At 40.0% G+C, this 72,089-nt stretch overlaps 1 long non-coding RNA gene across 1 annotated transcript; it reads left to right on the forward strand.

Moving 5' to 3' along the window:
• The first annotated feature begins 20,054 nt into the window (after positions 1–20,054).
• LOC148149632 (uncharacterized) lies at positions 20,055–36,753 on the forward strand. The gene is made up of 3 exons (XR_015757534.1): positions 20,055–20,187; positions 22,542–22,621; positions 36,457–36,753. It is a non-coding gene; the product is annotated as an uncharacterized LOC148149632 (long non-coding RNA).
• The last annotated feature ends 35,336 nt before the right edge of the window (positions 36,754–72,089 follow it).

Here is a 72,089-nt window from a genome sequence, read left to right on the forward strand (position 1 = left end):
CTTCCAGCTCAGCACCATCCTCATGACCTGTCCTATCTGCCAATCTCCTTCCCACCTATCCACTCCACCCTTCCCTCTGACCTATCACATCCATCCCCACCTCCATTTACCTATTGTCCTCTTTGCTACCTTCCCCCACCCTCCTCCCCACATTTATCTCTCCACCCTGGCTCCATTCCTGCCTCCATTCCTGATGAAAGGTTTTTGCCTGATCGATTTTCCTGCTCCTTGGATGTCGCCCGGCCTGTTGTGCTTTCCAGCACCACTCTAAACATTGTTAACAGTACCTTGTTTAATATGCCCCACTGGCCAGTGTCTGGCCTTATCCGTATCCAGTCCCACTTCCTGTTCAATTAATTTGCAGTGTTAAATATAGGTATATTTTCTGAAGGTGAGGAAGGTGTCATTCAGGCAGCTGTTTTCCTGGTATGGCTAATACTACAGCTATCTGTGGTGGATGCTGTCATACAAGAGTTTGCCTGTGTAGCTTAAAACCAACCTATTTTGCCACCCCTCGGTAGTTCTCAGATAAGTGTAGAGGGGTGCGCTTAAAGCCAGCTTTGGTCCGTTGCTTATTTCATAAATTAAGTGTGTTTTATCTCCAGTTTTTCAGGGTATCTTTGACCTAAATCCAATCCTTTCTCTGGACCAATGGCCAAATATCCCAATTCAGTACACTTGCGAATGGAGTCCCCATGGGTTCGACACTTATATAGCAATGCCTTAAACTCCCATTTACTCTCGTATACACCGCTTGCTGATTGTTGCATCCATGCATTTCAGTGTGGTCAGAGAATACCATCATCGCACTCGGCTGCCGTGGTAGGTGAGAACCACCTATAGCCAGGATAGTTCTCTCCTGGTTTGACTGGTCTCCTGGAAGTGAAATAGACGATAACAAGGAGGAGGTGATCATTGCATGCTGCTTGATTCCTGAAAGAGTTTAGGGTAGTATATGTCATTATTTTATGTAATATCTTTATGGATTACCATCTACATGGTATTCCCAAACATGGAGCTATGCTGATGTACACTTGACCTATGCTCCTTGATCACAATATTTTCTCATTATTTTAATTTTGTTCTTTAAGAATCATTTCATCACAGTTCCCCTTTTTATCCTAAACCTATCAGTCTTGGTCAGGTACCCATTTCTCTTGCCCAGTCTTTTTGAGGAATCTAACCCAATGTTTGAGTTGGAACAAGTTGGTGCATGGGCACCTTAGAGAAAAGTTGAATGAATGAGAAACAATTTTAATACCACTGGCACCAGTGTAGTGTCATCAGAATGAGGAGTAAAATAAAGAAGAGACAAAAAGTGTCTGAAATTTTAAAAATTTAACGAAGCCTACAAATAGACCATGTTGTGAGGTTTTAAATATGAAAAGTAATGGTAGAAAATCGCAGACATTAGAAGAGTGTAGGTCAATGATGGTTACCAATCGGACTGTATTGTCAATAGTTGATACTAATCATACTTGTGTGGTATGATAGTGGGCTATGACAGGAGCCCATCCTCTTATGTGACCAAGATGGCCACCTGTTCAGGGCTTGTGGATACGAATGGCCAAATAAAAGAGTAACAATAATCATTGACTTTGGGCTAGTTTTAAAGAAATTGGGCATGAGATGAAGGGTAGTTGAGGGTATGTTGACCTCAGTACCTGGGTCAGTGACTGAATCAGGCTCCCTGTGTCCATATGTGTGCTGAGAGAGGCTTTCTGAAGAAGTGTGAGGGCTCTGACTACTGGTGATTTGTTTCTCTATAACGTTTTGCCTGGAGAGCCACAGCAAATGTCTCAGCAAAGGGACTGCCAAGGCCCGGATCAGTGTCTGAGAAATGCCTGGTCAGGATGAGGAACAAAGACTGGAACTGGCACAAAATCAGAACCAGAAACAAAGACTGGAACTGGCACAAAATCAGGATCAGGAAAAGATATTGGGACTGCCACCGGATCAGCAGAGGCCACAGGAATTAGAATCAAGATCTATTTCTTCCATTCACTCCAAAAACAGGTGGTACTGGTGGCTATTGCTCTGAGTTCTGTATGCCTTTAATTGGTTCACATGATGTCATCCAGTCTCTTCAGAGTCCAGTAAAATTTGTTGCACTGACAGGCTTGCCTTATCTACAACAGAATAAGGACCTGAATATTTTGACAGCTGCTGCCTTCTGTGCAGACTGTACATTGTTTAGCAGAATTTTTAGTGTTTTCATGGCTGAGGATTGTCACAAGTCCAGTTCTAGTAGGAATTTGATACCTCTCATGTGACATCCAGTCATTAAAACATGGGGAGTGAATCTAGTTGTGCTGGAAGGTTAGTTCCAAAGGATCATGAGGACAGGACCATGTTCCAGGTTGAGTTAGTTTGTTGGACAACCTTTCTCAGTATCCCTTTGAGGATGCAGTTCATCGTCTCTACAATGCCACTCAAGTACAGATGGTAAGTGATATGAAACTTTTGGCAATACATTTATCACTCCCTGCATTACCTGGGCACCCTAATCAGATTGTATACAACATGGAAGACCCTACCAGGTAAACACATACTGTATTAAAAGGTCCGCTGTAATTATAGCAGTGTTTGTCCAGGTTGGAAAGCTTCTATCCACTTACTAAAAATGTCCACGATGACCAAGATGTATTTGTATCCACCTTTACAGGGTGGTAGGGGGCCGACATAATCTACTTGGAGATCTGTCCACAGTCTTGCTCCTGGCCTAATAGGTCTTAATTCTCCTTTTTTGGCAGACATGTTGGTGTGGTTCTGGGCACAGGCAATACAATTTTTAACATAATGTTTTATCTCTTTACTCATTTCTGGCCACCAAAACATGCCTTACTTTTCTCTGCAGTAGCTTCTATTCCCTGATGGGGCTGGACATCGTGATGTCAATGAGTTATCTCGTTTCAGTCCTGGATCAGTACCACGAATCATCCATCTTTAAAGATGAGTCCATCTTTGTTGATCAGTCTGTCCTTCCTTTTACTATCAGAGGCAGGTTCTCTCCTGTATTCATTTTAAGTCACTGTCACTGCTCTGACCCTGTATAAGATCTTCGAGTTTAGCTTGGTTCACAGCAATGGCATCTATCTACTACTGAATAGGAGGTTGCCATGATGCTCCCCTGTGGATACCCTGATTGGCCAATTCATCTACCCTTATGTTCCCAGTTTTGGAAGTTCTATAATGGGTCCTAACATTTAATGATGCTTTTCTCACAGCCTTAGGCAGTCTGGACAATAAATTTAAGCAGTAGTGTGGACAGTAAAGGTTTTCTATTGGCTGAGACAAATCCTCTGGTTTCCCACAGTGGCAGGAAACATGCTCTCTGAGTGTATGCCTTGGTGAGGAGATCTTGTCAGGGTGGCTTACCTCCTGGGCTATGGCTGCTAGTTCAGCAGCTTGAGGGCCCATTTTATCCAGAAGCTTTAGCCCTAATTCTAACAGGGATTCACCTCTGTGGCTCTCCACATTATATATATCAGACCATATCTTTTGGTGTCCATCTTCCACCATAAAGAATGTAGCTACAAATATTTTTACAGGGCTGCTTGTCCACAAATTTCCATGGGTCTTTCTATGTTATGTCTTGGTACAAACGGTCCCTTGGGATCATCCGTTGCTGCTACCTGCACTCAGAGGGTCCCCTCTGTAGCTCAGGTTGTTGGCCAGGTGGGCTGGAGGGTTAGTTCCATAGGATCATGAGGACAGGACTATGTTCCAGGTTTAATCATAATATTACAGCCTGCAGCATAGGGTCAAGCATGATATGTGGTTTTGGCTGACTGTACCATCTTTAATTCAGCCCTCCAATAAATGTTGAATAGGATTATGCTGTATGAGAATAAGGGATTCAGTTCACTGATATAAGTTCACAGCCCAGAACATGCTTACAAGTGCTTTTCACAAACACAATACCAGTTATGGGCTGGGTACTGGCAGGTGGGACTAGATTGGGTTGGGATATCTGGTTGGCATGGACGAGTTAGACTGAAGGCTCTGTTTCTGTGCTGTACATCTCTATGACTCTAAAAGCCTTGTTCTACAGGGGACAGGAGCTGGGAGGCATAGACTACCAGTTTGAGTCTGTTATGGCACTTTTGGAGGAGCATGGCTGCAAGTTTGGCATCTATGGCTATAACTTCCAAGACAAATAAAACCCTGGGTCAGTAACTTGCAATGCTGGGGCCTTTGCTAGGGCCTGCTTCAGTTCTGAGGCAGCTTCTATATGCTAGGAGAAAGTGTGGACTGCAGATGCTGGAGATCAGAGTCGAGAGTGTGATACTGAAAAAACACAGCAGGTCAAGCAGCATCTGGGGAGCAGCAGAATCGATGTTTTGGGCATAAGTCCTTCATCAGCTTCTGCATGCTGCTCAGTCTATTCCCACAAAGCTCTTTTTAAGAAGGTCAGACAGGAGCGGCTTTAATGACAACACCATCCAATGTGGTTTTGTTAATATTCCACTAAACCCAGAAAAACATGCAACAACCTCATATCTATGGAAATATGCAAATGGACTATGGTCTTGATGTGATTCTTTTCTATCTCATGTTTCTCCTGCATTATCACAGTTTTCAATTATGAGACTGGAACATCATGATTTATGCCTTCTTTGGTTTGATCTTTAAGAGAGTTAACAATTCCTAAATATTTTGTTTTCCTGTCAGTTCGACAGAGGAGTTTGTCTAGGTTCCCCCAACCCTTGGATGCTGCCTGACCCCCTGTGCTTTTCCAGCGCCACACTTTTAGACTACAGTTTTAAACAGACTGGTCGGAAAAATGCTTCCAGCCCTTGAGCCAATCTCTGGTGAAAGATAGAGGGAGGAGTTGGATATCCACTGCTGGCCCTGGAATGTAAAAGCACATTTATATTAGCATTGCCTGAAGTGGGATAGACCAAACTCTTTTGCTGATTTTATCTTACTGTGGCTTTTATCTAACCATCTGCAGTCAATACTGAATCACCAGTAGTTGTGTAGTTTCCTAACTTGCCAGATTGGTAAATTGTTCATGGAAGCCACAGGATGCAGGACTGCCGATACTGTAAAGCCATTTATGATCTTGGCTACATCATCCTCTGCCTGCTTCAGAAAGGTGCACTTGTCTTCGCAGTTTTGGCTCCAGTTCATCAATCAGCACCTCACTAGTCACGTGACCACAGTCATGTTTATGGCTGGCAAATGCCTGACATGGAAATATATAATTGTTCCCTCAATGTCACTAGGCCAAAATCCTGGAGTTCTCTTCCTAAAGGTGTTGTGAGTCTACCTGTAGCTCATGGACTGCGGTGGTTCAAGAGAGTACCTCACCATTACTTTCTCAAGGACCACTAGTAATGGGCAAGAAATGTTAGCCAGAAAGCGACAGGCCACAATCCAAGACTGAATTTTTAGTGCGCCTTCTCCTCTCTATCCTCCCAGTCTTAAATATGGAGGCTCTCCCCAGGGCTCCGCCAGTGCTGAAATCACACATCATGCCCTTCGCAGGAGGAACCAATGAAGTGACTACTTTCCATATTTGGAGGTCATAGAATATCGTACTGAAACTTTAACTGTCAAGTGCTATCCTTGTCACATTACGCTCAGGCCTCCTACTGAGTTGGGTGCCACCAAGTCTGCTGACCTTACTTCTAACGAACCATTTGACTGGAGACGGAAACAATGGTTCATTCTGAAACAATGGGTCCGTTAGCTTCTGGCCAGTCAATGCCAGGTCTGCCTAGTTTCTGTGAGAAGATGATTGTCTAAGACCTGGCGGCGTAAGTACTATCTGTTCCAGCTCTGCAATGTATAAATTGCAGAGTCCGGCTAGGTTTAAACATGGCTTCCACATTTCCACATGGCTAATTTGTTAACTCTCTTGCATCTGAAATCATGAAAAAAAAGTCATTATTTCTGTAAAAATCAGGAGTTCATGGGCCACCTGACCACAATGGTTTATTCTTGCTCTTAATTTGCATGTTGGTCTGCTCATATCTTGATTGTTAAACATAGAAACGTAGAAAATAGGAGCAAGCGCAGTCTTTGAACCGGTTCTACATTTCAATATGATTATGACTGATCATTAGCCTGTTGTAATACGTTTCCCCCATATCCTTTGATCCCTTTACTCCCAAATGCTATATCCAACTCCTTCTTGAAATCATTTAATGTTTTTGCCTCAAAGAAAAACAAAGAACAATGGATCAAAAACAGAAATTGCTGGAAAAGCTCAGCTGGTTTGGCAGCATTCTTGGGGAAAAAAATCAAAGTTACATTTCAGGTTGAATGACCCTTCTTCAGAATGGAAGTTTTTGAACTAAAATGTTTTGGCCTTAACAGCTTTTTGTGATAGTGAATTCCATAAGCTCACCGCTTTGTGGTTAAAGAAATGTATCCTCATTTTAGCTCTAAATGGTTTATCTTGTACCCTTAGACAGTGACCCCTGGTTCTGGACTTTCCACCATCATAACATTAGTCTTGCATTTCTGACCTGTGGCTCATTCGTTAACTCTCTTGTAATCATTTGTTCTTGTGTTTAAATGCTACTCCAGAGCTTAAATACTAAAATCAAGACCGATATTCAGTGGTAGTGCCATGTTGTTAGCTTTTGAATAAGATGTGAAATTGAAGCCCCAACTACCTGTGCAGGTAAATGTAAAAACTGTTTGCTTCACACTGTTTCAACAAAGAGTAGGGGAGTTAATCCAGTTTTCTGGCCAATACCTATCCCTCAAGCGACACAGTAACAAACCAGTTATTTTATCATCATGACATTATTATTTGTTAGAATTTGCTGAATACAACTGGTTGCTGAGTTTCCTGCATAACTGTGATTGCATTGCAAATTTTTCATTAATTCTAAAGTGATCATGGAAGGTGCTACATAAGTGCAAGTCTTTCTTTTTTTTAACAACCTGGTCACTTCTCTTGTTTGACATCTCCAATTTCACACTTCCTCCTGCTGCTACCTTACACTTAACTTGAACATCACTGTATATTCTCCCTTACCTTTCTAGCTTCGCCCCTGCCTCTGATTTCCTCTCCACCCTTATCTTTGCTTTCCCTGTCTCTATATAGACCTTATTTCCATCTCTTCATCACTTAGACTTCTTACTTCTCGTGATTTATCACTTTTTCATCTGTCTGAGAAAGAATGTGAAGAGAAAAAGGTAAAGGAAAGAATAACAGAAGAGCACAAGAGCAGAAAGTTCAGAGGAAAGGAAAGGGAAAATGGGCAAACTGAGCTGAAGTTGAGAATGGCCTCGATCTCGAATAAAATGGTGAAATAAGTTCAATTGTCAAAATGGTCTATTCCCATTTATCTCTCCACCCTGGAGGCTCCCTGCCTCTAATCCTGATGAAGGGCTTTTGCCTGAAACATCAATTTTCCTGCTCCACGGATGCTGTGCTTTTCCAGCACCACTCTGATCTAAACTCTGGTTTCCAGCATCTGCAGTCCTCACTTTTGCCTACTCCTATCCTGTTTTGTACATCCTCTGAAGCTCATTTTTGTTGTCCTTGTCCTTTTCTTACTTTCTTCCCCTGCATGCTCCATCTGCAATTTGCTTTGTTTATTCTGCTTTGCTTCTGTTTAATTAACTTCCCTCATTTCATTTTTCTTACCTCCAGCATGACACTTCTCCATTTTCTCTTCTCTTTCATTTTCTCTGCTGTTTCAATTCATGTTTGTATTCCATCCCTTCTTACTTTTCTATTTCCCACTCCATTTCCACTCTTTGCCATTTATTGCTGCAACAATTTTCAACCTTGCTCACTGCTGTGTCTGCACAATCTCACAGGACTCTGTAGCAGAGGGGTTGGTGGCCCATTAAAATATCATTGGAAGGTCTAGAGTTACTGACCATAGAAGCAGCAGGTAGCAACGGGAATGAACCAAACCCTGGTAGTCCCATTGAGGGATCCACAGAGAATTGCAATTGTGGGAGTTAGATTAAAAGGCAGACAAATAAACTCCAGCAGAAAGACTCCTGGGCATGCTACGACATAAAGGGGAATGCTTGTTCTGTGACTTCTGTGAGTTCAAATGCAAAAAGCAGTCACAGTGGCTCCTGAGAATTGTACTCATGGGAACAGATAGATTTAAGACAAGCTTTGTTAGCTTGTTTACTTGTGGCACTGGGCAGGATATGCCATATATTCCAGGGTTGATACTTTAATAGAAAACACAGACTGCAATCGACCTTTAATTTTTATTATTAATTAAGAAGGCCTGCATTTTGCAACACATTGTAATCATTTGTATACTTAAATCTAACATCTTGCAAATTTATGATTTATTATAAAACACAGGCTCAACCATCTTGATCGACTGCTAGCTCAGATGCACATTTTAATGCAAAGATATCAAATGGTTTCAAGCAGCTTAAAAAGTAAAATTGATCAGTATTTGACTAAATGCTTGGCCACATGAAAAGAAGATATTCCCAGGGTATAGCCATTGCTGAGGAGATCATAATTTGTTGCCCATCCCCAATTCCCCTGGAGAAGATGGTGGTGAGCTGCCTTCTTAAAACACTGCAGTACATGTGGGATAAAGGATGGGTGCATCAAGATATTGAACTAGTGACAGTGAAGAAATAGCAATATAGATCCAAGTCAGGATGACACATTCCTTGAAGAGGAAGTTGTAGGTGGTAGTGTTCTGGTGGACATTCGAGGTGGTAGAAATCACAAGTCTGGAATGTGTTATCAAACAAACCTTAGAAATGTTATTTCTGCATATATAAACAGTACTGAATTTTTCAAGATGATTTCAAGAAAATTTATTGTATTTTGAAGGACTTAACTTATTGGTTTACCATGATCAAAAATTTCAAGAGTTCTTTTTCACAAATCAGTTGTATGAGGCAAACTCAAAATGATAGTTTCAACTTTCCCAATTAATTCCATTATCAGGTGTCTTAAGTTGTAATACTGAATCTGTGACATTCCTTTATTACAGGTAGCTACAGGAGATTAGCAATAGGAATCATGCATTAGCTTGGGACATATCTGACTTCAAAGATTATTGCATAACACTTGACTAAACCAGACAGCAGATGTGAGGATCACAATTTGTGACTGCTTTCCACCAAGTCAAGATGATGTTTGCAGAAATGTATTTCTACATTGTGTACTAGTAAGATTACTGTAAATATCTGATCCCTAGCTATGTTGAATTTTCACTTTAATTTGTGGTGGCCATTAAACACATGTACCTAATGTCAGAAAAGGTGCAGCTGAGATTGAGTGGATTTTCAGAAGCCTAACAGAGCCAATTACTGTAAGAAGAATTCTAACTGCAGTCTGCGAGCTTTGATTTTCCATTCCCTGCTGATGTGGAAATGAAAGGAGATTTGAGACAAAATTGATTTTTTTTTCCAATCTCAGTAGCAAACCTATGAAATAGACATAGAACTAAATAAGGCGACTGAACAAATAAGAATAGTGACTTTCTTATCAGTAGCTGAGAAAGAATGCTAAAAGTTGTATTATACCTTTACACCTCATTGAGGAGCAGATAATCCAGATGAAAGAGATTGTTAAAGCTTTGAAGACATATTTTGAATAATCTACTAATGTTATTTATGAACAGCATATGTTCAACAACAGATTTCATTGAGAGAGAGAGAGAGACAACTGATCAATATGTGTTGGCACTGACATTTCTAATGGAATCTTGTGAATTTGAACAACTGAAAGATGATCTATCAGAGATAGGATTGTCTTAAGCATAAGAGATTGCAACATGAGAGCACGTCTGCTGAGAGAGGAAAAATGCAATTTCAAGAAAACTATTAATATGTGCAGAAGCTCTGAAGTTGTCAATCATTAGCAAAGAGCATATGAATGGAAGAACAGATATGCATTTAATTATGTTGACATACATTCCAGATTGAATGAGAGTAACATATTGGAAGAAACAAAGAAATGTTTACAGAGGAACCAGCAGAATGATCAAGGTCAGAATGCAGTAAGTAACCATTGTGGAGGAGACATCACTAAAGAAACAAAAACATGTCCAGTATGGGAAAAGTTATTGCCTAACATGTGATTAAAGTGTGAACCTCAATGCAAGTTGATTGACAAAAATTGAAAGTCATATTGTGGAAGAAGAAGCTTCTTTCACTTGAATCGAACAACTGGCAACAATGGCTCAACATGCTTTGGAAGCCAACAGAGACATTTTTTCACATCAGAGAGCAGCGGGAATGGGCGGAAGTAAAGGCAGAGTGCAGAGCCGGTCGGGAAGGTAAGTGATTGTTATTAGAGTGGGTGTGTTCTAGACCCCAGGTCCTACAAAGTAGGGCCTCCCTCCCTCCCTCCTCCTCTAACCTAAATTAAGAGTCCACAGACTTGCCCCAAAAAGAAGGTCCAAGGAAGTTCCTGTGGATTGAAGAGTGAGGCTTTAGCTCAGGAGTCTTTGACAAGGAGGTTGAGTGAAGAGATTACGCGACAATTAAAGAGGGTGAAGACATGACTGCCAAGCTGGTTCAGTGTGCTACGTGCTTGATGTGGGAGGTCAAAGACTCTGGTGTGTCTGGCTCGTATAAGTGTGGAAAGTGTGTGCACGTTCAGCTACTGACAGAGCATATTGCAGCACTGATGAAAGAACTCGAGGACCTTAGGCTCATCCGAGAGAACGAGATCTTTCTGGACAAGACCTTCAGCAAGGTTATTACACCGACCATACCAGAAGAGAGCAGACAATGCAGAAGGCAGAGAGGAGACAGGTGCAAGAGACCCCAGGGGAAGTACCTGTCAGGAACAAGTTGAATCTTTTGGAAACAGTAGAGACAGATGACACTGCCAGTCCGCAAGGCAGCCAGGTCTGTCAATCAAAAGTTGGCACAGAGGCAGAGCAGAAGAGTCAGACATCGCACAGAGCCATGGTAATAGGGGACTCCATAGTGAGAGGAACTGACCGGGGTTTTTGTGGCAGCAGGCAGGACTTAAGGATGGTGTGTTGCCTTCCTAGTGCCAGGGTTAAAGACATCACAGAGTGCAGGAAATCCTCAAGGACGAAGGTGAAGAGCCAGAGGTGGTGGTACATGTCGGCACAAATGATGTCGGGAAGAGTAGGAGGAACATACTACAGTGGGACTTCGGAGAACTAGGAAGAAGGCTGAAAAGCAGGACGTCCAAGGTGGTTATCTCCGGTTTGCTTCCAGTTCCTCGGGCTGGTGAGGCCAGAAACAGGGAGATAATGGACTTGAACGTGTGGCTGGGGAACTGGTGCAGGAAGCACGGATTTAAATTCTTGGATCACTGGGGTGTGTTTTATGGTAAGCATAAATTCTACAAGAGAGACGGTTTGCACCTTAATAGGTTAGGGAACCAGCATTCTGACAGGCAGGTTTGCTACTGCAACACAGCTACTTTTAAACTAAGTAGCGGGGGAGGAGGGGACAAAATGGATGTTTAAGAAGGAAATTGAAGGGAAAGTTAGAACAAGAGAAGTCAAGAAAGACAACTGTATCAATGAGGCAGAAAACTCAGAAAGGGATCATGCTGTAAGGTTGAGTGAAATAGGAGTTGATGGGAAGGGTGAGGGCAGTAACAAATTAAAAATACTATACATGAATGCACGAAGCATTAGAAATAAGATGGATGAGTTTGAGGCTTTTTTGGAAATTGGCAGATACAATATCGTGGGGATAACTGAGACGTTGCTTCAAGTGGACAGGGCCTGGGAAATGAATATTCAAGGCTACATGTGCTACCATAAGGACAGACTGACGGGCAGAGGGAGTGGGGTGGCCATATTGGTAAGGGATGATATTCAGTCCCTTGCGTGGGGGGGACCGAGAATCAGGGGATGTAGAGTCAGTGTGGATAGAGCTGAGAAATACTAAGGGTAAAAAGACCTTCTTGAGAGTCATCTACAGGCCCCCAAAAAGTAGTCTGGATGTTGGATGTAAGTTGAATCAGGAGCTGAAATTGGCCTGTCGCAAAGATGTTACTACAGTTGTTATTGGGGATTTCAACATGCAGGTAGACTGGGAGAAAAAATGAGGTACGAAGGTAAACTTGCCAACAATATAAAGGAGGATAGTAAAAGCTTTTTTAGGTATGTGAAAAGCAAAAAAATGGTGAAGACTAAAATTGGGCCTTGAAGACAGAAACAGGGGAATATATTATGGCGCTGAAAATGTGTTGCTGGAAAAGCGCAGCAGGTCAGGCAGCATCCAAGGAGCAGGAGAATCGACGTTTCGGGCATGAGCCCTTCTTCAGGAATGACGCCTCATTCCTGAAGAAGGGCTCATGCCCAAAACGTCAATTCTCCTGCTCCTTGGATGCTGCCTGACCTGCTGCGCTTTTCCAGCAACACATTTTCAGCTCTGATCTCCAGCATCTGCAGTCCTCACTTTCTCCTAGAAGATTTTAACCTACTGCGAATCCTCTTATAAGGATGCCTTCCTTGAAGAAGCTCTCTTCCTCCCTCTACAAGGATTTCAGTGAGTCCCTCTCTCACTGCACGCCCACAGGTCATCTCCTCTGCCCTGAAGCTCTTCAGCCACGTTCTCAAACAGACTCGCTACCACAGCCACATCTTCTTCCTCAGCACCTGTCTACGGAACCGACTGGCCCCGCACGGACTCCGGACTACTTTCAGATCAACAAAATTTGGACCCAAACAGGACAACCAGTACCTACAACAAATCCGAAGCCTCCAGCAACAGATCTCCCTCCAGATCCTCCGCTCCACGCTTGCAGCCATGCGCCACTACCTACATTCACTGCAATTAGCCCTACCCCTGCTCAGGGCAACACTTGCAAAGGACCTCCACTGTTCTTCATCCACAGAAGAATCCATACACTAAACAAACAGTTCTTCCTCGCCATATCGGAAATTAAAGAAAGTAAGTACCAAAAACTTTCATGTACTTAAGCCCACACTCAATGTTCCTCAACTGTTCCAGAATCTTCCATCAGCCTCCAAAATTACTCGGGCGCCATTAACCACGCGGCCGCTGCAGTACCCGCGGCAGCAACCGCCACCACGAACCATGACGTCACTGATGCCCCCACCGACCATGCAGCCTCCTCGATCGGCGCACAGACAACTGCCTCCACGATCGCCAGGAAGACCATCGTCGACAGATTCGCAGCCTCCGCAGGGTCCACGGCTATCGGGAACAACACCGTTTCTGCCGTCGCCACGGCCACTTCTGCCCCCGGGGTTGCCGTCGCCGCAGCCACTTCCGCCCCCAGTGACATCATTCACCTGCGCAACGACCACGCCGCATGCGTTTCCGCCCCCACACCGATCTCCGTTCGCACGCCTAACCCCGCCCCCACGCCGATCTCCGTTCGCACACCTAACCCCGCCCCCCACGCCGATCTCCGTCTCCACGCCGAACCACACCCCGCCCCGATCTCTGTCTCCCCCGATTCCCGCCCCCACGCCTAACCCCGCCCCCACTCCCAGCTCCAGCCCCACACCAGGTCCTAGCTCCCAGCCCTGCCGTATTTTCACCATCCCTCCAGAACTACCCCTCTCTGAGGATGAAAGATCAGTCCTCGGCAGAGGCCTCACCTTCATCCCCCTACGTGCTCGGATTAACGAGTTTAACACGCGGCGAGACATCGAACAATTCTTCCGCCGCCTTCGCCTCCACGCCAAAAAAAAGCCTAATTCCTGAAGAAGGGCTCATGCCCGAAACATCGATTCTCCTGCTCCTTGGATGCTGCCTGACCTGCTGTGCTTTTCCAGCAACACATTTTCAGCTCTGATCTCCAGCATCTGCAGTCCTCACTTTCTCTAGAATATATTACGGGGAACAAAGAAATGGCAGAAGAATTGAATTGGTACTTCAGATCTGTGTTCACTGGAGAAGATACAAGCAATCTCCCTGAGGTAACAGTGGCTGAAGGACCTGAACTTAAGAGAATTTATATTTGCCAGGAATTGGTGTTGGAGAGACTGTTAGGTCTGAAGGCTGATAAGTCCCTGGGGCCTGATGGTCCACATCCCAGGGTACTGAAGGAGGTGGCTTGAGAAAGCGTGGATGCATTGGTGATTATTTTCCAGAGTTTGATTGATTTGGGATCAGTTCCTGCGGATTGGAGGGTGGCTAATGTTATACCACTTTTTCAGAAAGGTGGGAGAGAGAAAGCAGGAAATTATAGACCAGTTAGTCTGACCACAGTGGTGGGAAAGATGCTGGAGTCTATTATAAAGGATGAAATTACGACACATCTGGATAGTAGTAACAGGATAGGTCAGAGTCAGCATGGATTTATGAAGGGGAAATCATGCTTGACTAATCTTCTGGAATTTTTTGAGGATGTAACTCTGAAGATGGATGAGGGAGATCCAGTAGATGTGGTGTACCTGGACTTTCAGAAAGCTTTTGATAAAGTCCCACATAGGAGGTTAGGGAGCAAAATTAGGACGCATGGTATTGGGGGCAAAGTACTAACTTAGATTGAAAGTTGGTTGGCTGATAGGAAACAAAGAGTAGTGATAAACGGCTCCATTTCGGAATGGCAGGCAGTGACCAGTGGGCTACCGCAGGGATCAGTACTGGGACCGCAGCTTTTTACAATATATGTTAATGATATAGAAGATGGTATTAGCAATGACATTAGCAAATTTGCTGATGATACTAAGCTGGGTGGCAGGGTGAAATGTGATAAGGATGTTAGGAGATTACAGGGTGACCTGGACAAGTTAGGTGAGTGGTCAGATGCATGGCAGATGCAGTTTAATGTGGATAAATGTATGGTTATTCACTTTGGTGGCAAGAACAAGAAGGCAGATTACTACCTAAATGGAATCAATTTAGGTAAAGGGGCAGTACAGAGAGATCTGGGTGTTCTTGTACACCAGTCAATGAAGGTAAGCATGCAGGTGCAGCAAGTAGTGAAGAAGGCTAATAGCATGCTGGCCTTCATAACAAGAGGGATTGAGTATAGAAGCAAGGAGGTTCTTCTGCAGCTGTACAGGGTCCTGGTGAGACCACACCTGGAGTACTGTGTGCAGTTCTGGTCTCCAAATTTGAGGAAAGACATTCTGGCTATTGAGGGAGTGCAGCATAGGTTCACGAGGTCAATTCCTGGAATGGTGGGATTTCCTTACACTGAAAGACTGGAGCGACTGGGCTTGTATACCCTTGAGTTTAGAAGACTGAGAGGGGATCTAATTAAGACATATAAGATTATTAAAGGTTTGGACACTCTGGCGGCAGGAAACATGTTTCCACTGATGGATGAGTGCCGAACCAGAGGACACAGCTTAAAAATACTGGGTAGACCATTTAGGACAGAGATAAGGAGAAACTTCTTCACCCAGAGAGTGGTGGCTGTGTGGAATGCTCGCCCCCAGAGGGCAGTGGAGGCCCAGTCTCTGGAGTAATTTAAGAAAGAGTTGGATAGAGCTCTCAAGGATAGTGAAATCAAGGGTTATGGAGATAAGGCAGGAACAGGATACTGATTAAGGATGATCAGCCATGATCAAATTGAATGGTGGTGCTGGCTCGAAGGGCAGAATGGCTTACTCCTGCACCTATTGTCTATTGTCTATCTAAAGGACCTGCTCTGATCAAATACTCTCAATTGCAAGAACACTCCCCAGAGAAGGATCCTCACACCAGAAATGAGCAGATGCCAGAGAAACTGCAAATACTAAATCACACACATGCCACCCAAAAACCTGAATGTGTTTGAGAAAATTGAGTGTTCAAGATGAGCAAATGTATTTCTCAATGACATCTCCCATCTACCAATGTCTCAATGGCTTAGTGCAGAACAGTCCTATCACTCAGCTATCAGGAAGCTTGAACAATTCAACTGCTGCACCTCCCTCCCTCCCATTTATCACAGCTAGAAACCAGTGCATAGAGGAAGGAGGTTTGCACCTGCATAAAAATTATGCTATCCTTGTTTTTCTATGGACGTTTAACCAGGATTGCAACAAAGACTTCTGTCAGTACAATATATTCCTCGATATTCATCATGTTGAATGTTTGCTCATATTGTGAATCAATTTTCCAGTCATCCCCATTGTCCGATTGTTGAGCCTGGGTCAAACTACTTATTCTGGCTTTTGTTTTCTGCATTGGCCCTGCTAGAGTTTTCTGGTACATGCCTTGAACACAATGTTTTTCTTCAGAGAGTAAGAGTCATATCAGACTCAAAACATTAATGTTATTTTTCTCTGCAAAGATGCTGTCAGGCCTATTGAGTGTCTACAGCACTTTCTGATTTTGTTTCAAATCTCCAGTGTCGGACATGTTTTGCTATTATCCACAACAGATTTTTTTTATTTTTTCTTGGGATGTGGGCAACAAGTAGGCCAGCAGTTATTGCCCATTACTAATTGCTCTGGAGAAAGTGGCAGTATGCAGCCTTCTTAGACCACTGTGGTCCTTGGGTTGTTGGGACACTGAGTGCTTAGGAAGAAATTTCCAGGTGTTTGATCTTGCAACAGTGAAGGAACAGAGATATAGTTTCAAGTCAGGATGATATATAACTTGGCATGTTACTTTCAATTGGTGGTTTTCCTATGCATGTGCTGCTTTTGTCCATCTAGGTGGTAAAGGTCACAGTGCCTAGGTGAGATATTGCTGCACATCTTGTAAATGGTGCGCATTGCTAACACTGCATTGGTGAAGTTTGCACAGTGAACAAACGTCCTGGGCTCTATTTACAAAGTTGCCAATATGGCCAGTCTTAAGGAATGTTACAAATTCCAACATGTCTATTGATGAGTGAAGTTAGGTTTACAGTACTCAGCATTACAGACCATCTGACCAATCTTACAATTAGGATTTTGATGAAAGAGAGCCAATTTGAGCACAAGATGGAACAGATTAAGACATGTACGGCAATTTTTATAAGCAGCTTCAGATTCAAATAAGGCAAATGTATCATCAACAAATTGGAAATATGGAAGATGTAGGAAGTCAGGTGTTATTTCATTGAAGACGCATTCCTCATGGAATGCAAAGGTGTTTGTAGGTGCTGGGCCTACTGAGGATCCCATGGCAACACCATCTATTGGGTACAATTGGTGTCATTGAAACTGTACTCAACTGTGCAACTTATTGAATTCATAAATTTAACAAATATTGATTCACACAATGATGAGAAGACTAAAGTGCTGTGACATAACACAGCAGCACAGATGTAAATATATCTTCTTTGAGTAAAGGTCAAGTTACCATAGTTCTGCTCTCTTATTAGAGACTGAGATGACTGGTGGTGGTTTACTCTAAGGATCATCAAACCTCAGGTAAAGGGAGAGGTTGAGAAGCAGAATCCTTCACAGTTACGTCAGCCAGTATAGGAATTTAATCCATGTTTTTGGCATGTTCAGCCAACTGAGCTCTGCATATGAAATCTGTAGATTATCTCAGTCTCCCTTTTTTCCTACCCTTCATTTGAGGATTCTTTGCAAGGTATATATTGGTGAATCAGTTAGAAATGTCAAACAAATGCATGGATACTGCATTGTTATCAATATAGAATTCCTGTTTGGTCTTCATAAAAGTGAAGGAATCTTCACTGTATAAGTGGACACGTTTTGAATGTTCAAGAAATTAAGCTGAAGACAAATTTAGATTTGTCAGTTGAGCTCACAGTATGTATGTACTGGAAGCCGTATATATTAATACACAGGCAACAGTTCTTTATAAGCAGAAATCACAAGCATAAATAAAATAACTGCATCCACTTCAACAAAGCAAAATAGGTGACAGCCATTCCCTGGGTAAAAACAAGGACTGCAGATGCTGGAAACCAGAATCTAGATTAGAGTGGTGCTGAAAAAGCACAGCAGGTCAGGCAGCATCCGAGGAGCAGGAAAATTGACATTTCAGGCAAAAGCCCTTCATCAGGATGAAGGGCTTTTGCCTGAAACGCCGATTTTTCTGCTCCTCGGATGCTGCCTGACCTGCTGTGCTTTTCCAGCACCACTCTAATCTAGACAGCCATTCCTTGGTTCATTTCTCTGAACAATATTGTGATCAACAGATTCAACTTGTCTGATTTAAAATTTCAACAAAGTCTGGCTGCTCATTGTCAATCAGCAGTAATAGGTTCATTTTACATGACAACATCTCTACCAATTTGAGTTCTCTTGCCAACTAATCAGTACTCTTCCCTCATGCAGTGTAAATGTTGTATTTATCTCTTGAATTTGTATTTTCACAAAGATGTGTACAAGATGAAAAGCTTTGACAAAATAGAGTTAACATTTTGATTCCAATATGATTCTTCTAAACAGCAAACGAGGGCCATAATGGACATGTGATGCAAACTCTGCTTCTTTCTCCACAGATGAGACATAATGGACATGTGATGCAAACTCTGCTTCTTTCTCCACAGATGAGACATAATGGACATGAAATGCTAACTCTACTTCTTTCTCCACAGATGCTGCCAGACATGCTGAGTTCTCCAGCACTTTCTGCTTTTAATGCACTAACTTTTTTTTGTCCTGGTTAGAGCAGTCAATAATTTATATCACTGTAGCCAACGCACAATGCTTTGTGCTCAACTTCCAAGTTATTTCCAACAGTGAGGTATTGCTGGGAGGTTCAGGTTTCTTCTTCCCATTGTTAGGACAAAGTATATTCTTCCTGCTCCTGACTGAGGCCAGCAGTGATTCAACAGAAGCATCAATGAACCTGAATCTTGTTCTTGATAATTATGTATCCACTTTCAACACCTCCTGCTTCTCCAAATATCATTTCTGCATCAGTCTTTTGAATTGTGGAGTGCAGATCACATCTAACTGGTGTGCAGCACAACTGATGTGCAGCTTTGAGGGAAAAAAAGCAGATGTCAACATCCATTACCTCAATCAGCGATGAACTCAGAAGTCAGCACCAATTACTTATTTCTGGGTATTGCAAAAGATATTCTTATAACCCAAACACCACCATCCCTTCTCCCTATTCAGAATCCAACCTAACATAAAAATTGAGGCCAATAACTGAACCATTTATATTAGGCATATTACTATGAATCAACTGCAAATTTACAGCAAATAAAAATTCACAGTTGAGGTAAAATGAAGCTATTTGACACAATTACCCTCAAATCACCACATGTTTACTAGGTATGTACTCAATATGACATCGCTTTCTACCTTCCTGCAGAGTCAATCAGGCATCCACTCCATGCTGATATTGTATCAGGCCATTATTAGCACTGGAGAGAAAATCAAGCAATCAAGCTGGATTTACTAATGAGCTGGAAAGGTCCTTTGCAAACACAGTGGCAATACTGCAGGAATGAGAATCAATCTGAAGAATGCAGACAAACCACAGATTTATATTATAATTTTCAACACCCCAATAATGAACTCAATACCAATAACATGTGACATTTTGGTGCTTAAATAATAAAAAGATTAATAAGGGCTACTTTTAAAATTAAAATACATTGTAATCAATGCCAAAATTTCATCATGTCCTGCCATGCACTTCCTAGAAACTCCACAAGATGGCACCACTGTCTTAATAGAAAACTACTGTTTTATTTTTAATTTAGATTGCATTAGTTGATGAAATGTCATTGTGATTTGTCAGACAAGAAAATGATTATTTTTAATTCAGAACAATATTCAACTCAAAGCCTTTCATTTCCTTCTCATTAGTATTTAAACTATGGTAACAATAATATATTGACTTAGATTTCCTTATTTGTAGAATGTACTTAATAAGCAGTCATATTTAATAAAAAACGTATTAAGTAATAGGAAAGCTTAAAACAATAACTACCTCACCATTTCCTAACAATAGGAATGCAGCATCAAATGAGAAAAAGTCTACACCAGATAACTATAGTCACTATATCAAGTGACTGTAAACACTAACTAAATGCTTGGTATTCTCCCCAAAAAAGAGGGTCATTTACAATCAGTTTTTAATGTAGTAATGGACTAGTGGGGTATGCAAAATGCCAATGCACTATTTACCACTCCTGTTTCCCAACCATCCTTCTCCAACATCAGTAGCCCATCTAATCAACCCTGTCCCTCTCCCACCTTACACAGTAGTAACCGATCTTTTATGTATTTTACCTCTTAGGTAGAGCAGCTCCAGATTGGGTCCACAACTGATCTGAATTTGTTTTTTAAGAGAAAGCCTCATTAGGTGAATGACACTGCTTCCAGGATGAACGTGTTTCCCCCGTCAATGACACTACTGGATCAGTCCTGGAGAGAAGGAGACCAGAAATCACAGGTAGAAACAGCGGCTTGATTTTATTTTACAAAGGCAACTTACACATTTGGAGTGGCATTCACTGTTGCATTATTGGACAGCCTTTTGAACAGCTATTACCACTTTACACTTCCCTTTAAATGCAAACTGAACATTTTAATCAGGAATTGATTATATTTTAATCATTAGGATTAACCATATCGTCAGAATCATACTGGCATCTTTTTTTTTAATACAAACTTGCCCTGAAATGAATAGGATTCTTTGAGTTACCGCTTTAATTCAGACCGATTTTTCTGTCTCCTCCTATCCAAGTTAAATTGAGCTGGGTACAAGATAATCAATAACAATCTTTCAAAGTGCAAACCCAAATTACAATTATGTGTGTATGTTTTTGAGACAGTGGCATTTTTAAGTCTCTAAGGCTCTGCTGCACTTGCATGACGTGTTATTTATTAACCCTCTGCAATACGTGCAAACATTTTACTCAATGTTGAACTTCCCAGTTCCAAGATGCCATTCCATTGCACTGTATCATTCTTCTGAGATGAACATAACTGGCCCAGAGGTTGCAGAATTCTAAGAGCAAGTTGCATTTGATACAGCACAAGATTCCACGATCCTTTGAACTAGTTTAATAGACACTGTACACCAAAAGATTCCAGATTTAGTGGAAGATCTTTACAATTTGTTCTCATACCCACATCTTCAAAGAGGCTCCAAAGCTTAACATGCAACTTCTGCCTTCAGTTGTAGGTTTGTTTTCAAAAGCTTTGTATGATATTCTCCCAATTTATAAGGAACTGAGTGCAGTGATCCAATCGAGCTACAAAGTACTGTTTGAAAAGCAGATTCCCACAGATGATGAAAATCTGAAATTAAAAAACAGGAAACAACACTTAGCAGGTAAAAGCAGCTCCTGGGAGCTTGTGAAATAAATTCAGGTTAACATTTCTGTGACCTCAGAAAACACGAAAATATTTTGGTGTCTTGTTTAAAAATGGTTTTCAATAACTTAAAAATCAGGCATCCAATTACTGACAAGTGGTGGAGAATTCATGTTATGTCTGGAATTTTGACATTGGTGAGCTGAGGTGGGGTGGGGTGAGTGGATGGGGGGGTTAATACTAGGCTAGAAATCCAGGGATAGCCCCATCTCAGCAGTTTGTGGGGCCTGCGCCCACATTAAGTAGGGGTCTGGTGACTAGAGGCATTTGGATGGGTATATGAATAGGAAGGGTTTGGAGGGATATGGGCCGGGTGCTGGCAGGTGGGACTAGATTGGGTTGGGGGATATCTGGTCGGCATGGACGGGTTGGACCAAAGGGTCTGTTTTCATGCTGTACATCTCTATGACTCTATGACTCTAGATGTAATCAAGGTTGCCATTCCTTAAGAGGGATGGCCAGTCAGTCTGAAGGTATCAGTTCAGCAGTGCCAACAGGTGTGTGAGGACACTATCTCCTCACTCAAGTACAAGTATCTGGGATGGGTGGTGAGTTTACAACAGGGACCAGTAAAGGTGAAGAATTGATGAGTGCAGGCAAGTGGATGACACCCTTTCTGTGCCAAATAGTGTCCAAGTAGGAGGGTCCCACTCTATGCCAAGCCCAGTAGGAGACTGCTATACAGGATAGGGCCCACCTGCCACTGGTCAAATATCAGTAGCAGCAAGCTGGGGGTCCAGCACTTCTTTCCACCCATCCCTCTCCATCCCACAACCTTGCCTGACTATTTTACAGCCAGTGCTGACCTTCCCAAAGGTGTTAATCAATTTTACCAAGTTAACTATCGCCAAATATATTTTGAAAGCATTTTAAAAACTATTTAATTTCTCAATCCATTCATGTGAAACTGTCAAAGCAATTGTCACTTATTCCAAACAAATGTCTTGAATTTCATTTGACTGTGGATTGGTGTAAATGGCCAAGTTTTGCGGTTGATTTATTAATGCAAAGCAAAAAGATTATCCTTAATTAATCTTGTTGTCTTTACTGGATATGACAAATTCCTTTTAGACCATTTAATTCTACAACATTTCATCCAGCAGAATTAACAGTAAAATACTAATAACAAATAGCCTAATGTGCAATCTTTTAAATTATCTTTTAAAGAACTGCACAATGTATCTGATATAAATTGTTTGTGATGGTCATCCAATACTTCGAGCAATTTGGTAGTTATTATTAAGCAGTGATAGTAGCAGGTACTGATCTGGGATCGTGATTTGGAGATGCCGGTGTTGGACTGGGGTGTGCAAAGTTAAAAATCACACAACAGCAGGTTATAGCCCAACAGGTTTAATTGGAAGCACACTAGCCTTCGGAGCGATGCTCCTTCATCAGGTAATCACCATCTATATATTTGATTTACAGCTAACAACACTTGATTTACACTGTCAGGTAACAATCCCATTGTGACAGCCAGGGAAAGCTCTGCAAAAATGCTTATCAAGGTATGTAGAATTCCATATCATATCTGATTTAAAATATTGTGAAAAGATGAATAACAACTTCTTCTCCTCAAAACCTTTTTAGTAACTTTTTGCTTTAAACCTTTAATTAAAAGAAGTTGTCAATCAACCAGTAGTATAATTGTTGACTGTATCCCTGTTTTTCTGCTTTTACTATTATGAACCCTAAACTGTACCAACTCTATTATTCTGTTGTTTTAATGCAATTTTGCCTTCACTTTGGCTTTAATTATTTCAAATTGTCTCTGTCACATTTGAAAATTCTAATTGTTTTTATTCCCATTTCATCCTTTGTTCACATTTATTCAAAAGCTTTATCAGGAAGATGATAAAAAATGTTATCCTATGGCATGTCTCCTTGTATAAATGTATGTTCCAGATAGTAACGAACCAGCAGTACGTCTTCCATTCAGTGATTCATTAACATACTCCTGATTGCCTATTTAAATACCCAGCTCAGTTGCAGGACAAATACGTATTTCTGCTATTTGTCCTGTGCTGTTGCAGACTATCAGGATTGTAGTGGCAGGATTTGACCTTTTGTTGAACCTCGCTGCCCTTTGAAGCAGGCTAGCACTGAGTCCTTAGTGTCACACGACAGCTATGTTACATGCTATGCCATCTGCAGTTCTGTACTGGTCATCTGGCCAGGAACTGAGGCAGCGCCTTGTTAAACATGATACCCTGAGATCTAAATTTTAAGAGCTTCTTTTAGGATGAAATTGCCCTTCAAGGTCAAGCCTACTCCTGCCAGTTCTTGACATCCACAGCCAATGAATATGACTAACAGAATGGTGGGGGTTCATGAACTCTGACCCTATCACTTACACTAAATCAGGATCTCAATACAATATCAGTTGTGGCAGGGATTGGGGGTGGGGATGTTTGGTGAGGGTCAGAGGGGTGCATACATTGATACTATACATTAATAGTTTATTTGTCTTCATCTTCTTGCAATAGCAATCTTTATAAGCATTTCTTTAGGAAATATTTAATGTGTTCCTTTTACATCGTAGATAATGCAAGATAAAAAAATGCTTGTTAATGTAAGGTTATTTAAGGAACATCTGGGAATGATTATAACATAATATAAAACATGTAAAACTGAGAATTTTAAGATGAATCTACTGCCATGTAATTGTTTCTGGTAGCCGTTATTCCAACAATCAACATTTATATTGTGTAGTGTTTTTGGTTAGGTTTCACACTAAATAGTAGTGCAAGTATTATCAGTGCTTGCCCATTACCTGATTTGATGTGACATTTATGCAGAGCCTAATAATTATTAGAGTTTAATAAAAAGTAATTGGAAATGAACATTCTATATATGATAAAGGAAGCATCAATAGCCCTTCAGGGATAACATGGCAAATAGATGGATTGGTGTTGTAAACTTGGGGACCATGCCAGCAATTCTGCTCTTATGCATCTAACACAAACCGTCCACATTTTATTTGAGACAGTAGAGGCATCAGATGGCCCACTCACCCATGGGCCAATTGAGATCCATGTGACCAAAATTAATGGCCTGTGAAGAGTCTTCCTCCACTGCCACTGGGCTTTTACCCATGGTCAGGAAGACCAGCACTAAATGCCCAGCCCGCTTAAAAAATTTGGCAAATTTGTGACCAGGAAAAGAGAAGTCATTCATTTCCTTGCCTCATTTGCCAATTATTCTGCACCTGCATTTCCCCTTTCACAATCCCTCCCCCACCTTACCCTGTCCAACCCAGCCCTCCACCCATCTCAATCCACACGCACCTCGCAGTCAGGGCTGGAAACCTGACACCAGAGGAACATAAAACATTCTTTCAAATCCAGTTAAATTGCAGCATGCTTCCTTTGAGGACTTATTGCAGTTCCAGCATTGGCCGGCATTCCTGGTGGCATTGCTGGGATTAGAGGACAGCTGCATGTTTGATCAGCCAGCATCTCTCCCTAATGAAACTACAGTCTTGCCTCAAAGTCCTTTATTAAACAGTGTGGAACTTGCCAAGTAGATTGGTGTGAGCTCGCTCTCAACTTTCAAGCTGGTAGACAGGGGCATGAAAGTCAACATAAAACAGAGGTCCTAGCTTCTAAAAGTTGAAAAAGGTATGGATGAGAGAGGATAATAAGATCTGGGTGAACATTTGTCTTAGCTGGGATGAAGGGTATCTGGAGAGAGAGGGAGGAGAGCAGAGCAAATTGTAATGTCTTGGTGGATGCTGAGCAGGGGACTGCTGGGAAATCTCCTATCTTTTCTACCCTCCTAAGATCCTTTGTCTTCTTGGTGCACTGTCTCCAGGATGGAGGGACTACCCTCCTGGTATTAGCCTCAGTGCTGCAGAAGGCTGTGGAGACCAAGTTGTTCAATCCATGATGAGTTATTACCCTCAATCCATAATGTTGTGTAATGACCTCTTGTGTAACAAGTTATTGCATGCACTTCAAAAATCCAAATACACTATAACCATTGGTGTCCCCTTAACTACTGACAATCTTCCACTTTGAAATCCTTCAAATTTTAAAATACAATACCTCTTCCAAAAGTATGTGTTGGCTATATCCAATAATATAATTCCATAAGTGTTCTGTTACTTTAGTCTTAATAATAAATTTCAACACTTTCCCTACTATTGATATTAGGCTAACTCACTCTTAATTCCCTTTCTATTTTCTTTCCTTTGTTGAATAGCAGTGTTAGATTTTGCTGTCTTCTAATCCAGGGGTCTATTCTAGAATCTAGGGAATGCTGGATAATCAAACCACTGTGTCCTCTCTGTCTTTGTAGCCACCTCTTTTGAAAGGTCATCAGGTCCTTGGGATTTGTCATCCAGTACACTGTCACAACCACTAATGTCTTTAAGTGCATCTTTTACTCTGGACCTTTGTTCACTTAGTCTCTGGAAGAATGGTGGAATAATTTATGGATTGGGAATCTGATTTCATAAGGCTCTTTCCCAGAGCAACAGCATTGTCACCCTGCTCAAGGCCCCAAGGGTCAACATTTGCATCCAGCTAAGCAGATCCTAGAGCATCCTGTCACCTCAGCATACTGTCCCTGCTTCACTTGCAATGTGTGTGTTCACCATCTGTCAGCCTAACTACATGGTTTGCAGACCCACAAAGTGATTTACATTGCTGGAAGGTGCACACGGGTCATGTGATGGCCCATCTTCAGTATAGGTATCTTTGTCTAAGAGGTTTGCATTCTTCTCAAGCACCATCTCCTAAGGGATGCTTGTCAGACCTGTGGGGAACAAAAAATGTGAAGTAGAACTGACAAGGTGAGCAAGTGCTGAGCCATCATTGTGTAGATCTCCATATGTCAGTGACTGCTTACATCAAGTCAACATGAGTCAGTGTTATAAGTCATATGGTTGTGTATTATTTAATTGTGTCACCAGATATTTGGGAGATGTGCATCTCTCCATCACTATTGGCTATACTTGCTGAGACCCAATTTATTGCTATTGTCTCGTGCTCCACAGCTGAAAAGGTTTAGATGACTCAAGGGTCACCTTTGCTTCTCAGTCTTTCCATGATGTTCTACGTTGTCTCCTCCTGTAAGGAGAGAAGAAAAGACTTATGAATATAAGAAAAATATTTTGAAAGGATGAATGGCTTATTTTGTGGAAGTTCAATGTGTGTCATTGTTAGAAAATAAGGGCGTCAGTGGTGACTGGTTAGATTGGAAAGGTGAGGAGTTTCCACAAGGTAGAGATAAAGAGATAGAGAGAGAGGGAGAGAGAGAGAGAGAGAGAGAGTTGAGTGGACCTGTGAGGCGTGTTGATATGAGATGTAAATGCAAGAGAATACTGTGTAAGATAGAATGAGCGACTTTACATTGATCACTGAACTACTTGCAGCACAAGAAAGCACAATCTTGTTATTAATCTGCTTGTTCTCTGAGGTTATCTTATTTCTCCCATATGGGTAACATTAGAGCTCTGTGCACTCTTACCTATCCCTGGACACAATGCCGCTGGGTGTAAGGGATGAATGCTAATGCCTTGTCATGTTAGATTCCATCTCTGCAGTTCCTGACTTTGTCATAACACTTCTACAATGACTCAGTTTCGACCTTTGCAAGGTGTCTTTAAAGATTGGAGTCAAAACTGGTGGATGTAGGCCTTCATCATATCTACCTGCTGTAATTGATGGCGAGATGTGGAAGTCAGATGCAAATGTAACAGCTGATTGTCTGACACACTGTTGAAATGTGTTGGTTTCTTGATGTGCTGTCAGATTTCCTTTCTGTGAGGGGGTCAAGTATTAGTTTACAAGCTCTGTCGTTTTTGTACTTCCCATAATAAAATCCCATTTAATTTTGCTAATCTCTCTCTTTTTCATTCTATACAGGCGTTTACAACTTTTTATTTTGTTTCTTGCTGATTTATTCTCATTTTGTGTTTTTTTTTCTTTTGTCATCAAACTGTTTGTCATCAATTACTGACTTTCTAAGTTTTTATCAATGCATAGGCTTATTAATGTTTTTAGCAACATTAAGTTCCTCTTCATTTAGCTTAATTCTATCTTTAACAATTCTTGTTGGGCATTGTTTGACCACAATAGTACCAAAGTCGAAAACATGAACAATTTCAGCTGAAGATTTTGTTTCATTAATAATGGATAAACACATATTTAATGTTGTTTATTCTATTCCATTCTAGAGAAAGGATTTAGCAACAAAAAATGATGTGCCACTGAACTGATTATTAATTAACAATCTTTTATTAATTTAAGACTGAAGTAGTAGCTCCTCAACTGCTCATCTGCAGAGTATGGTCTTTATTAATAATTTTGAATGGAAATTCTCCATTCCCAGAGGTTTTTTCTTTTGAGACATGATCATTATACTTAGAAAAGATTCACTGCTGAAAATAATGTTTTCTTTTGCAAATACCTTGGTCTATACATTTGTGCTACACACGTGACTGATAGTATTTTTCTAAAAATCTGAACAATATCATCTTTGTCTTTAGGATGGGGAAGCAAATTCAAATACTTCCCCTTCCTTAGGAGAGGTTAAGATTGAAGAAAAAGTCTTAGTCACTATGCTCACTCCCCAGAGATGTTTGACATGCATGATGTAGAGATGCTGAACTAGCAAGGGAGATACTCCAGTAGTTTTTGACAGATGGAATGACTATTGTGTAGAGGGGATATGTAGGAACAGGTGTGGTGCAATAATGTGATGTGCAGACTCCATTCGCATTATCATCAGCGTCTGGGAGAGCAGATGGGCACAGAAAACCATCAGAGACTGCAGCTTGTCAGTCACCAGGTGGCGCCAGGTAATAAAATGTGATTCAGGATCCTCTGTATAGAGTGATAATCATAATAAGCCATTCATCTATACAGCACAGATACAGACCCTTCAGTCCAACTCATCCATGCCAACCAGATATGCTAAATTAATCTAGTCCCATTTGCCAGCATTTGGCCTCTATCCCTCTAAACCCTTCCTATTCATTCCTCAGGTCCCTTTTAAATCTTCCTCCTCTCATCTTAAATCCATGCCCTCTCTTTTTGGGCTCCTGTGAAAAAAAACTTTGATTATTCATCCTATCCTTGCCCCTTATGATTTTATAAACCTCTATAAGGTTACCCCCTCAGCCTCCAATGCTCAAGAGGAAATAGCCCCAGCTATTTTCCTGTAGCTCAAAACCTCCAATCCTGGCAACATCCTTGTAAATCTTTTGTAAACGCTTTCAAGTTTAACAATATCTTTCCTATAACAGGGAGAACAGAATTGAACAGTGTTCTAAACATGGCCTAACCAATGTCCTGTACAGCCACAACATGACCTCCCAACACCTGTACTCAATGCACTGACCAATGAAGGTAAACGCCAAACACCTTCTTCACCACCTTGTCTACCTCTGACTCCACTTTTAACATACTATGCACCTGCACCCCTGGGTCCCTTTGTTCGGCAACACTCCCCAGGGCCCTACCATCCTCTGTGAAATCACTGTCAGGTCTTGGGTTCGGCATCTGAATGCAGACAAGTGGATTATCTGCCGCCTGTACTCTTGGGCGTACAATATAACATGCTCATTAGGAGTGCTGAGCTATAGCTCCCTGTTAAAATAAAGGCAGGGATCACAGCAGGAAAGCGATGGCTCAGACTTCTCACATTCCTGTTCTACTTCAGCATTGCCTTGCACAGCCTTTCCTGTCAGCTCATTAGTAGGTGCACTGATGCATGAGAGACAGTCATTAGTGGAGTTTTCAGCACTGGCATCTGATCAGGTGATTGAAGAAAACACAAGGAAAAATATCCACTGCAATGTCGTCAGTGAAGTCACTGCCATTCCTAGCATATTAAGTGTAGATGGGCAACATATCCAACCAGTTCCAAATTTTCCCAAAGGAAAGCCAGCTCTTTGTATGACATACCAATATGAAAACTAACTACTTGAAATAATTTGCCCTGAGATTTTATTGATGTTCCAACAGCATACGCACTATTCCTAAAGCTTCAACTATATCAGCCATCAAGTAAAATATCAGTCTAAGGTTATGTTGAGGATGCATAAATTAGCAGCTTGAGGAACACAAAACAGCAGCATTTTTTTATTAAAAACTTTTTCCTTAGAAGTTGAATTTCTTCAGAATAAATCTGTTAGTAATCAGTGTGTGTCTGCAGAGTCCTTTCCCTAAATAGGTTAATGCAACATAATACAAATAACCTCATTAAAAGAATTGAGCAAAATGAATTTAGATGGAGACCACGTTTTATTTTATAAAAGATTTTGCATTGCTCGACAGATCTAAAAAGCTAGAATATAAGTTCAACATGTACTTAGATGAATTTCATAATCATGGCTTCACTTCAACTTGGGTGTTATCTGTGTACAGAAAGAGCCAAATTACATCTGCACAAGTAGTTTCAGTTTCTGAAATGATCAATTGAATTTAAAAACCTGGAAGTTGAGCTTATCTGAAGTTATTAGTAAACAGACTTGCCTCTGCAATCTGAACTAGCAGTTACGCTTGCTAGAATATGTATTATATGATTCTGAAAAGAAGCAAACCAGAAGGAACTAATTATGGGGTTAAACCTACACTACAAAAAATGCTAGAAAAGCAATCTCCGAAGACTGTAATTGTTTCCTAATTTAGAATCTATTTGAAACAATTTTAATCAGTTTGAAAGCCAAATTGAAATCTGTGCTCCCTGCACTCGTTCTTTCCACGCTTCTAAACAAAGCTTTCAGTGTTGAAGAAAAGCCATGCCTTGTCGATGAATAAAATAATAATTAATGCTTGATTGCTTAATGACTGAGAAAGAGAGAGAGACTTGGGGTTTTGAATTACCAGTTAGAATACTTTTTTTTGAAGGAAACATCTTTCAATAGTTAGGAATTTTGGGCAGTCCTAATTTTGATCAAAAGTATAAGTGCTTGTAAGTTTCCCAATACTTGCTGCAATTTGGCAGCCTGTCCTTGTCTTGACCCCTTCTACTTGTAGGCACTTCATTTTCACAGTTTTTCCTTTTGTGCCAAACTGGAGAAGTGCTTATAAATTTAATTGGGGTCAGGTTGGGCCCATTTCTTTGACAAAAGGAAAGAGTCATAAGTTAACGCAGTATGACGTGAAAGCAGATGAGAAGGGAAAAGCCCTCTTTGTAAAAGTTTACCGAAACAAATCACATCAGCTTAATCAGGTCCGGCGTTGCTATGTTAGAAACTTTGCATGCCAATTACATAAAGTTCCAACTGCACCTAACCTCCTGCTGACTAATTCGCTGTTGATTGTTTTCCGCTACATGGATTTCAGCATTTGTTAAAGAAAAAAAAGACAGACCACAATCAGAAGAACTGATTAAACTGTCTTATGATCGCCAACAATTAGTTAAGCTTCTCGGCAGTAAAATGACAAGATGAGACTTGGTCAAGTACAATGTGTAAAGCACATAGGCATCTGCCCCAGCTGAAAGACTTTACAATGTTTGTTAACCTCATGGGTCAGTCCTGATTCACTTCTGTAGACAGAAAACAAGATTTATATAACATAGATCAATACATGCTTGAAGACTTTCACTATTGAAGATGCTGGATCGAGGCACTTCTCTTTATCAGTTTACCATGACATTAATGTATTTTTTCCTATTTACCCAGGCAGTGATGAATCTGTTGGCAGCAAAAGCAAATAAGTTCTGTTGTTGAGAGATATTCTGTTCATGATTTTGCTCAACAGACATGGTACCCTGCTGGACAATTCATTAGCCATTTACCTCAAGTGGTGTATTTTTCTTCCTCTCACAGTTAGGTCTTTTATCTATAGTGTACGACAATGCCAGATGAATCCATTCTACTTTCCACCTTTCAGCAATGGCTTGATTACAGATTTAGAGGAACTAAACTTTTCATTTTTATACTCAAGCCGGGAATATACTTTAAATATAATATTATCAATTTCTGGGCACTAGGCCAATACTCTATTAGGTGATACACTGTGAATAGTAAATTCTGTGTACATTTTGAAAATGTATTTATAAAGGTTCTGCAACAATCAGATGAGTCTATCAGAAGTTCTTTCTTCTAATTTGCGTTGCTTTTTTCAACTTTTTTAGTATTTCCATGTGTTCATCTGGATCAGGAAGCAGATTACACTGGATTGGGATATAACAATATGTAAATGCATTGGATTGGTGAAATTAAGAATAGAAGCCTTAGGTACAATCATTAATCTATGCATTAACTGATTTCAGCAAAGGACATAATGCAAAACAAAAATTGACCCCAATTTGAGCTAAGGAAGCAAAAGAATCAGCCAAAATATCTATTCTGATTGCTTTGCAGTCACCTATGCTGGAAAGTTTATATCTAATATTTCATGAAGGCAGGATTGAATTCAATAATGATAGAGGACATTGTGCCATCACACATTTTGGGGATGGACCAATTTCATGAGGCAATTTCCTCTCTCCAGTTCTTATGCAAGTACACCAGGGACAAGTGACTTATGAGTGCCCCCAGCACTCGCTTGAAGCTGTTGTTTGGCCTCCAAAATAGAATGATGAGGATCGTAATGAACTGAGAAAAATTAGGCAGGACATGCCACTACTTTTGAGTCTAAACCAGTTTGACAGTGATCCTTAAGTAGACTACTAGAGATTTGAAGAAAAAGTCACAGAGGAGTCAGAAGAATCAGCATACACTTCCTGACTCAAGTCTTATACTGCTTGCTGTTACCAACTTGAACTACTCCTTCATTTACACGTTTGTTTCATATCAGCGCTCATCCTGGGTCATAAAGATTCATCGGGGTACCCAAATGATGTTTCCAACTCCCTCGCTTCATGGAATGAGGCCTAGTTTCGGACTAAGAGGTATCAAAGAGCTGCCAAGGAGCTGTTGAACTGTATCACTACTTTCAAGTAAGGATACATAGTAAAAAGTAATTGAGACCTTTTTCTCACCACTTACAACCAGCAATTGCCCTCATTCAAGTTGTAATTATTCAAAGTTATAGTGTGTGATAGGAGAATATTTCAACTCAGGAAATATCATAGCTGAGGTTAATTCTACTCTCACCTGCTAATTACAAATGTACCTCTGCAACACAAACTATAAGATAAATGCAGGAATGGGAAAACCAACAGATATTATTTTCCTTTATCAAGAGACCCTTCTCCCACTAGGCCAGCTGTGATCGTAAAGAATTCAGCAGAAACGAAGATTGAATCTAGAATTCAGCTTGCTTTTGGAGACTAAATATTGGTCTCATTTTCTAAGCTGTCAGGGCATGCATAGAAACTGTTTTTCGTAACTAACAACATGAATTATAACTCTACGAATTACATCAAAATATTTATTTAAGAATTAAAGGACACATCAGAATTATGACTTTCAATAGATAATGCTGAATTAACATGATTATCCTCAAAATCTATCATTTTGCAGTAGAAACGCAAAACATAAATTCATTCTGTGCATGTTATATGACTGAAAATGTACATCTTCAAAAAAGTGCAAATGGTTATTGTTCCAAAGTGTGCCTAGGTACTGATTTAAGTTTGCCACCTTAAAAATGCATTAATTATAACAATGACTTTATCTTTCTTAATCACAAAATTTCTTATTAAAATTTTATTCATTGTAAGATGCGTTGCTTGCCAATCGGCAAAATTTACTCAACAAAATTTAATCTTATGAGATTTGCAATGCAAAAAATGACTTATGAACCATGACAGTAGTATCAAAGCTTATGAGTGCTTTAGGAAATGCTTTAATTACATGCAAATTACAATATGTCTTGGCAACATATTCATTAAAGGTATAGCATAAAAAGGGACAACAAAGCAGTAACTTCCCTCCTGATACATTGGTTCAAATTTTGCATATGCAAAGTTTAATTAAGCAATAGATTTTGTTTGAAAGGAATGTTTAAGGCAATGGATCCCCTGAGTAGATGTGTGTCAGACCAAAGGTAATTTGTCCTTTCACTGATACCAGTTGCAAGCCTCGCAAAAAAACAGACATGCTATGTCAACGGCATAGGGGATATTTATGAGAAAAATACATTGCTTTTGTACAAATATTCCAATGAAATGTTAACTGCTGATTAATCTGCCATATATTTTTCATATCCGGAAACCTCTTTCAATTTCCCAATTGTGGCTTTGTTTTGTATTGAGCAGTAATTTTCACTTTAGTTGCCTGGTATTAAGTTGAATTAGAAAATGCAAACATTCAAAAAATATATTTCCATCTTAGTTCCAACTATAAACAAATTTAAAAACAGAAACTACAATAGCCTAGATCAATATAATTTGTCTTTTATTTGTTTATGTCTAAAATTTGGGAGAATATGGAATGATATTGCATCATCACAATGTTAAAGTGTCCACATTTGGTCTTTTAAGTGGTTCTGAATCAAGGCATCAATAAGTTCACGTTCATAAGGAATTGCTTGTCTGCACAACTGATTCCTAAACCCAGATCGATTAATTTAATTTATTTAGATATCTCTATTCAATTGTAATCTAATTGCATTTAGATTTTGTTCACACTTGAAGTAACCTGAATCATATCTTCCCAGCCGTGCAATTTTTTTTTAATAGCTAAGGAACCCCAAAAGCATGATTTTTTTTCACAAGTATATGAATGCTACTCCTTTATTTATGTTCACTCTTACTTTTCTCGTGTTCCCCAAAATGTTCTTAATTGTAACTGCCCTTCAAGGGCTGGAATTCACTTCAATTATAAATATTCCGTCCCTAGTGTGTAAATCACACCCTGCAGTGTGCTGGGATAAACATTTGGAAGGTAACTTAGAAAACTGGTAAAAAGAGTGGAACTTTTACTAAAGCATAGTTCTGCTTTCCATCATCTCCTCATGTTGCAAAGTTTACAATTTGTACAATAACGGAAACATTTCAGCACTGTTTGACATTAGCTGCAGACCTCCATTTAATCAAACAGAATAACGGACTTTATGAGGATGGCCAATTGATGTCTCCATGCCTGTATCCAACTCTTTAAATCCTCGAAGAGATAAGGTTCAGCTGTCAGTTTTCTGCATGATGGAAGGATCACCATAGTTGCTGCACTTACAGCAGATCTGCATGTTTATTTCAGGAATCCGAGAGCTATTGCAGCTGTATGTCAACATTCATTATCAATCCAAAGGTTCTGCAGAAATAACAGTAGGGAGACATAGTGCTTCTCATGCTTGTGAAATTCTTTCCTGGACAATTTTATTGCTGAGAACTCTGCTGCTTTCAGAATTTGGAATGCAGAGTTAATCATTACTTTCTGAATAGAGTTAGTGGAGCATGAATTAGACTATAATAAATCTGTAATTGTTCGTTGTTGTTCACAAACAATTACTCCAACTTTTTCAAGCTGCCCTTAGGATTATTTTGTGAAATATCTGTCCTTGTACTGATATTTCCAAATATATACTTCTAGTATGTTGCCTGGAATGTGGGCCAGGGCTCTCTGTGTTTCTCAGTTATTTAGGGAAATTTGTAACAGGCAAAGGGTGGAAAGATGCATGGAGATGTGCTATGCTGTATTATAATCTCAGCATACTTCTCCTCCACATTTCTGGGTCCAGTGGTGTTGGGGCACAGAACAACATCCCTCTTTGAGTGATAATAGCATGTTGATTCAGTGCTTATACTATGATTCCCACATGTGCACTGTTTAAACATTGGGTATTTAACCCAATTGACTGTTTAACCCAAGCATCCAATGTATCATAGTAAATAAAGATGAATGAAAAGTTAATGTCTGCAATCAAAGCTAGTGTAAGCACTCAAAGAGTGGAGAAGATTTACCCAAAGTGTTGCGACATGAATCCAAACTACTGATGATAGTTTTATTGCCACCATCCTCTTTCCTACTATAAGTTTCTAGGGCCGACTTGATCTAATGTAGTAGAGAAAAAAAGTTGGTCATCAAACGAGAATAGTTTCTTGCCCTAAACAGATGCAATTTATTGCACAACAGCAAATATATGGAACCCACATTAACATGATAGATATTTTTACAGAAACTATGAAGAAAGTCCAGATGGTGGGTTTCATTCCTTCAACATCCTAAACTTTTCTGTGATCAAGTCCACAGAACAGCATCATACTGAGTGGCAATCAGGGCATTCTTCAGGATGAACCCTTTCAGAGCTTTATACGCTTATACAACATCTTTCCTAAGCTTTTGTTTCTGTTATGAATATTTATACCATTATTACCTTTAACCCCATCAAGTCTCCTCTCAAGTCTCTGACTTCACAGATTCAGGTGGACTGGGGTTTTCACTATTCTTTCAGAATGCATTCTGTTTAGACATGGACAATTGGCTGATCACTGAGTAGAAGATTATTGACCTGATTCTGCTCTTGACAGTGTATGGTCTGAAAGTCCAATTGAACTAGAAGACCTTTTATCTCTTTAATTTCCATCAGTAAAGATGTCTTTCCCACTGCAGAAGATAATCGCTCCAACGTTATATCTGGAGACTTTAACCTGATTAACCTCCTTCATGGAGGACAGATCTCTTGCCAAAATAAGCACTTTTTTTGCAAAATCCTGGATCTGTAGACCAGGCAATTTCTTTTCTCTGTGTCCTGAATCTGTGGATATTGGCTGTCCGATCTCACTGCAAATTTCAATGGAATTGTTTGCACCACATCTTCAATCTGTGTGAATAGATTTTCTTTCTCAAACTTCCAGTAAATCTGTGCTAAAGTACTTGTTGCTTAACCTTGACACTTTCATTCAGTCTTGAAGATTGCAATATTGGGGAAAGCAAGGTGTTGACTTCCTCAGTCATACTTCTTGAAGATTGCTTGATCTATGTCACAGGTGCAGAGTATTCTTTCATGGGAAGATAAAGAAACTTGTGTGCCATTAGAGTTGAATTTGCCATCACTTTTGATCATTAAGCAGAGTCACATTCTGACTTTCTTCAATTGTAGATTCATCAATGAGCTCAAGTGGGACATGCTGCTCATTAGCTATTTGATTGCTTGTGTTTTCTCACAAACTTTGCTGATTCTTATAATTAAATGAATGTCTAATGCCAACATCTCTAAACCTTTGTCTTCTGTTTGTGTCCTGCTGTGACTTGGAGCTCTTTGAAATCTTCTATCTGTTGTCCTTTAATTAGTTATTCCATGACCAGATATATAGTAAATGAATATTCTCAGACCTGTTGTTTCATGTCTGCTGTTCCTTCACCAGTGCTTTCTTGATATAGTCAGACTTCTTCCATCTGAAGAAGACGCCAATCAAAAAATGCATTCATGCACAAAAGTGGGAACTCTTGATAGTAAAGTTCATTTATGTTTTCTACCATCTGTTCTTTGCATTACAGAATTGCTTGCACTATATCTTTATTCCGGAAGAAGGGCCTGTGCCCGAAACGTCGAATCTCCTGTTCCCTGGATGCTGCCTGACCTGCTGTGCTGTTCCAGCAATAAAGTTTCAACTATATCTTTAAACTTAAATAGTATAACTCTTGGACAATTTACCTGTGCCTCTGTTAGCCTTTTCTTCAACAATTTTGGCTCTCCTGCTGTTATAGCTTGTTCAACCTAATGAACTTTATGTGAGTACTTTTTTGATGTCTTGTTGCTCTGTTGCTGTGTCCCACTTCTGCACACTGTCTGAACGTAACCTGTTGCTTGACATATAAAACATTGTTTTCAATAGTCGGACATGTGACTGTGATTGTTTTTTTCTCTACAGCATTGGCAATGACTATTAATATCTGGTGTCTGTCCTACTTGCCATATTGGTTACTCACATGTGTCTTTAGCAGCTTTTTACCTTAGGAACTGAATGGATTCTGTTAATTTCCTGTGATATTCACCTATTAGGATTACCCTGCTATGTTTTTGGACTCTGCTTCGCACACCATCTGAAAGGCTTTCTCTTGAGGCAGGCCTTTTAAAAGTATTAAATCTGACAAAAACTCATTAGCGCTTTTAATAACAATTTCTCTCTGAATTCTGATTTTAAAGCTCAATAGGAACATTTTCCACTAATCTGTACAGATAATTACCAAAATTATTACTTTCTCTCGTTCGCTGAACTCTTCTAGTAAATCTTGCTCTATCAAGAATTTTATTTGCTCTGAGGTAAAGTAATTGTCATAGGATTTTGGAACTTCATCAAAAGTATTTATTGTTTGCTTTAGACTTTGGCAAGCTAGAAATTCAGCAGCTATACACCCAATTGTATACAAATGTGTATTTATTTGTTCAGCTTCTGATTTAGTTTAGAAGCAATTCTGTATTGTATGAATTCTCTAAAATCTGCAATTCTGTATTCTATTTGGACCATCTCTAATGTTAAGTTATATTGTTTTTGTATCATGTCTTCCTAATGTGATCATATATTTACCTGGCTTCAAAGGCTTAAAATTTGCCACTACTGTATACTCCTGTACTCCAATGTGTTCTCATGACTTTGGGTCAAACTGGACTATTCCCAACCTTTACAAGTAAAATTAAACATTCTGGCTTTTTCACATTTTCTGTGAATGAAACTCTCCAGTAGCAAACTTATTAAACAAATCTGTTTTCTTTATGGTTTAACTGGATAAATCCCATTTTTTGCAGCTGTATAAAATGTATCCTTTTGTATTTTATATTAAATGATTTTCATAATCTACATCTTTAAATAATGATTCCTGTTGTTTAATGTTTCTTCTCTGAATTATTCCTGCTGTGTGCAGTTTAAATAAATGCTTCTCACTATTTATTGCAATTTAAGTAATGGATCTCCAGTCTTTTCAATAGCCTCCTAACTTTTTTCTTCAATTAGATGTTGGTCCTCATAATTTCAAAAATCACACAACACCAGGTTATAGTCCAACAGGTTTAATTGAAAGCACACTAGCTTTCGGAGCGACGCTAGTTAGTGTGCTTCCAATTAAACCTGTTGGACAATAACCTGGTGTAGTGTGATTTTTAACTTTGTACACCCCAGTCCAACACCGGCATCTCCGAATCATTCATAATTTTAAGTATCCTCTTTATAGCTTAATTCTTTGAATTTATTCTAATTATTAATTTTTGTGATATTCTTGAAACTACATTTGAAATGTTATCAGTGGCCTTGATTTTTTTTGTTAGAGCTGAACCTTGTGGTGCCCACCTGCTATGGTATTGATACTCCATCTGAGCTGCATGCACTTTGCTCACTTCCAGCATTTCCAACTTATAAATGTGCTGTGCTTTGAAAGATTTTCCCATGGCCACCAGGGATTGAACTGTGTTCATGGAGTCTCTAATGTTTGCTTACTCACCAGCTGAACCTTTCCTTGGGAGCATCTCTATAGATCATCAGTGCCTGATGAAATCTATAACTGATTTGGTGTTTGCGTTCCAGTTTCGTGGAGTTTCTAGCTCAATCTTGCTGCTGCACATCTTTTACCGGGTCTGCAATGCTGAATCGTGCCATGAGCTTCTCATGTGTTGTGTTCTTGAATGTTCAGCTCTTCTAGCCAGTGATTGTCCACACAAACAGACTTCTTAAAGCTGTGACTAAAAGAATCTTCAGGCTACCAGTATATAACAGACAACTAAATGGATTCTACTCCGCCTGCCATCACATTGTAAGATGAATCTTCACCACTGCTCATCATGTTTTCAGTAGATTTGTTGCCACCATCCTCTTCACTAGTAGGAATCCACAGACCCTATTAAGTGTGATGCGTCAATGGAAAAACACTTTGTTGTCAAGTCAGAAGAAACTCTTGCCTTAAACAAAACATAGTTTGTTATATGATAGAAGGTAAAGACAAGTTAATTTACTTTTAGACATGCTACAGAACAAGATCAAAATGGTAGGCCTTACTCTTTCAAAATCCTTAGCTGTTTTTCCACTAAGTGTGTGTGGTATCATCATAGTAGATGGTGCTTAAGATTTCCTCAGCATTAACCTTTTCAGGCCCTTACACCTTTATAAAACAGAGCAATATATTTTGTGGGCAATGCCGAGTCTATCTGCCAAATAGATGCTGCAAAGGCCCCTCCAAGACCTACCATGATGAAATACTTCTTTTATTTTGGCAAATCTCCAGTACAATAATTAACCTAAGACAAAAAGTTAGCCAGGTAAAAGGGCATGTCCTTGGAGATTCATCTCATCAACAAGAAAATGAGAAACATAGGGTATGTGCTCAAAAGACCTCACCCTTGTTAAAATGTTCTCTTAACCTTTTCTAATCGTTAAGCAGCAGTTTAGATCTATACTTCATAAGAAGTATAGCCCAGAAAGGTCACAATTTATGATTACATTTGGTTTGTTCTTTGTCATGCTTTCTGTCAAATTTGCTAGCTGTCCTTTCAGGTGTATGTTCTTTGCCACTAAAGTATTAAAACAGTTTGCAGAAGACATCCAGTTTTTTTTTAACAAAGGTTGTCTTTCAGTTCCATCATGTTGCCTCTGCAACTAACATTCCACATGAAAATTTCATCTACAACTTCACTGCTCCAGGACTTAAATTTTCATCTCCCTGTCTAAACCTTTCAAACTTCAGCTGATCCAAAGCACCATTCCCTCTTTTATACTCGTTAACAGTCCACTTGCTCATATCTTTGCCAAATTCCTTCTGTGTTTCGTAAGTGGCTTCACAGTCCTTGTCCAAATTTGTAATCCCTCCCTGGCCTTACTCCACACTCGTTTTTTCCGTAATTCCTGTCTGGATGTAGTAATCTGATTTGGCAATATTAAAAAAAGCTAAAGAATGAATAGCACTTCCTCACTACCACTTTGTGGGACTTGAACATGCTATAAGGAGGAATGCTATACCTAATCCCTTGTGTTTTGTCCATCATTTGAACCTTTTAACCATTATGACCACTCCACTAGAATTTTACCAAAAAACAGCTCAACTACTCATTCCATCTACTTGTCTTAAGAAGTCCTTAGAATTTTTCTCTCTTATCATTCATTAATTTCACCCAGATCCATACACCTATTGCTTTCTCCTTAACTTACTCAGTGTTCCTTTTCTGTCACATATGTTCTTCGCATTATTATGTTCATCTAAAGGCCTCTACCAAGATGGCAACACGTAGAACACAAATTCATATTGATGTATGGGCTTATGATAGCTCATTATTTTGACCTAGCCCCTCATTCTAGAAAGCGCGTCACAAAGAAGAGCAATAATTGATCAATGTAATTTTGACACTGCTTTGTGCATGCCAGATGGGCAGTTAAAAAGGGTCTCACAGAGTTTGGATTGCCAACCTAAGGTAAATTCCTCTCACAGCCCTCAGCAACTTCATGGTCACAAAGCAATTTTATCTTGAAGTATGTTTGCTCCTAATAATTTTACATTCTTTATTCTTAGCTGGTTCCAACAATGAATGCAAGTTTGCAAATAAAGGAAAGAAGACAAAGAGATCGAAAGATTTGAAACAAGCTGAAAAATTTAAAAGTATTCTGATATTAATGAAAAACAAGTTGCAAGGTCTAAATGAACTGATCTCAAAATAGTCGAAATGGTAGTCACAAATTTCAAAATGTTCTTTTATTCAGTACTCATTTGTGAACTTCCAGAGCAAACATCATGGAATAATTAATAGTATACTATTCTGAAAACAAATAGCCAAACATTAATGAATGATTCAGCAAGATTTGCTAACAGAACGAATTAAATAGCAGGGCTAGATGTTTGCAAGCATGATTTCACTTCTCACGTCCAAACAGATATGTCTGTTTCTAAAGTGTTAATGAACTCTGCTTTTCATGACAAGTAAATGGTTAGAACATGAGAAATAGGACATGTGTAGGCTATTTGGCCCTTCAAATCTATTTCTTCATTCATTAAAGCCATAGTTGATACAATACAATTCCTCAACCTCCTTGTCATGCATTATCATTCATTTCATTCCTTAACTCTTTCCAGTATTTTAATATCTACCAAAATCTCTGTCTTCTATATACTCAATGGCTGAGCATCCATGATCGTCTTATGTAGTCAAAGAGATCTACAGCACAGAAAAAGACCCTTCAGCCCACCATGTCCACTCTGGTCAAAACCAACCACCTCACAGCGCCAGGGACCCATGTTCGATTCTAGCCTCGGGTGATTGTCTGTGTGTAGCTTGCACATTTTCCCGTGTCTGCATGGGTTTCTTCCGGGTGCTCTGGTTTCCTCACACAGTCCAAAGATGTGCAGGTTAAGTGGATTGGCCATGCTAGATTGTGCATAGTGTCCAGGGATGTGTCGGTTAAGTGCATTAGTCAGGGATAAATGTAGGGTAGGGGGAATGGGTCTGGGTGGGTTACTCTTCAGAGAGTCATTGTGGACATGTTGGGCCGAATGGCCTGTTTCCACACTGTAGGGATTCTATGATGAACTATTCTAATCCTATTTTCCAACACTTGGACCATTACTTTGTGTGCCTTGGCATTGCAAATGCAAATCTATATACTGCTTAAATATTCTGAAGGTTTCTGCCTCTGTCATTTTCATAGGCAGTGGATTGCAGATTTCCATCACTTTCTGGATGAAAAAAAAATTCTCACATTCAGTTTCTTTCCTAAATATTTGTTATGCCAGCATGACAAGTTTCCATGATTGGGGTACAAGGAAACCCAGGTCCTTGTGAATGCTAACATTTTCAAATATCTTTTCATTGGAAAAGTATTTTGTATTTCTATTCTTCTAATCAAAATTGATAACTTCTCACTTCCCACTTTCCATCTGCCATGTCCAACCCACACATTTAGCCTGTACATATCCCTTTGCAGCTTCTTTGCATCTTCTTTGGGGTTTACTTTTCCAATAACTTTGTCTCATCTGCAACTTGGATCATTACACTCTGGCCCATCATGGATACCATCCCAAACTGTAAGTATCAGAAGCCCAAATACTGATCCTTATGGTATCCCATTATTTAGAGCTTATCAACACAAATAAAATGACTTGTTAATCTGTACTTTCTGTTTTTTGTCTGTCAATCAATCTTAAATCCATGGAATTATTTCTCACTCTCCAAGTCTCGAGTCTTAATTTTGAGTAATTTTAAAATCATGGCACAATGGCTCGATAGTTAGTACTGCTGTCTCACAGTGCCAGAGGTCTGAGTTTGATTTACAGCCTCAGATGATTGTGTGTGGATTTTGCATGTTCTTCCCCTGTCTGCATGAATTTCCTTTAGATGCTCCAGTTTCCTCCCACAGTGCAAAGATATGTAGGTTAGGTGCATTGACCATACTGAAATTGTCCAGAGTGTTCAGAGATGGGTTAGCCTTGGGAAATATAGGGTTAAGGGATATGGTAGAGGGCTGGGTCTAGATTGGATGCTCTTTGGAGGGCCAGCACAGACTTGATAGGCTGAGTGGCCTCCGTCTGCACTGTAGGGATTCTATAATATTGTGCAGCATTTTAATAAGTGCAATTTGAAAATTCAACTACCGTTATGGAACTCACTGCACAACAGTGTGGTAAAAATAGAACAGATAAATGATTTCAAAAGGAAGTTGGACAGTACTGCAGCAAGGGAGTGGGACTGACTAAAGTGCTCTACAGAGAGCCAGCAGTGACTCAATGGAACAATATCATCCTTTTGTAACATTATTATCGCGTAGGCTGGATTCCATGGGGGAGGCATACTGCTCAATTCCCCCTCCCCAGCACCACCCAAGCAAGAGTTGGCTAGCAGCCAATGAATCCTGCCTTGCCATGTTAACACACTGTTGATGGACTAAACAGGTTGAGGGTGTGACTTCTATCTCTTTGTGTAAGGGGGTCCCACTTAGGTTAGCCAGCAACATCACCTGTGCCAGAGCTGAATTCTTAATCTCAAGTTTCCCTTTCAGAAATCTATGTTGACTCTACTCAATCATGTTATGATTTTTCAAGTACCCGGTTACCATGCCCATAGATTTTAGCATCTTTCCTATTATTAATGCCAGGTATCTGTCCTAGACTTCCCTGTTTCTCTTTTTTTCCTGTCTTTCTTGAATAGTGCCTCATGATTAGATGTCAGGTATGGCTTAGTGATAGCATTCCTCCCTTTGAGTGAGAATATAACATGTTCAAATCCCACCAAGTAGTATTCAGGAAGTGCTGCACCTTTTCTATTGGACCCCTTAGATCCATGCCGACCAGATTTGCTAAATTAATCTAATCACATTTGCCAGCACTTGGCCCATATCTGTCTAAACCCTTTCTATTCATATACCCATCCAGAAGCCTTTTAAATGTTGTAATTGTACCAGCCTCCGCCACTTCCTCTGGCAGCTCATTCCATACACGCACCACCTTCTGTGAAAATGTTGCCCCTTAGGTTCCTTTTAAAGTTTTCCCTTCTCACCCTAAACCTGTGCCTTCTAGTTCTTGATTCCCCCACCCCAGGGAAAAGACCTTGTCTGTTTACCCTATCCATGCCCCTCATGATTTTATAAACCTCTATAAGGTCACCCCTCAGCCTCCAATGTTGCAAGGAAAACAGCCCCACCCTAGTCAGCCTCTCTGTAGCTCAATCCTTCCAACCCTGGCAACGTTCTTGTAAATCTTTTCTGAATCCTTTTAAGTTTCACAACATCCTTCTGATAGGAGGGAGACCAGAATTGCACACAGTGGTCCTCAGAAAGGGAGAACGAAGAAATAGATTGCATCAGTGTAAGAAATTTGGTTTAAAAGTTCCAGACCAGAAATGTTTGCTTAAACCCCAGAGGAGTTAGTTGAAGCTGAAAAGTTTAAGCTCATTGTACGGTGTATCAAAGAAAAGATTATCAGACTTTTATGACGGAAATTGAAGCCATAGCTCAGTTAAAACTATGTGCAATGAAGAAGGGCATTCTCTCTGATGTTTGCGTACTATAATGGGCAGCTATTAAGATTAATGGGATTCTATTTTTACCGTGCATTTTGAAATCTTTAAATGTGTGTTGCATACAATTAGCTTGGTTTATTCTATTTTATCTCCATGATTTTTGCATGATAAATTTCTGTTTTATTGTTAAACCAAAGCTGCATAATTATTTGCTTAAGTTTCAAATAAAGATTACTCTGATAAAACTAAAAAAAAGCAGATGTATCTATCCAATGAGACTTCAGTCTGGGGTGTAAATTGTCCATTATTAAGTCAGCTGGAATCATAACAGTATTCCATTAAGGACGCCTACTCATATACTCAGGTCTGGAAGTAAGTGATATGTCCAAAATCCTTGAAAGAGCAAAACGTTCTTCATTATTTGCAATACCACTCACTGAAGACTTCCACACTTCCAAACAATGATATAATGCACTAAAAACTTCAGAATCATAGAAACAGCTAGGAAAAAAAAACTGACATTTAAGCGGTTGATAGTTGTTTTAAATATTGCTGGCAGAGGGCATGTTCTACAGTTGATTGCATGTTTGCCTATGCAAGGTTAAGAGAAAATGTTAGCTGTAGTGTTGAGCTCCAAAATGGCACAATGATGGTAGAACAGCTTTGCATACTGATGTAATGATTGATCAACTCTGGATACCTCTGTTGGAACATGCATTCCATATTTTCGATCTACATTAATATTACAATCAGAAGGTCCACAAACCACAGATCACATACCACAGATCCCATTTTAAAGCTCTAAGGACATTTGTTGCGCACATGAAAAGGTGTATCAAAGCTCAATTGCTCATATGTTGCATGGTCATTATCACCTTGTTGTTTGTATAATTTTCCTGTCCATAAACTAGCTGCCATGTTTCATATATTACAACCATGACTCCATTCACATTGTTGTTTATGAAGTGCTTTGAGATGTCCTTGGGTTATGAAAAGAGATAAGCATATACAACTTTTTTATGAAGTGCCTATAAATTAAATGAACTATTATTTAAATAATTGGTATTATGCACAATTGTTATGCAACCCCCACCAAAAACTAATGAGTTGGTGTTATGGTTTATGTGGAGAAGAACCAAACGGGAAAAGCAACACTCTGAAATTCTGTCTAGCATCGAGCTCTCATAATGCCTATCAAGACTGACTCATTTACCATGAGGTTATATTTATTTCTGTGTGCAAATAGTGATGTTTGACAAAATCTGCAAATTAGCTGCCACATAATATTATCTCCATATATATTAGTTAACATTTTTAATAGTAATTTCTTGGCAGAGTGCTTGTTTACAAACATGAATTGCTTTTTCTGGATAGTTTTTCCATTCTTTGTGATGCAACAGCAGGAGTTTTTGTTTTCCTATGACAGATCCTAAAATGCTTGATATCCAGAACATGTTCCTGGATGGCCCTATTTGATGACAAAGGCATTATCAAGAGGCAATCCACAAGGACCTCCTTGGTGCATTCAGTGATATGAGCATTTTAAATTTGACATTGAGATATTATTGAAAAATGTTGTGCACTCCAAAGCTGGATGAACAAAATTTCATCACTTGCACAGGTTAAGTGGCATGTTAACTCATTGAGAAGAGTATAAGTTGCATCATGATTGATTGATTTGTTGTTCCTACTAACAAAATTAAACACAAATTTAGTGGCAGCCAACTGACTATTTCCATTGACTATCAGTGAAATCTAAAAAATAAAATTAATAGTCATTTATTTTAAAAAAGAGTTAAATGAAGTCCATTTAACTTTTATCAGTCTGCTTAAAGCTTAGCAATGATGCAGTGTAGTCTCCTTCAACTATATAATTTTAAAAATTCATTTACAGAATATGGGATCTACTGGCAAGGCGAGCATCTATTATTCTTTTCTAACTGCCCTTGAGAAGTTCAAGATGCTTTCTTGAACTAATTTGATTTATGTGGTGAAGTTATTCCCACAAAACTGTCAGAAGGGGAATTTCAATATTTTCCACTCAGCAAAGATGAAGAAGTGATCAAGGTTTTTCCAAAGTATATCGTTTTGAGGGAACTTTGAAGTGGATGATGCTCCCCTGTATTTGTTGGTTTTATTGTACAGAAGATGTTCCCTCACCCCAGACAAACCCCTACTGATACTGTGAGAGCGCAGATAGATGCTAAGTGAGTGAACACTAAGAGACCAAGTGAGCTGCCCAGAGATGAAATCTGGTTAAATCGATGACCGGGTGCTTATGCATGTGAGCAAAATGTCCTCACAGCAACCTTTCAATGCCAATTGCCAGTGCACCCTGCAATGCAAGTCTGTGCTTGCTAAGTAACTTGCAAATGGATCAGAGAGGTGTCATAATAGTTGTGAGAGATTAGCAAATCTTGGATGCTAATGTCCATGGCTGAGGTATGCATGCAGCTGGTGCCTGTGAATCATGCGCTGAGATGCTGTTTGGTGCAAAGAACCAAAGAGGCTCTTCTCAGCCAGGGGTGAGCTGAAGTGGCCAATTACCCGCTCTGACATCCACGCTGAGATTTCTTGAAGTCTAGGTTGCTTGGCGCATTTGGGGAAATAAGAAGCTGAATATTAATGAGGTACATTGTGGCATTAAACAACATCTAATCCCCTTATCTGGAAATTCGCGCTGCCTAATGCAATACTTGCCTTGCCACTCAACAAAAGCATAAAAAATGCAGTGAATCCCTCTCAACATTAAAGTAGGCCTTGCCAGACTTCTCATCTATCTTATGTTTTTGGGGTGAACCTTATTGAGGTTGATAGAGTCATAGAGATGGACAGCATGGAAATAGACCCTTCGGTCCAACCTGTCCATGCCGACCAGATATCCCAACCCAATCTAGTCTCACCTGCCAGCACCTGGCCCATATCCCTCCAAACCCTTCCTATTCATAAACCCATCCAAATGCCTCTTAAATGTTGCAATTGTACCAACATCCACCACTTCCTCTGGCAACTCATTCCATACATGTACCTCGCTCTGTGTGAAAAAGTTGCCCCTTAGGCCTCTTATATCTTTCCCCTCTCACCTCACCCTCTAGTTCTGGACTCCCCAACCCCAGGGAAAAGATTTTGCCTATTTATCCTATCCATGCCCCTCATAATTTTATAAACCTCCACAAGGTCACCCCTCAGCCTTCGATGGTCCAGGGAAAACAACCCCAGCCTATTCAGCCTCTCCCTATAGCTCAAATGCTCCAACCATGGCAACATCCTTGTAAATCTTTTCTGAACCCTTTCAAGTTTCACAACATCTTTCTGATAGGAAGGAGACCAGAATTGCACGCAATATTCCAACAGTGGCCTAACCAACGTTCTGTACAGCTGCAACATGACCTCCCAACTCCTGTACTCAATACTCTGACCAATAAAGGAAAGCATACCAAACACCTTCTTCACTATCCTATCTACCTGCGATTCCACTTTCAAGGAGCTATGAACCTGCACTCCAAGGTCTCTTTGTTCAGCAACATTCCCTAGGACCTTACCATTAAGTGTGTAAGTCGTGCTAAGATTTGCTTTCTCAAAATGCAGCACGTCGCATTTATCTGAATTAAACCACCTTCTGCCACTTCTCAGCCCATTGGCCCATCTGGTCAAGATCCTGTTGTAATCTGAGGTAACCCTCTTCGCTGTCCACTACACCTCCAATTTTGGTGTCATCAGTAAACTTACTATCTGTACCTCTTATGCTCGCATCCAAATCATTTATGTAAATAACAAAAAGGAGCTGACCCAGCACCGATCTTTGTGGCACTCCACTGGTCACTGGCCTCCAGTCTGAAAAACAACCCTTCACCACCACCCTCTGCCTTCCATCTTTGAGCCAGTTCTGTATCCAAATGGCTAGTTCTCCCTGTATTCCATGACATCTAACCTTGCTAATCAGTCTATTTGAAAATACCAAATGCCTGAAATGTCATTGGGAGCCGATTGATGTTTGTTGCCAGGTATTTGTACAAATATGATCTTGCCACTTACCAGCCTGAGCCTGAATACTGTCCAGGCCTCTCTACAAGATTGCTTCAGTATCTGATGGATTGCAAATGAAACTGAACACAATGTAATCATCAGTGAACATCCTGAAGTCTGACCTATGTTGATGGGAGGGTCATTGATGAAGTATCTGCTGATGGTTGAGCTTAGGACACTGCCCAGGGGAATGTGTACAGCAACAGGTCGTTCTTCTATAACGTGATGATTACGTTCTTGTGCAACCCTGTATTATAGAAAAATTGCACTTTAGAAATCTCGCTTAAAGTGTTGGTGACATAATCGCATTATAGCCAACACACATTTTAAAAGTTTGCACTTTTGAAACAGTGTCCCCAATTTGTCAATCGCGTTACAGCATATTTGCATTAATGAAACACTTGTTATAGCAGAACAGCCTGTGTGTCCTGTAACATCAATCCTTTAAATAAATCAAACTTATAAAACATAGAAACATAAAAGCAAAGAAGAAACAAAATGGTCAAGTGAAATGTAGCATATGTTAAACTGGTCAGTTTTTAAGAGGATTTTCCACTCAAACTTTATCCAATAGTGTTATGGTAACAAATTTGCAAATATAAAGCTATTAGATATTAATATATGAAGATGGCTTCTTTGATGTTATGCAATTGATTTATTTTTCATATTAAATGCACCAACTAAAATGAATCGACTCCAGAGATTCATATCCATGAAAATAACTATTACAGTAAGTGCTGATCATTCACAGGAGAATCTTTTGTGTACACATGCACAATTAATGCAAAAATGTTCCAAAACTAGTAAAAATAAAGAAACAAAGGTCACACAAATGAAGAACTGGTTAGAAGATAACAATGTCTACATTTTCTTTATATTCTTTTAGGAGAACCAACTAATAAATAGGCATTATGCCTTGCTTTGTGGCAGGATTTGATGGAGTTCTGTCAAAGATATTCAAAGTTAGCAGCAAGTCATTTTCTCAGTGGTACTGCAGCATTTCACAACAGGCTTGGTTTCATCATGCTGCTTGAGTTTGGAAAAATCCAGTGATCTTCAGTCTTTTTTGAAGGTGAAGGGGCCAACAATAGTGCATTTGCTAGCAGCCCATTATACTGCCTTCTTTACCACTGCTGCACATCTTTATTTATATATGAACACTTCTAATGCACACATTATCCAGAATGGACCAGTTTGAAACCAAATCAGTTAACTACAGCTTACGCGTTGTATTTCTCGCCTTATATCTTCCAGCATGAGTTCTCATCTTCCAGTATTCCTGAATTCAAAATGCTTCCTGTTAGGTTCTATAAAATGCTTAATTGAATCAGAGAAAACATTCTAAGTTTATCTTTCACATATTAACAAAAATTTTGAATGAACTGATACCAATTCCATAAATGGTCTTCAATTAGTAATTCTCTTTCTGCCAGAGGCAATCTGCATTATCCCCTAGCTAATAGTAAAAAATACATTTGCATTTATTCCACTGCAAATTATTCAATTCGGTTTAGTTTTTCATTAGAAAGCAAAATATTACAGGTGCTGAAAATCTAAAACTGGAAATGCAGGAAATATTCTTCACTCACAATAGTAACTTGGAAATATATCACTGTTCCATCAGTTTCACTGGGTCAAAATCCTGGAACTCCCTCACTGATAGCACTGTGGATATATCTACAATAAAAGCATTGCAGCAGTTCAAGAATGCAGCTCACCACTACCTTCTTAAAGGCAATTAGAGATGGGCAAGAAAAACTGGCATAGCCAGTGAAGTCCATATAACCCCGAATAAATTTTAAAAAGTGAGGCAGCATCAGTAGAGAGAGGAATGACCTTTCTAGGATCTGGGGTTATGTTGAAAGGTCGTTAACTGCAATAACAATCCTTCCTTCTCTGCAAAGATGTTGTCTGATTTGTTGAGTGTTTCCATTTTTTGCTATTTTAATTTCAGTATATCAAGTTGCTCAACCGTAATGTTGAGTAATTCACTAGAGAGGAAGAAAAGGACAACCAACGCCCATTCCGAGACGTGATGGTACAGAGAACACCGAACGGAGAATTCACCACAAAGGTATACAGGAAAGCCACACACACAGACCAAGTCCTGAACTACGAAAGCAACCACCCCAACACACACAAACTAAGTTGCATCAAGACACTATTCAAAAGGGCCACAACACACTGCAGTACACCAGAACTGCAAAAAGAGGAAGAAGAACACCTATACAATGTATTCGCCAAAAACGGATACCCGCGCAATTTCATCAACAGATGCCTAAGGGAAAGACAACGGAATGAGGACATACCGCAACCCAAAGGACTAGCCACACTACCATACATCAAGAGCATTTCCGAGCTGACAGCCAGACTACTGCAACCACTAGGACTCATAACAGCACACAAACCAACTGCCACTCTCAGACAACAACTCACCAGGACGAAGGACCCGATAACCAGCATGAGCAAAACCAATGTAGTGTACAAAATCCCATGCAAGGACTGCACAAAACACTACATAGGACAAACAGGAAGACAGCTAACGATCCGCATCCATGAACACCAACCAGCCACGAAACAACACGACCAGCTATCCTTAGTAGCCACACACTCAGATGACAAGCAACATGAATTCGACTGGGACAACACTACTATTATAGGGCAAGCCAAACAGAGAACAGCCAGAGAATTCCTAGAGGCATGGCACTCATCCACAGATTCAATCAATAAGCATATCGACCTGGACCCAATATACCGGCCACTGCTGCAGACAGCTGGAACTCAGAACCGGAAGCAGCAGATTCAAATCACTATAAATGCTGGAGGAAACATCACAGAAGCGCTTCACAGGAGGCTCCCAAGCACTGAGGATGTCACCTAGATAGGGGACGAATAGCCTGCAACACAAATTCCCAGCTTGGCGAACAGAACCACAACAACGAGCACCCGAGCTACAAATCTTCTCACAAACTTTGATCTAATTCAAAATAGAACTTAAGGTCAGATCATAAACAGTGCAAATTTGGTTTGAAATAACTGTTTAACCATGAAAGTATTCATTGATAAGTTAATGAACACTTAACTATACAGAGGTACACAGTTTTTTTTATAGTTTTTCTTTCTTGAGTTCTGCTGCATAGTGATCCCCAGACTGTAGCAATAGTTAATAGAACATAGAACATTACAGCACAGTACAGGCGCTTCGGCCCTCGATGTTGCGCCGACCTGTCATACCAATCTGAAGCCCATCTAACCTACACTATTCCATGTACCTCCATATGCTTGTCCAATGACGACTTAAATGTACTTAAAGTTGGCGAATCTACTACCATTGCAGGCAAAACATTCCATACCCTTACTACTCTCTGAGTAAAAAAACTACCTCTGACATCTGTCCTATATCTATCACCCCTCAGTTTAAAGCTATGTCCCCTCGTGCTCGCTGTCACCATACTTGGAAAAAAGCTCTCCCTGTCCACCCTATCTAACACTCTGATTATCTTATATGTCTCTTTTAAGTCACCTCTCAACCTTCTTCTCTCTAACGAAAACAGCCTCAAGTCCTTCAGCCTTTCCTCTTACGACCTTCCCTCCATACCAGGCAACATCCTAGTAAATCTCCTCTGTCCCCTTTCCAAAGCTTCCACATCCTTATTATAACGTGGTGACCAGAACTGTACACAATACTCCAAGTGCGGCCGCACCAGAGTTTTGTACAGCTGTAGCATAATCTCATGGTTCCAGAACTCTATTAATAAAAGCTAAAACACTGTATGCCTTCTTAACAACCCTGTCAACCTGGGTGGCAACTTTCAAGGATCTGTGTACCTGGACACTGAGATCTCTCTGCTCATCTACACTACCAAGAATCTTACCATTAGCCCAGTACTTGCATTCCGGATACTCCGACCAAAGTGAATCACCTCACACTTGTCCGCATTGAACTCCATTTGCCACCCCTCAGCCCAGCTCTGCAGCTTATCTATGTCTCTCTGTAACCTACAACATCCTTCGTCACTATCCACAACTCCACCGACCTTCGTGTCACCTGCAAATTTACTAACCCACCCTTCTACGCCCTCATCCAGGTCGTTTATAAAAATGACGAACAGCAGTGGACCCAACACCGACCTTTGCGGTACACCACTGGTAACTGGACTCCAGGATGAACATTTCCCATCAACCACCATCCTCTGTCTTCTTTTAGCAAGCCAATTACTAATCCAAACTGCTATATCTCCCACAATCCCATTCCTCCGCATTTTGTACAATAGCCTACTATGGGGATCCTTATCGAACGTCTTTTGAAATCCATATACACCACATCAACCAGTTTACACTCATCTACCTCTTTGGTCACCTTCTCAAAGAACTCAATAAGGTTTGTGAGGCACGACCTACCCTTCCCAAAACCGTGCTGACTAGCCCTAATCAAGTTATTCTTTTCTAGATGATTATAAATCCTGTCTCTTATAACCTTTTCCAACACTTTACCAACAACTGAAGTAAGGCTCACTGGTCTATAATTACCAGGATTGTCTCTACTCCCCTTCTTGAACAAGGGAACCACATTTGCTATCCTCCAGTCTTCTGGCACTATTCCGGTAGACAATGATGATTTAAAGATCAATGCCAAAGGCTCGGCAATCTCCACCCTGGCTTCTCAGAGTATCCTAGGATAAATCCCATCCAGCCCAGGGGACTTATCTATTTTCAAACTCTGCAGGATTTCTAATACCTCCTCCTTGTGAACCTCAATCACATCTAGCCTAGTAGCCTGTATCTCAGTAATCTCCTCGACAACATTGTCGTTTTCTAGAGTGAATACTGTCGAAAAATATTCATTTAGTACTTCCCCTAACCTCCCCTGACTCCACACACAACTTCCCACTACTATCCTTGATGGGCCCTAATCTTACTCTTGTCATTCTTTTATTCCTTAAATACCTATAGAAAGCCTTAGGGTTTACCCTGATCCTATCCGCCAACAACTCCTTATGTCTCCTCCTGGCTCTTCTGAGCTCTCTCTTTAGGTCTTTCCTGGCTACCTTGTAACCCTCAAGTGCCCTAACTGAGCTTTCACATCTCATCGTAACATAAGCCTTCTTCTTCCTCTTGACCAGAGATTCCACTTCCTTCGTAAACCATGGCTCCCACGCTCTACAGCTTCCTCCCTGCCTGACAGGTACGTACTTATCTAGGACACACAGTAGCTTTTCCTCGAATAAGCTCCACATTTCTAATGTGCCTATCGCCTGCAGTTTCCTTCCCGATCCTATGCTTCCTAAATCTTGCCTAATCGCATTGTAATTGCCTTTCCCCCAGCTATAACTCTTGCCCAGTGGTATACACCTATCCTTTCTATCACTAAAGTAAACATAACAGAATTATGATCGCTATCAGCAAAGTGCTCACCTACTTCCAAGTCTAATACCTGGCCGGGCTCATTATCCAGTACCAAATCTTCGTTCCTTGTTGATCTGTCTACATACTGTGTCAGGAAGCCCTCCTGCACACACTGGACAAAAACTGACCCATCTATAGAACTCGTAATATAGTGTTCCCAGTCAATATTTGGACAGTTGAAGTCCCCCATGACAACTACCCTGTCTCTCTCACTCCTATCTAGAATCATCTTTGCTATCATTTCCTCTACATCTCTGGAACTATTCAGAGGCCTATAGAAAACCCCCAACAGGGTGATCTCTCCTTTCCTGTTTTTAACTTCATACCCACACTACCTCAGTTGTTGAGTCCCCAAACATCCTTTCTGCAACTGTAATACTGTCCTTGACCAAAAATGCCACACCTCCCCCTCTTTTACCATCTTCTCTTAGTTAATTGAAGTGTTCATAATCTTAATAGTATATAATTCTTAAAATACTGGACCTAGACAGATATTATTTTATGCAACACTGTAATCAGAGACCAGGTCAGCAATATTCAATAAGCCATCAATCTTGGTGACTTTTAGGCAGCTGCACTAACAAGATGTTCCACCTCACAAAGTTCACCTGATTTCCTGTGCTTTACATTTACTGTCCTTCATTTCTATGAGGAGAGCACCGCAATTCAACTCTCTGATTTGTGACAATATTACGGCTTTAAGAAGCCTTTTTGTCATTTTTTTAAATGAAGGTTGAGACAGAGGTATTGTGCAGTCTGCTCAAAAGCCAATGATGTAAACAACTTGTGAGGCTTTTTTTAAGTTGCAACAATAGAAGCAGCCTGAATGGGTGGAGTCAAGCTCCCACGGAACCAAGATTTTTTTAAATTTTAGTCTTCAATAGAAGTTGCTGGGCTCTTCAGACTCAATGTGGAAGCCATTTTTCTTCTCCTTGTTATAACTAAAAGCTGGAGTTCTCTTCCTGCTGCAAGAATTGCATGTGAAACAATTTACTTTACTGAATTTGCCTTCGCAAAGGGTGTGTGAGATGTTATTACATTAGAACAATTAATTAGCATGTTATTTGTTCAGCATTTTAAAAAGTTACAATTAAGTTAATTATTTTCTTTTTATTTTGATGATACTTTAATTCTAGTTTATGAATAAAGTGTGTTTTGTTTCAAGCTTGGTTGTTTGACAAATCTGATTTCACCCTGAACACAACTCCTTACGCTTACCTTTAAAATTAGAAAAAAATAGGGTTTAGTCTCTCTTCTCGATATATTTTGAGAGGGTTTGGTCTGTCTATACAGATTTGTGTTCCCAGCAGTTGATTTTCAAAACAAACTGATTGTGACTCACCAGCTACAGGTAGGATGAGGCATCCATTTTATAAAGGAAGGATACCTCATTTAAGAGACCATAGCATTGAAAAGTTCACTGGCATCTTAATTGTTGAAGCTGCATCAATTACAACAATCAAGGACAGATCAAGGAAGGCTGCTCCATCAACTCTCTCCTTTATGCAGTGGAGCCTGGAGGTTGTAATGAGATGAGTTCTGCCAATCTCTCCAACAAAGCTGCCATGGATGGTTAAATTTTTTAAATTTTAGCCTTCAATAGCAGTTTCTGGGCTCTTCAGACTCAGTGTGGAAGCCATTATTCTTCTCTTTGTTATCACTGAAAGCTGAGCTTCTCTTCCTGCTGCAAGGATTGCATGTGGAACCATCTACTTTAATGAATTTGTTAAGGGTGTGTGGGATGTTACTATATTAGAACAGGGCAAACGTGAGGACTGCAGATGCTGGAAACCAGAGTTTAGATCAGAGTGGTGCTGGAAAAGCACAGCAGGTCAGGCAGCATCCAAGAAACAGGAAAATCTCAAATCTGCAGATAGTGCATCAAGAGGATCAAGAATCTCAAGAAGAAATTCCTTGCTGGCATCAAGTCCCACAGTTGGACTGGACAGCCAACACTTATGCTTGGCCTCAGTCTGGTCCCCTTTCAAATCAATGTCTCCCAGGTGCACTCCACAAATGGTATCAATTCCTTCTTTGCACACAAGTCATTATGAGTACTCACAAATATTCTACTTTCACCTTAGATTAGACTACTTACAGTGTGGAAACAGGCCCTTCGGCCCAATAATCCACACCGACCCTCCGAAGCGCACCCACCCAGACCCATTCCCCTACATTTACCCCTGGACCTAACACTACTGCAATTTAGCATGGCCAATTCACCTAACCTGCACATTTTTGGACTGTGGGAGGAAACCGGAGCAGACACGGGGAGAATGTGCAAACTCCACACAGTCAGTCGTCCAGGAATTGAACCTGGGTCTCTGGCGCTGTGAGGCAGCAGTGCTAACCACTGTGCCACTGTGCCACCCGCTCTTACAGGAAGAGAGAGTGAATAATCTTGGTAAAATGTTGCCATGGTGTGGATGAGACGTAAGGCTGCAGCATTGTTCCTTGTATTGCCTGTCCCTAATTTCCTGGATGGAATTGTGGATCAAGAGCCACATGTAGACCAGATCAAGTAAGAGCAGCAGTTATCTTCCAAAAAGGACATTAGTGAACCAAATCTAGAAATCTCATTGTCATCATTAGACTCTTAATTCCAGTTTTATTTTCATTGAATTCATATTCCACCAGTTTCCATAGCAGATATGAACCAAGGTCCCCAAATCATTAGTCTCGGTCCCTGGATTAATACTCTAGCCTAGATAACATCACAATGCCATCACCTCCAGGGAAACATCTTCCATGGTTGTTAAATCTAGAATGCAGGGTAAAAGATTCTCAAAATTGGCTTCTTAACAACCATAACAGTTTCTTGATTACTTAAATGATATATTCAAGAGGATTCCTTGTTCACTTTCAATATTGCCCTGGGAAAAGCTTGAGTTTATGGCAAGATCTTGACTCAACTCACCCACTCATCTCACACTGAAACTGCTTCAAATAGCCTGACAAAGTTCAGCCAACATAGAAAATGGAACAATTCCTTCAGCCCTTGATGTTGCACTGACCTGTGAAACCAATCTGAAACCCATCTAACCTACACTATTTCATTATCATCAATATGTTATCCAATGACCATTTAAATGCCCTTAAAGTTGGCGAGTCTACTACTATTTCAAGCAGGGTGTTCCATGCCCTTACTACTCTCTGAGTAAAGAACCTACCTCTCACATCTGTCTGATATCCATCACTCCTCAATTTAAACTATGTCCCCTTGTGCTAGCCATTACCATCTGAGGAAAAACGCTCTCACCGTCGACCCTAACCAATAGAGTCATAGAGATGTACAGCATGGAATCAGACCCTTCAGTCCAACATGTCCATGCTGACCAGATATCCCAACCCAGTCTAGTCCCACCTGCCAGCACCTGGCCCATATCCGTCCAAACCCTTCCTATTCATATACCAATCCAAATGCCTCTTAAATGTTGCAATTGTACCAGCCTCCACAACATCCTCTGGCAGCTCATTCCATACTCGTACCACCCTCTGTGTGAAAAAGTTGCCCCTTAGATCTCTTTTATATCTTTCCCCTCTCACCCTAAACCTATGCCCTCTAGTTCTGGACTCCCCATCCCAGGGAAAAAGCTTTGTCTATTTATCCTATCCATGCCCCTTATAATTTTGTAAACCTCTCCATACTAGGCAACATCCTGGTAAATGTCCTTTGTACCCTTTCCAATGCTTCTATATCCTTCCTATAATGTGGCGATCAGACTGTACGCAATGCTCCAAATGCAACCGCACCAGAGTTTTGTACAGCTGCAACATGACTTCATGGCACTGAAACTCAATCTCTCTACCAATAAAAGCTAACACACCTTATGCCTTCTTAACAACCCGATTAACCTGGGTGGCAACCTTCAGGGATCCAAGCACATGGACACCGAGATCTCTCTGATTATCAACACTACCAAGAATCTTACCATTAGCCGAGAACTCTGTACTCCTGTTATTCCTTCCAAAGTGAATCACCTCACACTTGTCTGCATTAAATTCCATTTGCCTTCTCAAAGAACTCAATATGGTTTGTGAGGCACAACCTACACTTCACAAAACCAAGTTGAGATCCCTAATCAAATTATTCCTTTCTAGATGATTATAAATCCTATATCTTATAATCCTTTCCAAAACTTTGCCCACAACAGAAGTAAGGCTCACTGGTCTATAATTACCAGGGTTATCTCTACTCTCCTTGAACAAGGGGACAGCATTTGCTATCCTCCAGTATTCTGGCACAATTCCTGTAAACAATGATGGCATAAAAGTCAAAGCCTAAGGCTCTGCAGTCTCCTCCCTGGCTTCCCAGAGAGTCCTGGGATAAATCCCATCCAGCCCAGGCGATTTACCTATTTTCACACTTTCCAGAATTGCCAATACCTCCTCTTTATGAACCTCAATCCCATTTAGTCTAATAGCTGGTATTTCAGTATTCTCGTTGACAACTTTGTCTTTTTATTGTGTGAATACTGATGAAAAATATTCATTTAGCACTGCTCCTATCTCCTTGGACTCCATGCACAACTTCCCACTACTGTCCCTAATCTTACTCCTTCTAGTCATTCTTTTATTCCTAACATACCTATAGAAAACTTTAGTGTTTCCCTGGATCCTACCTGCCAAAGACATCTCATGTCCTCTCTCTTTAGGTCCTTCCTGGTGAACTTGTAACTCTCAAGCATCCTAATTGAACCTTAACGTCTCATCTTTACATAAGCCTCCTTCTTCTTCTTGACAAGAGATTCAATTTCTTTAGTAAACTGCAGCTCCCTCGCTTGACTGTGTGCCTGACAGATGCATATTTATCAAGGACACTCATTAGTTGTTTCTTGAACAAGCTCCACATTTCAATTGTGCCCATCCCCTGTAGTTTCCTTCCCCATCCTATGCATCTTAAACCTCACCTAATTGTATCATAATTGTCTTTCCCCTAGCTATAACTCTTGCCCTGTGGTATGTACCTATCCCTTTCCATCGCTAAAGAAATGCAACCGAATTATGGTTACTATCACCAAAGTGCTCACCTACCTCCAAATCTAATACTTGGCCGGGTTCATTCCCCAGTACCAAATCCAATGTGGCCTTGCCTCTTTTTGGCCTATCTACATACTGAGTCATGAAACCCTCCTGCACACATTGGACAAAACCTGACCCATCTAAAGTACTCGAACTATAGCGGTTCTAGTCAATATTTGGAAAGTTAAAGTCCCCCACAACAACCACCCTGTTACTTTCAGTCTTATCCAGAATCATCTTTGCAATCCTTTCCTCTACATCTCTGGAACTTTTCGGAGGCCTATAGAAAACTCCCAACAGGGTGACCTCTCCTTTTCTGTTTCTAATCTCAGCCCATACAATCTCAGTAGATGAGTCCTCATCAAATGTTCTTTCTGCCACCATAATGCTGTCTTTGACTAACAATGCCATACACTCCCCCCTCCCAACCACGCCCCCCCCCCCAACATTTCACCACCTTCTCTGTTCTTACTGAAACATCTAAACCGTGGAACCTGCAACAACAATTACTGTCCCTGCTCTATCCATGTTTCTGAAATGGCCACAACATTGAAGTCCCAGGTACCACTGATGGTGCAAGTTTACCCACATTATTCTTGATGCTCCTGGCGTTGAAGTAGACACATTTCAAACCACCCTCCTGCCTGCCGGTGCACTGCTGTAATCTTGAAACCATATTCATGACCTCACTACTCTCAATCTCCTGTACACTGGAGCTATAATTCAGGTTCCCATTCCCCTGCTGAATTAGTTTAAACCCTCTTGAAGAGCATTAGCATATTTCCCTCCCAGGACATTGGTACCCCTCTGGTTCAGGTATAGACCATCCATTTGTAGAGGTCCCACCTTCCCCAGAATGAGCCCCAATTATCCAGGCATCTGATTCCCTCCCTCCCACACTGACATGTAGCCACGTGTTCAACTGCTCTCTCTCCCTATTCCTTGCCTCACTAGCACGTGGCATGGGTAACAAATCAAAGGTAACAACTCTGTTTGTTCTAGCTTGAAGCTTTCACCCAAGCTCCTTGAATTTCTGCCTTACATCCCCATCCCTTTTCCTATGTCATTGGTGTCTATATGGACCACGACTTGGGGCTGCAATGCCTCCCCTTTAAGCATCCCAAAAACACAATCCAAGACATCATGGACCCTGGAGCACACCAACCGTGAGTCTCTCTCATTCCCACGGAATGTCCTATCTGTCCCCCTAACTATGGATCCCCCAATGACTGATGCTCTGCTCAGATCCACCATTCCCTTCTGAGGAACGGGGACAGACTCTGTGTTAGAGACCTGTACCCCACGGCTTACCCCTGGTAAGTGCTACCCCACAACAGTATGCAAAACAGAATACAGAGGAACCTCAATTATCCGAATATTAATTATCCGAATATCGGATTATCCGAAGGGGATGTCAAGGTCCCGATAGAAACATTACGTCAAAGAGCTGTTTCAACCCTGATCATGTCTTTTGTTTGCAGGTACAATGATTAAAAATGAACGTGGCTCACTGAAATGCTGCCGAGAACAGATCTGAACAGTCCAGGCACCGTCTTTAAATGGCTGACCTCCCGCCTTCTCTCTCTCTCCATACACTTTCCCTGGAGATCTACACAGAGGTGTACTCTAAACCCCCCTTCCTCAGATAATCTCTCCAACATTGCCCTGTACAGGGGGCAGAGATGGAACCAGTCAAAAAGGTGTGTGTGTGTGTGTGCAGTATTTGGAGACAATAGGGCGGCACGGTGGCTCAGTGGTTAGCACTGGTGCCTCACAGCACCAAGGTCCCAGGTTTGATTCCAGCCTCGGGTGACTGTCTATGTGGAGTTTGCACATTCTCCCCGTGTCTGCGTGGGTTTCCTCCGGGTGCTCCGGTTTCCTCCCACAGTCTAAAGATGTGCAGTTCAGGTGAATTGGCCATGTTAAATTGCCCATAGTGTTAGATGCATTAGTCAGAGGGAAATGGGTCTGAGTGGGTTACTCTTCGGAGGGTTGGTGTGGACTGGTTGGGCCGAAGGGCCTGTTTCCACACTGTAGGGAATCTAATCTAATCTAATCATAACCCACAAAAGCAGCAGCGGTCTTACTGTGGATGGTAGGGGTTGAGGACGGGCAGGGTGGGAGCAGACGGGGATGAGGGCGGACAGGGGAGCGGGGTGGTCGGGGTTGGGAGCTGGCGGGGGCGGGGGGTGGGAGCGGATGGGGTTGGGGCGGGCGGAGGGATGGGGTATGTGCGGACAGTGTCGGGGTAGGCAGGGGAGCAGGGTGGGAGTGGACAGAGTTGGGGGCGGATGGGAGCGGGGATTGTTGGGTTTCGTGGCTGGCGGGGGCGCGGTTTGGGACCGGTTGGGGTGGGATGGGGTGGAGTGGGGAGGGGGCAAGTGTGGGGCAGGCGGTGGGGGTGGGCGGGGGTGTGCTCTCGCGCGCAGTGTGCTTTTGCCTAGTCTCCTGGAACAGGAAGCAGATGTAACAGAAAACGCAGAGCCGCACAGGAACTCAATTAACCGAAAAAATCAATTATCCGAACGAAATAGTGCCCACCCATCTCATTTGGATAATCGAGGTTCCTCTGTACTTGTTATTGAGGGGAAAGGCCACAGGGGATCCTTGCTGAAAATGTGTTGCTGGAAAAGCGCAGCAGGTCAGGCAGCATCCAAGGAGCAGGAGAATCAACGTTTCGGGCATGAGCCTTGCACTGTCTGCCTGTTCCCTGACTGTCCCCTGATTGTAACCCAACTACCTTTTTCCTGTACCTGAGGTGTGATTACCTCCCCGTAACTCCTCTCAATCACCCCCTCTGTGTCCCGAATGATTCGACGTTCGTCCAGCTCCAGCTCCAGTTCCCTAACGTGGTTTCCAAGGAGCTGGAGCTTGGTACACTTCCCGCAGATGAAGTCAGTGGGGACACTAATGGTGACCCTTACCTCCTGCCTTCTACATTCAACTGCCCTAACATCCATTTCCACTGTTTTAAATTCTCAAAGAGACTATTGAAAAATAAACTAGTAGTCTTACCAATCTGGCGCACAGAACTTTTGTTTTAGTTAGAGGAGAAGGATGGGTGGGAGACATTGCCTAAGTAGTGTTCCTGCAAAGCAACTGCCCAAATGTATTATCTCACTTACTCAGCACTTACTTATATGTCCTGTTATTCCCTTCTAGAGCTTTGTAATAAGCAGAGTCTCATAGGCACAGACCTGATAATATCACCAAAATGTCTGATCAAGGTTAAGGACTTCAGACTTTTGTTTTTCTGTTACAGAAGTATGGAGTGCAGAGGAAGTAGGGATTCCAAGTCACTGCATTGAGATATGCATAATATTTTGAAGCTCACTTTCATGTCGGGTTAAACCTACACCCAGTCATAAATCTATTAGATATTTGGGAAAAATTTTGTTCAGTTCCAGAAACATGATCTCATAATTGTCATTTGAATGATTCATTTTTCGGGCCAAAATCCACAATTGAGGAGGTTCTAGTAACCTCCTGTTATGCGCAGAAAATGCAACATTAGTTCATAGTAGCACTTTCATGCATATTGTTTACTTAAAAGACAATTCCTAGAACTATGTACACAGAAAACAACCATTCAGCCTGTTGTGACTGTGCTGATTGTTTGAAAAAAAACTCCAATTCGTCCCATTGTCTTTCCTGATTTCAAAGCCCTGTAAATGTTTTTACATACAATTACACAGGCCTCACACGCAGGCTTGTTGGTGCTGCACATATGTTTATATGTACAGAAGACATCTAATTGAGAGACCTTGTATCATATGGCATATACTAATTTTAAAAGTCATACATGTTAGACAATGCAGAGTAATTGTAAAGTGTGTGCAAAGACAGACGGTAAAATATTTCAAATAAAACCACATTTTGCAAGTCATGTAAGAAACACTCGTCCTGGTCACTGGTTTAACTTAAACAGCTGCATACAAGACCGTTCGGTCATAAAACTAGCCTCCAGCTTCGCATCTGACAAACAGGAAAACATGTTAGTGCTCTTTTTTTGTCAAAATGAAAGAAGAATGTGAACAATGCCAAGTTTAACTTCTACCTACAGATAATGATAAAAACAAGTCACTGTCTATTAAAAAGAGAAAATGCTAGAAACGAAGGATGGAACTGTCAGTTTGTTGTTTGAGTTTTTGCATTTGTCGCATTGAACAACATTAGTTTCATATCCACTTGCCCATGTGTATTTTTGTCTTTAGGCTCACTTTCCAAGCACATCGTTTTGTTGCAAATTATAACATACAGTTATATAAAGTAAACTGCTTAGGACAATTTTGCAACTGCATTTATATGAAGCAGACTTAAATAAGCAATCATAAAATAAGTCAAAAAAGATAGAGAACTGAAATTTAACAAACACAAAAACTAAGAAATAAAATACTGCGAGGAGGTAAAATACAAAATAGAGAAAATAAGAGTTCTAGCAATGCTTCAGAACAGTTAGGGGATTAAAGGATTAACTCTATGGTCACGTCTATTCACATGCTAATATATGCAAGGAGCTAATGAGAGGGCAATTCACACCTAGACTAGGTGTGAAAAGGTTTAGGTGTGTGTTTGCATATTAAATCCAAGTTAGCTATGGCTAACTAGATTGCATTATGAGATTAAATTAGTCCTATCAATACAAAAAGTGCTACTAAAGAAATTACTGGAAACATACTGGTATTTTGGAATTTCATGCTAATAAGCAATTATATTATAAAATAATGTAATAAGAATCGGCATCAGAATATTGGCAAATAACGTGTCCTAATACATATTTATCAGATAAAATGGCACTGGTCAGCCTTTAATTACACTTGTCATGATTTTGCATGCCCAGTAGCGATAAATCACCAGTCGTCCTTTAAATAAAAAAGCTAAAAACATAACATTACTGTCTGGCAATATAGATGTTAATGTTGTTACACTCTAACTTGACTCACAGTGAGTCATTGAATTTGATGTCACTTTACAGCTGAGCACTAAGGTGTGGGTTTCCGGGCTCATTTTAAACCTTCATTCCACTATTGGAATATTCTTCAATGTTGAAGAATAAATACATTTGGTTATTATTAACCTTTTCACCTTAGCATCCTGGAATCTTAGTATTCTATCACCAAATATTCTGAAACTCATATAATACCACTGGCCAGTAATTTGATAGAAAAATTGTCGGAAAATCATTTTAAATTTTGTAGTACTCCCTTTCCTATGCACAGGTGTATCAGAACTGATGGTGCTAAGGGGGCCTTCTCTTTTATGTATCATATTCATCCGCAAGTAACATTATTTATCAAATGTCATATTCTGCTCTGCTGTACTCATCTGGCGCTACTGGCCACAAAAGTTAATTGCTGCGAAAGGCCCTCATTGCAAATCACTATCTGAAGGCCTTATTAGCTTCTGAATGCAAACACAAGTCATACTGCAGAGATAGCTGTACACTAATGACACTAAGACTAGGTAATTGCAATTTTTTAACCTTTTAAATGCCAGACATTATGCACTAAAGCTAGGACAATAAAGAACAGTGGTAATATTTGAAAATGTGGATTTATAAAATACCATGCATATATTGCCATAGTTCTTGTGTGGACAATGAATAAATAAATTAAATGTTAAAATAAGTTAGTAATCTGTATTATTACAGCAATTAAATACACTTTTGCTTTAAAAGAATTAGATTAAAATTCTTTGTCTCCTCCTAAGTTTGCAAATTCTGCTAGCATGCAAGTGGTTCCACTTTATATCATATATATGACCACATCATTTGCATGTACTTTCAGTATTTCATTAATATTTATCATTATGTAAAATATTCTTTGTAATTATACCATATTTCCATGATGCTTTTGTAGTGTTTAGCTGTTCACCTGTTTCTATTTAATTTTCACAAGACTATTTATGATCCGGGGATAGTTTATTTTCTTTTACAAGGTGGGATACATTGTTCATGGGTAAAGAACACCACAAAATATTATGCTAAAGACTGTTTTTAATTGCCTCTTGTTAATTGTTAATTCTTGAGGAACACAATTCATTTTATTATTGAACCACTCAATTTGTAATTGTATAACTTTGTTAAAACTAAGAGGCAACAGTGCTGATACATTTTCTTTTAATGCACTTGAATATAGATAAATAGGTTTGCATTTTACTTGGTTTTATCTTTTATTTTCCCTTCTCTGTCCCTTTTCTATCTTTCTTTGCCTTTGTTTTCATCTCTCCCTGCATCGTAATTCTAATCTCAATGGCTGGCGGTATTTTTCCTCCATGAAAATTACTTGCCTGTTATTTTCTTTCAGGCCCTGACCCTGAAATCATCTGATCAAGCTGTTGATGCTGAGTGCATTTGCACATCCTGTCAATGGGATGAGAATAAGTCCCCAGCTTTTTTAATTACAAGGATAACATATTCACTCATCTAATAATGTAGATGGTTAGCAATTTTAAATTTTAATAATCAATTACTAGAAGTAATTCTCCATTAAATCACAAGAGAGTCATTAAATCTCAAAAGACATAACACGGCTGCATGCAAAAGCAGCAAATGCGCTATTTTTAACTACCATTAGGGAATATCTTATTCTCTTTCATTTCTATGCATTTCTCATACGTTTTCATGCAAACTGTCTCAATTACCACAGAAAGAGAATGCCTGATCACATAAATAATGAAGGAAAACACAGGAAAGCGTACAAGATTTGAGATTATTCCTTTGTTAAAGTATTGGAATAATTCAGGATGTGAATATATTTGGAGTGAAAGGCTCCAGTATTTCAACATATAATGACACAAGCTATCACATTTAATTCCCCACAATCACTTCATATGTGATGTTAAGCAGTGAAATGGTGTGACACATGCTAGAAGGAATATTATTATGTTTTACAACTTTTTAGATCCTGGCCATTGATATTTGAGAGTACTGATTATAAAATGGCAGAGTGCCAATTCTACTTTGTGTGCTGCAAAATTTCAGCTATGACTGAAAGTCGTAGACAACTTTATTCAATGGACACATTTTTCATACATCTATTCCTAATATTAAATAAGTAGTAAGCTCAAGTGAAAGTAAAATGTGAAAGTAAAAGAAGGGCTTACCCATTTGAATGACCATCTTGATTTTTCTAAGGGATTAACAACCCAACTGGACATTGGGAAACAGTTTACATTAGCTTGCAGAAAATATTTGAGAAAAAATATCATTGAAATGTAAATATATAAGCTTAAAGCAGTGAGTATCTGATTTAATAGTTGAAGTGAATAAGGATTTCTCTGTAAAAAAGAAATCAGTGTTTAGTTACTACTGAAGTAAGGGAAACTCTGCAAAGTAATTCAGTAAATTATGCTGAGACTTTTGTTATTGGTGATGTAGGAAGTAATCAGGATTCAGAAACAAAATCTAAGTTATTCAGTTACAGATAACAGTAAATTTGGAATTAAGGAGGGGCTTTAGTTTCATGAAAGAACTGAAGAGTTAGAGAAGGATGCAAATAAAATGTGAGAAAGAGCCTGAGAAAGAGCTTAAATATAGATAGCAGTAATGTTGCATATCTTTGAAGAAAAGATGAAATACATTTTGAAAGGATGTCTGAATTTTCAAGGAAAAAGGGAGAAAAAGCTGAGGAGCTATTGTAGACACAAAACTGACCATGTCCATTCAACAGAGAGCAATAGTTAACAAAGCAGAAGCTTGTACAAGGCCATACCTTGATTATTCGCTTAAAAGTCTGACCACAGAAATATCTAAAAATAATGAAAGATCGCGTAGAAGGACCATGAAACTTATTCCGGCATTAGAGAACTGAAAATCTGGAAATAGATAGGTTAAAATGGACTTTAGAATGATGTAGAAAAGCAGACTGAAAGTTAGTCTTCAGCACTACTGCAAGTCACAAGCATTATAATAGGATGAGGTGACACTGGCAAAAATGGGTAAGATAAAATTTTATGAAAGCAAATCAACATTAAAAAAAGATTATTGCTTGCAATTACCTTGAATGTAGGCATAGAGAATAAGGATTCTAGAACAATAAGACACAAATTACATGGTATTAGGCTAGAAAAGGGGAAGGTATGTGTAATGTTGAAAGATAACCAAATGTTTCTCTTCATTTGTCTTAACTTTATATCGTATAGGCAAAGAGGGGTGGTCTTTGCCCATAGAAATAAACTTGTCATTGGCCAGGTTACAAGTGATTAGGGCAATGAAAGAAACCTTTCAACATATTATATGATCAATATTGTCTCTAATAGAATTTTTTCAGACCTTTATCGTTTTGATGGATACATACCAGCAATAGAAAGCAATAAAATTAAGCTTTTTTGTTCCACAAGAATTTTGCATAAGTTCTACATTTAGTAACATAGAAGCAATATATAATTCCTAGTGTGTAGTTGCTAAGTCAAACTAGCTGCATTAATTTCACCAAAGCCAACACAAATTGATGTTTCATGATATATTGTTATAACATTGGTTTAACAAAAGGTTCTCCACAATAAAGGTAAAGTTGCCCTAAGGACAATAGGGTTGCTCTTTCATTAGGAGGAGAAAGTGAGGACTGCAAATGCTGGAGATCAGAGCTGAAAATGTGTTGCTGGAAAAGCGCAGCAGGTCAGGCAGCATCCAAGGAACAGGAGAATCGATGTTTCGGGCATAAGCCCTTCTTCAGGAATGAGGAAAGTGTGTCCAGCAGGCTAAGATAAAAGATAGGGAGGAGGGACTTGGGGGAGGGGTGTTGGAAATGCGATAGGTGGAAGGAGGTCAAGGTGAGGGTGATAGGCCGGAGTGGGGTGGGGGCGGAGAGGTCAAGAAGAAGATTGCAAGTTAGGAAGGCGGTGCTGAGTTCGAGGGATTTGACTGAGACAAGGTGGGGGGAGAGGAAATGAGGAAACTGGAGAAATCTGAGTTCATCCCTTGTGGTTGGAGGGTTCCTAGGCGGAAGATGAGGCACTCTTCCTCCAACCGTCGTTTGGAGGAAGAGCACCTCATCTTCCGCCTAGGAACCCTCCTACCACAAGGGATGAACTCAGATTTCTCCAGTTTCCTCATTTCCCCTCCCTATCGATTTGCTTAACTAGTTCAACTGAGGTGATGTATATAATTTATAATTGTTGGTATAACTTGAGCATTAATATTAAAATTAGATAAAGTGATAATGACTAAATATAACATTGAACTGGACAGATGTAATTGGCAATAATATATGTTGGAGCTTAAAGAGATGTACAAATCATGGCATTACATAATTCCTTTATAAAACAACAGAAAAAAAAGACCATAGGTCATGTCCACATCATGGAAAGTCAATGTTTTGGGCATAAGCCCTATGTCAAAAATATCGATTCTCCTGTTCCTTAGATGCTGCCTGACCGGCTGTGTTTTTCCAGTAGCACACTCTTCGACTCTGATCTCCAGCTGATCTGCAGTCCTCACTTTCTCCACATTCATATCATGTCAGGAAATACAGAGGAACCTTGATTATCTGAACATTGACTATCCAAATTTTGGATTATTCAGACAAGATCTCATGGTCCTGATGCTTGGCTAAATTGTGTTTTTGGAACATTCGATTATCCAAACATTCAATTATCCAAACAAAATACTCCCCACCCATATCGTTCATATAATTGAGGCTCCTCTGTACTTAATTCAGTAATTCATTGGTGACACCATGGTTGCTCAAGAAATGTTTGTTGTTTTAGATGATTCATTCAATATCCTTCAATTAAAGGAAAACTGGTGTTCAGACATAAGACCATTTATTATCTATTACTCATGCCTAAATAAACACTGGAAATTGTAATTTTTGGACTGAAAACTCAGGCTGTAATATACAGAGTACATTATATGCTACTGACATAATTTTCTTGAAGTGCTTGTATTATTAGATTTTCAGAATCACGATGTTAGCTTAGTTTGTACATGAACAATAAATGGGAAGAAATCTTTCGCTGTATTCACAAATGTAAGGTAACAGCCAATATTGTCCTGCTTGAGTAGAATGCAAAACCTATCCTATCTGCCTGCAAGAAGATGTCAGAATTAGACCTCATTAATGAACAGTGTCCATATTACCAGAGCTCATCTTTTATAAATTCTTAAGAGATATGACAGTGAGTCTGTCTTATGCAAAACTATGACTGGAGCAGCATTAAAAGATTAATACTATTTTAGCTCAGTCTCCCAAGCTGAAGTTTGTGCTGCTCTCAGAATGGGAGGTAGGGCAGCCAGGAAAACCTAATTACATGAGTTGCCAAAAAAATCAGGCTTCTGATGGCAGGATGACTGTTTGCAATTACTTCTCGGAACTTTAAAGTCAGGATGAGCTTCCTGACAGCAAACAGCAGGCAGCCCTTTTACATATATTTGTATCTCATGTATGGTCATTAAAAGGCCAGTTCACCAGAATTAAGTTCCCCTTCTCAACTGAGTACTACATGAGTGAGCAATATGTTGCTTTAGATTCACAACTGGATAAAAGTGGCAAGATAGATGAAGTAGTCACCTTCCTAGCCTTTTGAGTGAATAGTTGAAGCTTTGTCTTCTTTCCCATGCAATAATTAAGAATGGATGTTTGTTGTATAGCTTGCATGGGAGATAAAAGATTCCTTGAGGAAGGAGACTAGAGTAAATTGAGCATGGATCCAGGAAGTTGACCAAGGATAGAAGTCTGTCTTGGGAAGGGTGGAGAGCAGTTCTGGGAAGAGAAATAGGCTGACTGGGAAAGGGTGAATGGCCAAAATGTTTAATTGCAGGTGCCCACTCCAAAGTCATGCTCCTGGTGTGCAGAGAGTCCAACTACTCTTGAAATATGTTGCTGGGACCTTTGACCCCTTAAAGAAATGGCAGGGACATTAAACTTCTATCTAACCTATGGCAAAGTTTGGCATGTTCCTTATGTTTGTATTTGGAATGAACTGGGCGCACATAATTCTGCAAGAAAAGCAGTGACCCACTTCTTTACACCCTGTCAAACCTCTACTCCAGAAAGGAAGATTCCAGTTTATGTTGATACCATGTAAATCTACTGTTGGAATTTTCAGATTGAAATCAGAATATCTCATTAAAACCTCCTTGAGTTTTTGAAACTCTCCCAGGCTTTGTCGTTATCTATTCTTTGTGAAACGAAGTCTAAATGCAAAGTTACTCTTCCCTTGATGAATGGAAGTTGAAGAAACATTCATTTGTTAATGGAGACTAGTGATTTGTGTGTTGAAGCATTAGGGGAATTCCATTAATTCCTTTTGTGTTCTCTGTATCTACCAGGAACACATTTGTGAGTGTTTCTTTTTATTACTGTTGCCTTTGATTCTAGCATCTTGACAGCTTTGAACATGTTTTTCTTCTTGTATGGGTTAATATTCTGTGGCCTTGTATGGTGTATGAGAGATGGCTGTTAAAATTATGTGTTATATTTTATTGATAATACAAAAATAGTAAATACTTTCTTAGGTGTGAAAACCTGTTATCGGATGATCTCTATAGCTATGAATGAGTTGTAATGTTTTTGTTTCAAAAGTGAAAGAATATTCAGAAGGTCCACAAATGCAAGTTGGAGAACATCACCTCCTTTTCCATCTAAACACTTTACAGCTTTAAAAACTGAACATTGAGTTCAACAAATCCACAGCATGAACTGTTGATTGCAGCCTCTTCACACCATGCTAGCCCAACTCCCTTCACGTACATGCACGCACACACACACTCACACACCAACATACCACCAGCAGCCATGTATTGATTTTGTGGGTTTGTTCTCAGTAGAACTAATCTATTTTCTTCTATTCACTCCGATCATTAGCACATGTTCTACATCAATATCACTCTTTTACTACTATGAATATGCCCTTTCTCTTTTGGTGTGGGCACATTTATTTTCTGTTCCACTTGCTCCACTTCTCCCTTTGTCAACAGGATAAAAACCATAATTTTCTACATCTCTTTGATTCTTTTCAGTTGAGCATGGATCCAGGAATTTAATCGGTTTTCTATTTGCCTATCTGGTGCATGGGCAATTGATTCTGATTGTGAATTCTATCAAGTGTTTAATACAAATCGAAGGAAGACCAATAATAAGCTATCCCTCTCAATGAATACTACATTGGTTGCAGCTAACATACATATCATTTACAGTTTTTAACTGATCAACCATAAAATGCCGTAAATGGGGAAATAACCAAAACATGCAACAATAAAATCTATGACATAAAACACCCCCAAATTCTGCATAAATTTTAAAATGCTTCAGTAATATGTTTTACATAATAATTGACTTTCAAGTTTCCTTCGATGGTTGCAATTTGTTGGATAAACTGATATTATCGAGAAGAATGGTTTCAGAAGTGAGCTGTGGTTAAAATGAGTAAGATTTCTTGCAGTTTGCTTTGACACCAAAGGATTTCGATCTTGAACTGGCAAATGATTTTTCATTGTGATGTCATATTTTATGATAACTGAGCTAAGTGAGAAATAATATTTTTAAAATATTGTAACACCAGAACATTTTTATGAATAGAAGGTAAAGTAAAAACATGATTGCCTAGGGACATGCCCACATGTAAATAGTCAATAAATACCTTGGTTTTACCTTTATGCTTTTACATTTGTTCAGGGGTCATTCTTCTGTACGTTCCCCAGATGCAATGGTTTATCGCTTAAACATCCAATCAATGCCACACCTGGAAGAATGTGTATATTTATTCAATAACAGGGCGTGGATGTAGTGTACAGAACTCGTTAGACATACCCACAGGGAGTGTCAGCAGCCCCAGTGTTGCTTTTGCCAGAAGGTAGTCTAGAAACAGTCTAAAAATTCAATATCACATTGACTCAAAATGTTGCACAATCTCGCTTAGCTTCTTAACTGTTACTGCTTCCTTGCAAAATCTGCAAGTGAATATGAGCTTTGAGACAAAAGCTATACAGAGTCAAAACTTTAGCTTTACCTCACAAAATAAAGAATAGTTTAAAATATTGATGTTGATAAAATTATTTAATTGCAGTAATTAATTTCTTTATTACCTCAATTGCTGCAAAGGTAGCAAGATATGAGTCAATCTAGATTCCCAGTGGTATTGGAATGAATTGAAGATTTTCAGCCTTAATCATGAATTTAGCACAATTCACCTCTGTACTTCTGGTTCATGTGGTTAATATTGAGCCATACAGACTGAAAAGGCTTTTGGTTAATCTCTGGTTTGTGCTGAGTTAGTTGATTCCAGGTAAGTCATGGGTGAAATGCTGCAGTTGGTAACAGTGTCCTCAGAATAGGGGAATTCAAAATCAGTTATCCAGTGAGTACTGCTGTAATGTGCATATGCAGAGGTTTTAGCTAAAGTTCAAGGAAGAATAGGAATAAATTCACTCCTGACACCAATTCCTCACACCCCATTGCTAGTGTACACACACACACAAGCACATGTGCAGATATGTACAAAAACACACATGTAATAACAGAATTAACTGCCACCGTTGAAGGTTACTGAAGGTTTTCTAGAAGCATAAGTTACTTGTTCAGGAAACAGCAAGTGAAAAAGTGTAGAGGAAAAGAAACATCAACATCTATTATGTGCTTATGTAGTAATTTTGTGCAAGAATATCAGTATTTCCATCAATAAGTAGATAATAAACAGGAGCTAATAATGGTTAAAAATATTGTAAAAATGTTAAATACCTTCTTTAATTTCCCAACCAAAACAAAACAAGAGTGAACCCATTTATCTAGTGATCCACTTCCAGAGGTTT

The sequence above is a fragment of the Chiloscyllium plagiosum genome, unplaced genomic scaffold (assembly GCF_037043375.1).
Source record: "Chiloscyllium plagiosum isolate Xiang-an unplaced genomic scaffold, Cpla_swu_hap1 HiC_scaffold_7, whole genome shotgun sequence".
Lineage (NCBI taxonomy): Eukaryota > Metazoa > Chordata > Chondrichthyes > Orectolobiformes > Hemiscylliidae > Chiloscyllium > Chiloscyllium plagiosum.